Genomic DNA, 72,089 nt, shown 5'->3' with positions numbered 1-72,089 from the left:
CATGTGTCTTATCAAGGCTTTTAATGTATTGACCACTTCTTGTTCATATTGTCTGATACGCATGATGTGTTAGATATAGTTGGCCAGTGTGACGGCCTACAGAATATACAGCTAGTCCAGTTCTCTTCAGTATTTTATGATGGAAGATGAAAAACCTAGCATAGCTCTGGGACATGGTATAGTATTGTCAGCTGCAAGTGAGTGCAAACTCCCTGATCATGTTTCCTGATAAGGATGAAAAAGAAAACATTTACCAGATCAATGTATGCATACGGGGTACTCAGTAACATGCTAATATACTCTATCAAGGATAACATATCTCTTCCAGCAGATTCAATTGGGGCTACTACTTATTTCAATCTGTGGTAATTTGCTACTGTCATCCCAATATCTGTCTGATTTATTTAAGGGGTCTGACTGGTAATGCAAATGAAGATATGACAGGAAGTACCACTATTGTATACCTTAGGATTTAAAGGGGAATAGGGAAAATAAAAGCAACTTTACAACCCTGAGGACAATTTAGGATTCAACATTAAAATTGAAAAGATATAAGGAAAATCAAAAGAGGAGGCATATATATATATATATATATATATATATACACACACACACACACATGTATAGCTCTTCAATGATGTTTGTGAGATTTATGCTTTTATAAGTTGTCTAAAATTACTTTTCTATTATAATTCAAGTCCAAACAATTCTATTCCTTTTAAAAGCAATTCAAAATATGTATTTGTTATATACTAACACTTATAAAAAATTTTTTTCTTGAGACAGGGTCTTGCTTTGTTGCCCCAGCTGGAGTGCACTGGCACAATCTTGGCTCACTGTGACCTCCACCTCCCAGGCTCAAGCAATCCTCCCACCTCAGTCTTCACAGTAGCTGACACTATAGGTATGCACCACCATGCCTGGCTAATTTTTTTTTTTTTTTTTTGCATTTTTAGTAGAAACAGGAGTTCATCATGTCACCCAGGCTGGTCTCAAACTCCTGAATTCAAGTAATCCTCCCACTTCAGCCTCCCAAAGTGCTAGGATTACAGCGTAAGCCACCTCACCCAGCCTATACTAATACTTTTAATTCACTGACGTCATTTCTGATAAACAGTCTAAAAGAGATCACATATGGAAAGCACTTTATTCTGAATGATCTATAGTATAAGGTGACAAATTCAGAAAATATATTTAATTGTAGAAGAATGAGAAAGTATATATATGTACATATATAATGTATATATGAATTATTAATTTAAAAAAGAATGTTACATAGCTTCAAAAACTGCATATCAAGAAAATTTTATAAATTAGAAAATGATTGTTTTACATATGTCAGTTTACAATTTATAAAAATACATGATATGGCCGGGAGGTGGCTCACACTACAGGTGAGGTCCCAGCACTTTGGGAGGCCAAGGCAGGCAGATCATCTGAGGTCTGGAGTTCGAGACCAGCCTGACCAAGATGGAGAAACCCCGTCTCTACTAAAAATACAAAATTAGCCAGGCATGGTGGTGGGTGCCTGTAATCCCAGCTACTCAGGAGGCTGAGGCAGGAGAATTGCTTGAACCCAGGAGGCGGAGGTTGCAGTGAGCTGAGATCGTGCCATTACACTCCAGCGTGTGCGAAAAGAGCAAGACTCCATCTCAAAACAAAAAAATGATACACAAAAGAAAAGTAAGGGGAAACAAATACATTAAAATACGAGCATGTGGCCAGGTGCCATGGCTCACACCTGTAATCCCAGCACTTTGAGAGGCCAAGGCAGGTGGATGGCCTGAACCCAGGAGTTGGAGACCAGCCTGGGCAATGTATTAAAACCCCATCTCTACAAAAGATACAAAAATTAGCTGGGCTTGGTGGCGTGCACCTGTGGTACCAGCTACTCAGGCAGCTGAGGCGGGAGGATGACCTCAGCCTGGGAAGTCGAGGCTGCAGTGACCTGTGATCGCAACACTGCACTCCAGCCTGGGCCATGGGAGTGAGATCCTGTCTTAAACAAAACAAAACAAAACAAACAAACAATATATATCCAGGCTATATCCAGGCTGATACTAGATATTTAATTTAATTATAATTTTCTTTATTTCACTGAAAATCTTTGGTGAGCACTTATTAAGTTATACATTGCATAAATCTTCTTATTTTCAAAAACTATTCCAGTTGCAATCTCATTATTTCTACTTGTTCTGCTCCAGTGAATTAATGCTAACCTTAAACTTCAGTGTGTTAATATATGTTAAATGACATCATATGATATAAATAATATTTTAGCCACAGATCTTTGGGAGATTTAGTCCAAGCATATTCATCACAAAAAAATCAGTAAACAACAGAAATACCATTTTCCTATATACACCATCAAAAGACTCCCTATTTGACCCTGAGACCAAGTCCTACAAAACAGAATCCAAACTCCTAAGTGTGGTTTGCAAAATTCCACCCAACTCCACTGCCTAGTCCCTGCCTAACCATGAACATTCTCACAATATGCTGCTAAGTGAAAAAGCAGGCTATAAAGCAATATGTACATCTTATGCTAAATGAATAAGCCAGACCTAAAAGGGCAAAAATTGTATGTTTCCAATAATATGAAATATCTGGAACATGCAAATTCATACAGACATAAGGTAGGTTGAAAGTTACTAGGGGATGGGGGAGGGGAATGGACAGTTATCACTAAGGGTTAGAGTTTTCTGTTTGGGATGACGAAAAAGTTTAGAAAATAGTGGCAAGATTTACACAATAGTATGAATATAATTAACACCATTAAATTGTACACTTAAAATAGTTAAAATGGCAGATTTTGTTATATATTACCACAATGTTATAAATTAGTAATGAAATATACCAAAAATCATTGACTTGTACACTTTAAATGGGTGAACTGTATTGTAAATAAATTATATCTCAATACAGCTATAAAATTTAAAAATGAAAAATAATTTGCGGCTGTATGTTTATTTAGCCTTGTGCTCTTCAAATTAATACATTCCAAACCTATTTTTCATAGTTCATGTTTTATAACTCTAATCTTCACCCTAGTTTTAGAATTTGTGAACTACCTATGTGTCAGTATTATGCCACCAGTGCAATTGGGAATAGAGTTAACTTATTGCCTCTGGGGACACAATGACCAATTAAACTTGAGGGACTCAGAATCCCTAAGGTGAAAATAAAGGACACAACATTGTGAGAATAGTAGGACTTTAATAAATACTGGCTGGTTTTATTAAAAGCCACAACCTTCTCTCTGTGACAGTGCAAATGTTACTAATGTCTATAAAATCAGCTTCTCATTGTGGAAATCCATTAGGAACCTGGCAAGGACAGCCCATGTCAGTCAAAAATATCCCGGTGACTGAAGACATTATCTGTAACACACTTTTACCTCATCTTAAGATTTTTACTTATATGTTCTTAAGGCAGTGCAAGATACATGATAATTTTATTCTCAATCTGTGGGCAAAAGGTAGTTGAGTCAGAATGGCAAAAGAGTTGAAAGCTCAAAACATCATTGCATGTATCAGTCTTTGCACCAGACTTCCTTGAAACACAACACAAAGAAAGGCATGCATATCTCTAGGACACTTAGAATAAAGGTGAGTGGTGTCTACCACAGAGAATTATGTTACCATGATTGGGAAGGGTCTTTCAAGATCATCTAACCTACATCATTACCTCTGGGTTGCATCATGTTAAGTAATCAGAATGTCCAATTTGTTTCCAGGGAACCTTGAAATAAATATCAAGTATTTTTAGTGATTCCAAAAATCCTTCTTATCCTTTGAAACTTTTGAATGAAAATTTGCTTATTATATCTCCACACATAAAAAAGTCAGTGGGAATTTTTTAATTGAAAAAGAATCAGTGGTATTTGAGGTTTCTTTTGATATATGCAGGATGCATAAATAAGAAAAGGTTTAAGATAACAGTGGAATCACCATTCTCTTGTCCAGGGATAAGTTTATTTACTGATAATGCAAAAAAAAAAAAAAAAAGAATTGATAAATGAACTGGCACCAGTGCCATATAAAAGGTGAAGAGGAGTAGAGGCTGTGAAAATAATAGAATAAGAAGGAAGAGCTGCTGAGTCAATTACTGTTATCAGCTATGCCCTTCAGATAACCAAATATCTCCTACTATTGACTTGACTTTCACTTATGAGGAAACTATGTTCTCTGCACTATGCTAGAAACAAAGAAGTGACATATACATTTAATCATTTCATATCATAATATTATAAAATTACAATAAGCACTGGGATTACCAATAATAAATTATATCTCTGCTTTTTCATACACATGACAAGCTGAAATAATGACTCAATATTATGAGTAATGATTATTACTAATGATTAATGCTAATCATACCATTTATGATAACTGGCTTACATTCATTAGATCCTTCCTATGTTTCAGGCACTGTCCAAAATCTAGATGTGTATGCACTGGCTCATTGAAGTCTCACAATAATTCCCTTTTTTATAAAACAGGTTTTAAAAACAGCATGGTACTGGTACCAAAACAAATATATAGACCAATGGAACAGAACAGAGGCCTCAGAAATAACACCACACATCTACAACCATCTGATCTTCAATGAACCCGAAAAAAACAAGCAATGTGGAAAAGATTCCCTATTTAATAAATGGTGTTGGGAAAACTGGCTAGCCACATGCAGAAAACAGAAACTGGAACACTTCCTTACACTTTATACAAAAATTAACTCAAGATGGATTAAAGACTTAAACATAAAACCTAAAACCATAAAAGATTTAGAAGAAAACCTAGGCAATACGATTCAGGACATAGGCATGGACAAAGACTTCATGACTAAAACACCAAAAGCAATAGCAACAAAAGCCAAAATAGACAAATGGGATCTAATTAAACTAAAGAGCTTCTGCACAGCAAAAGAAACTATCATCAGAGTGAACAGGCAACCTACAGAATGGGAGAAAATTTTTGCAATCCATCCATCTGACAAAGGGCTAATATCCAGAGTCTACAAAGAACTTAAACAAATTTACAAGAAAAAAACAACCCCATCAAAAAGTGGGCAAAGGATATGAACAGACACTTCTCAAAATAAGACATTTATGTAGCCAACAAACATGAAAAAAGTTCATCATCACTCATCACTGGAGAAACGCAAATCAAAACCACAATGAGATTCCATCATACGCCAGTTAGAATGGTGACCATTAAAAAGTCAGGAAACAACAGATGCTGGAGAGGATGTGGAGAAATAGGAATGCTTTTACATTGTTGGTGGGAGTGTAATTAATTCAACCATTGTGGAAGACAGGGTGGCAATCCCACAAGGATCTAGAACCAGATCCAGAAATATCATTTGACCTAGCAATCCCATTACTGGGTTTATACCCAAAGGATTATAAATCATTCTACTATAAACATGCATGTACATGTATGTTTACTGTGGCATTCCACAATGGTTGAATTAATTTACACTCCCACAAGGATCTAGAACCAGAAATATCAGCAAGCATGCCTGGCTGTGTGCAGTATCCAGGCTGGTAATGTAAGCTGAGCACAGGCTGCCAGGCTGAGTGGGCCAGTGGGCCTGAGCAAAACCCCGGCATAAGTGCCACTAGCCACAGAGGTTTTCAGCTGGTGAAGTGATAACCCAAGGATCCCATAACATAACCATTAGAAAACATTGGACAAACCATGATTGAAGTACATTCTGTAAGATACCTGAGCAGTACTCAGAATTATCAACATCATGAAAAACAAGGTAACAGAGATTCAGGAAACTGAAACACATGACAACTAAAGGCAATGGAGGGTCCTGGATGGGATTCTGCAACAAAAAAAGGATGTTAAAGAAAATCTTGCTGAAATCCAAAGATAGTCTAGAGTTTTGGTAGTAGTAACATACCAATGTTAGTTTCTGAATTTTGAAAAATGTACCAGAGAAATGTAACATTAAGTGAAAGTGAAACTGGTTGAGGTGTGTATGGGAATTCTTTGCCATCTTTGCAACTTTTCTGTAAAGCTAAAATTATGACAAAATAAAGCATGTATAAAAAATGTGTTACACAGATGGGAAGGGACAAGATGTCCAATTAGTTGCAGCCAGGAAGAACTGCTTTCACCGAGAGAGACCAAATTATTGAGTTAATCAACATAAATTGGTTGATTTAATCGTCTCAGCCCAAAATCTCCTTAAGCTGATAAGCAAATTCAGCAAAGTCTCAGGATACAAAGTCAATGTGTGATCTTAGGAGAGAAAACGCTGAGTGTATGGAGAGGCAAAGCTGAAGCTGAGGCTGTAGAGTCAGAAATGTGGAAACCCTGCAAGTGGTACCTGAATGCCAGGGCTAGTTCCCAGCCCCAGATGGCTCCTGGGAAATTGGTGAGCCAGGGAACTGAGGGACAGCTCACTCTTGTCATGTACCTCTGGGATCCTAGCTATGAGAGACCCCATATCCCCCATAAATGTGTTAGCTGGCAGGGGTATCTCCCTGGGGAACAGGCAGAGACAGTACTTCAGACAGTGCAGAGCCTGGGAGCTTTTGTGTGCTGGGCAGCTTTGGTGGAGGGTAGCCATAGACACACATCCCTGAGAGCTTCCCATCTCCCTCTGCAAGGCTCTTGACTCAGCTGACTGTCAAGCCAAAGGAGAGCAGGGCTGGCTTCCCTATGGGACTAGGACACATCTGTTCTGCAAGCCCTCCTGCCTGCAGGCTCCTCTCAGGTCCTATGCCTAGCTGCCCTAGAGAAGCAGGTGCATTGTGCAGCTTGCACAGCCCAGCTGAATGCCTTGCTTCACCTGAGTACTTTCCCAGCAACCCAGAAGCATATCAGATCCCACAGTGCAGCCAGAGCCCAACCCTGAGCTGCAGGATGTCCTGGTGCTACCTGGGTTTCTAAGCACAGCTTGGGATTATGAAGCCAAGATATGTGACCCACACTAAGTTAGGTGAGTTAGCTTAATAAAAAAAAAGAAAAGAAAAGAAAAGAAAAAAATTCCATCCAATATCCCTGATGAACATAGAAGGAAAAATCCTTGAGAAAATACTAATCAAACAAATCCAGCAGCACATCAAAAAGTTAATACACCACAATCAAGAAGGCTCTATTTCTGGCATGCAAGATTGGTTGAACATCTGCAAATCAACAAATGTGATTCACCACATAAACAGAATTAAAAGGAAAAGCCATATGATCATCTCAATAGATGCTGAAAAAGCTTTTGGTAAAATCCAGTATCTCCCAACATACTGCAGTATGTTTACTGTGGCAGGCGTGTATGAGGGAGCAAGTGTGGGGTCCAGCTACTGCACACAGCCAGGCATGCTTGCTGCAGCAGGGCAGGCAGTTCCAGGCACTGACAGGGGTGCCATCTCCCTGCAAGTCTGCGGCTGGACCAGGTGTACTGCAAGCAGCTTCCGCACCAGGAACCACAGAACCACCCAAAAGGGTGTCACAGCCCTGGCTCAGGGAGCTCCTAGGTCTGGGCTCCCCAAAGAGTTGCATCTCTTATCTCCTTTATGTCAACCGCAATGAGGTGAGGAAAGGGCATGTTTCAGCCCTCTGTGTGACAGCTCTTTCAGCCATGCCATTCAGTGGGTCCCAAGTTCTTGTCCCACACTCACGAGGTATGTGGATAAGTGGAGGGTGAGTAAGGTGAAGAGGAGCTTTATTGAACAATAGAACAGCTGAGAGGAAACCCGCTCCTCTCCATAGCCAGGGTGTCCTAACGAGTGTTCAGCTCTCCACAGAGAGGAGACCCTGGAGTGGGTAGCTCCTCTCCTCAGACAGGTCATCCCACAGAGTGTTCAGGTCTCAGCAGAAAAGAGACCCTAGGGTAGGTAATTCCTCTCTGCAGCTGGTTGTCCTGACATCTTTTTGTGTCTGGCTGAGTCTGGGAATTTTTATGGACTTCAGAGGAAAGGAAGTGCTTGCTGATTGGTCCTTGGGCAGCCACGGGCAGGCTTGGAAAAAGCATCGTAAGTCCCCACTCCAGTCTGCGAGGCTGGCAGCCCGTCTCCCAGGCTTCAATCCTTCCCTGAGTTGAAGGTGGGGCCTCACCGGGGACCCGTCCCTTTCTGCCCAGGAGCCTGTGGGCCTCCTGCCACTGTTGACGGTGCCCAGGCTGTTCCTGCCAAGAGGCACCTGCAGGCCAGCGCCAAGCTGCCCTCAGCAGCACCCCCTCCAGCCTCCCTCCCTTGCTTACTGGTGCCCAAAGCCCAGAGGGGGCTGAGGTGGCAGAAGACTGGCATGTCAGTGCTGCCCCAAGTGTGGGCACACCAGGCCAGGTTGCAATAGCACCTGGGCCTGGCCTCAACCACGCTCCAAGATCAGAGCACGCACCAGGAGCAGGGAGAGATCAGACACCAGGAGCAGGCACCTCCAAGCCTGCGGGGGCAAAAAGGGCTTTCCCAGGCCCCCAAGAGTGCAGAGATGCCCGGGTCTGCCGCTGCAGCTTGGGCATCTGCAGCTGCGCCCAGGAGGGCAGGGCTCTTACTCCTGGCACCCAAGAACACAGGGATGCCCAGGTTTGTAGACACAGCTTGAGCAGCTGCAGCTGCACCGGGGAGGGTGGGGCTTCTGCCTGCTCCTGAACCCCAAGCGCACAGGGATGTCCTGTCCACAGCCGCTGCTGGGCAACTGCAGCTGAGCCTGGGGAGCACAAGGCTCTTGCCCTGTCAACTCATAAGGGGTTGGGGCTTCCGCCTGTTCCCGGCTCCAGGGGCTCCACGGAGCGCACAGCCACACCTGCATCTCCCCTACTACAGCCGGCATCACAGTCCAGATGGGTTTCAGCTGCCATCAATTACACTGGGCCTTTGAATTTTTGCAGAGGAGACCACAGAGGTAAAGTGCCCTTTTTATCCCATCAGAGCAGGGGTTACATAATATCTACATGGCATCACTGATGGTGCTGACTTTAATCACTTGGTTAAGGTAGTGTTTTCACTAAATAAAACTGAAACTTACAATTGTTACCTGTCCATACTCTATTCCTTGGAAGACAGTCACTGAGTCCAGCCTACACTTAACGAAGGAGATCATGAGCTCCACATCTGAAAGTGGGGACTATTAATAGACTAGTAAGGAAGATTTCTCCCTTCTTCTCATTTATGTATTTATTCAATCATTTATTTATAAGAGTATGGACTCATACGTTTTATACTTCAGGTTATAATCCAATGATATGTTATTTATTTTGTTGTTGAAATTGCTCCAGCTTTACCCATTGAGAGCTCTTTCAATTTAGCTGCTGGGTCCCTTGGACAGGTCTTCATCCTTTTGTTATCCTTTTCTCTTCAGGGCCCCTCCCTGATTTCTGGTATTACTGGTTCTTCTCCAGGCTTCTCTTATATATTTCTTCACCAGGCTTAGAAATATCTTATAATCAGACATTTCTCCAACGATCTCTGTTTCTTTTCACTGGAAAATGGCATTAGAAAACATTATCTGAGTGTGACATGTGCACATTGCTATGAGGGTAACATTGTTTCTAGGCTATTTCAGCAGAAAGGGCTAGGTAATGTGTGTCTACACAGTAAGCCCTGAATACACACATATCTGTCGTTGTTTCCTTATTTGTCCATCTGTGTGTGTCCATGTGCATTTGGGCTTGTGTTTAAACATGAGGTCATAGTGATAACTCTGACTCTAACACAGTCCCTAATGGTCATTCTGGCCTTCCTTTCTTGCTTCTCTGTAACTTCTCTTACCAACAGGGAGAAACCTGGATGCCACTGTTCATATTTTAATATTTTTGTTCAACTGGTATGCATGTGAAGCAATTACAGAATTAGCTGAACCCGCATGAGAAACAAATTTACTATTCAGAATACCATATTTATGCAAAGTTACTTTTGTCTACAGTCTGACATTTTTTAATCAAAACATTATTTCTCAAGGTAAGTTAGGTCACTTTTTACTTCTTCTCTACCCTTTTCAGTGTTGTTAGCTTACATATTTATATAAAGTGAGGTTGATTTGCCACTGTCATACCATTCTAGGATCTTCCCACATCTTGGTGATATTTTTGCTTGTTTATTTGCATGCATTTGAGTGCAATTTTGTGATACACTACTTAGGGATTAATAAATCATAGACTTGTGTATTACTAGTGCAGCACCATACAAAACAACTCCATCATTTAAAAATTCCCCTGTGTGTCTTCTTTGTAATAAACTAATCTCCCTTACACTAAGCCCTGGATACCACTGATGTGTTTCCATCCCAGTGGGTTTTTTTTTTGCCAGATGTCTTATGAATGAAATCATACAATATTCAGACTTTGAAGTCTGGCTTCATTCATTTAGTAAAATACCCTTAACATATATTCATGTTGTTGCATGTATCAGTAGCTCATTCCATCCCATTGATCAATAGTATTCATTGATCAATCAACTTCCACAAAATCATAGATCATTGTGTGGAAATACCCAAGATTATCTTTCCCCTGTTGAAGGGCATGGGTTGCTTACAGTTTTGAGTAATTATGAATGAAACTGATATAAACATTTGCATGCAGATTTTTACACGGACATAAGTTTTAATTCACTAGGGTAAATACTTAGGAATGTGATTGTTAAGTCATATGGCAAGACTATATTAAACTTTATAAAAATTGCCAAATAGTCAAAGTGGTTGCACCACTTTGCATTTCTACCAGCAATCAAAGATAGTTTCCCTCACTTTGCATTCTTGCTAGTATTTATTATTTTCAGTGCTTTTGTTTCAGCAACAAAAAAAAATTGTGAGAATTTATTTTTAATTTTGTTATATAAGTACTTTCATAATACTCCAGTTTTGTGTCTTGGTTTACAAAGCCTTAATATTGACTACGTAGCTTTTTATAGGAAAAAATACTGGTATCTGGACTTTCATATAGATTTTCTTAAATCAATGAGATTTCCATCAGTCAACTTAACTGTAAATCAACTATTACAAGGTTTTTTAAATGTGGGAAATCATGTCTTTGATAAGAACAGGTCAGTTTTTTCATTTTTTTCTCTAAGAATTTTTGTTTTTTGTGTGTGTGTATCTATCACTTAATGTGCATTTGAAAACTTTCTAATTAACTTTTTCTAATACAAATAATCTATGAAACTTTATTCCATTTTCTCAATACAGTTTAGAAATTACTTGAACATTTGGTTAAATGTTCTGAACCTTACTTTGAAATTACATTTTCTTACTAGACAAATGCTTAGACAGTGTGGCGATTCCTCAAGGATCTAGAACTAGAAATACCATTTGACCCAGCGATCCCATTACTGGGTATATACTCAAAGGATTATAAATCATTATACTATAAAGACACATGAACACATATGTTTATTGTGGCACTCACAATAGCAAAGACTTGGAACCAACCCAAATGTCCATCAATAATACACTGGATAAAGAAAATGTGGCACATATACACTGTGGAATGCTATGCAGCCATAAAAAAGGATGAGTTCATGCCCTTTGCAGGGACATGGATGAAACTGGAAACCATCATTCTCAGCAAACTATCACAAGGACAGAAAACCAAACACTGCATGTTCTCATTTATAAGTGGGAGTTGAACAATGAGAACACTTGGACACAGGGTGGGGAACATCACACACCAGGGCCTGTCGGGGGGTGGGGGGCACTGGGGGAGGGATAGCATTAGGAGAAATACCTAATGTAAATGACGAGTTGATGGGTGCAGCAAATCAACATGGCACATGTATACCTATGTAACAAACCTGCACATTGTGCACATGTACCCCAGAACTTAAAGTATAATTTTTAAAAATGCTTAATTCATGCTGAATATGTTCAGTGTGATTTTTAAAGGCTTCAAGATTCAATGTTATTCATATAACCTAATTTCTATTTTATTTCTCTCTCCATGAAGAGTCTTGTAAGAGGCCAGGCACGGTGGCTCACACCTGTAATCCTAGCACTTTGGGAGGCCAAAGTGGGAGGGTCACTTGAGGTCAGGAGTTTGAGACCAGACTGGGCAACAGGGTGAAACACTGTCTCTACTAAAGATACAAGAATTAGCCAGAATTGGTGGTGCATGCTTGTAATCCCAGCTACTCGGGACGCTGAGGTAGGAGAATCACTTGAAACCGGGAGATGGAGGTTGCAATGAGCTGAGATCGCACCACTGCACTCCAGCCTGGGCGACAGAGCAAGACTCCATCACAAAAAAGAAAAAAAAAGTATTTTAAGAAGCATAAACAAATCAATCACCTTTGACTGAACATTGATTGGTATTTGTTCTGATTTGATCCAATTCTAAGTCCCAGCATCCATTTTATCTTCTCCAAGTATAGTAGGGAATATTCATCAACTGTTCACTCAGTTATTTGATTTGATTTCTTATCACTTAACACTTAATCCAAGGATATAAATATCCTTTTGCCCAGTGGTAAACTTGTCATCCAGTCCTTGAGTTTCTTTTGCAAACACGTTAGGTTTTTCTCAAGATTGAAATGCTCATCCAAACCCAATTTTTTTTTTTTTTTGCTGTCTTAAGTTGTTTTTTTCCTCTTCTGACATAGTTTTAAGGCTATTTTGGCATTAGCTTCTCACTATTTAAAAGACTTCAACACATCTTCCAGTAACGGAACCCATATTCTAAACCTAGCCATGAATGTAATTCATTCTGAACTTTAAGGTGTTCTTTTTTTTTTAAAGATGACATATAAATGGCCAATAATCATATGAACAAATGCTAATCATAAGAAAACTGCAAATTAAAAGCACAGTGAGATATTATGTTATGCCAGTCAAAATGGCCATTATTAAATTCAGAAAAAAAAATTTTGCCGAGGGTATAGAGAAAAGGATTACATACACTATTGGTGGGAATGTAAATTAGTACAACCTCTGTGGAAAACAGTATGGAGACTTTTCAAATAACTAAAAATAGAGCTACCATTCGATCCAGCAATCCCATTACTGGATATCAAGCTAAAGGTAAAGAAATCATTATATCAAAAAGAAACCTATGTGTCTATGTATATCGCAGCACTATCCACAATAGCAAAGTAATAAAATCAGCCTGAGTGTCCATCAGTGGACTATTGGATTTCTAAAATGTGGTATACATATATACACACTTTAGAATACTACTTGGCCATAAAAAGACTGAAATCATGTCTTTTGCAGCAATGTGACTGTAACTGGAGGCCATTGGCTTAAGAGAACTCAGAAACAAAAAGCCAAATGCTACATATTATCAATTATAAGTGGGAGCTAAACAATGGGTACATGTGGATATAGAGTGAAACATAGGCATTGGAGACTCCAAAAGGTGGGAGGTTGGGAAAGGGTTGAGGGATGAAAGACTACCTACTGAGGACAATGTATTTTATTTGGATGATGGATTCACTGAAAGCTCAGACTTCACCACTATGCAATATATCCATGGAACACAACTGCACTTCTACATTGTAAATCTGTAAAAATTCGCATTTTTCAAAAACATTCCTTTTTTCCAAAGCATCTATTTTGAACTCAAATTTCCTATACACTTAGAGGATTTAATGCCTTGTTCTAAGGGCAGGACTCCATGAAAAATAATTTATACTCTTCATACTCGTTTTTTTTTTTAAGAGACAAAGTTTCACTCCCATTGCCCAGGCTGTAGTACAATGGCGTGATCTCGGCTCACTGCAACCTCTGCCTCCCAGGTTCAAGGATTATCCTGCCTCAGCCTCCCAAGTAGCTGGGATTACAGGACCTGCCACCACGCCTGGCTAATTTTTTGTATTTTTAGTAGAGACGGAATTTCACCATGTTGGCCGGGCTGGTCTCAAACTCCTGACCTCAGGTGATCCACCCGCCTCGTCCTCCCAAAGCGCTGGGATTACAGGCATGAGCCAGCATGCCAAGCTCATATTCTTTTTTAATCAGCCTAATTTATTAAAACATTACATTTGTCTTCAACTACAGAAGAAACTTCTCTGGTAAACTCTTTTTACTCTCTCTACATAAAGTGGGCTTTTATAATTACAAAATCCAAATATAGCTGCACTTACCACCATCCCCCATGTTAAGCCATAGAACTCTGATGTGAGTCTCATGTCTCCTTGCAACACTGACGTGGCCTCAATCAGCTTCTCCAGGACCTCTATAAAGTAACACCTCATAGCAGTAAGCAGGTCCTCCATAGCACCAGATCTGCCTTTGGTTGCCAAGACACTATGATTCTACAACAAACTGCAGAGAACACTAGCAGTGTTCTGCTTGGAACCTAAATCTGCACCTAGCAACCAGGACAGCACATCAGTGGGATGCCAATGTGGGAGGATAGATGGGGCTTTCTAAACATTTTCACTATTAGCACATGAAAAATGGGAAACTACAAGGCTCTTGTTGATCCAAGGAGACTGGCCACAGAGACTGTATTCCTTCTAGGCACTAACAAGCAACCCTAAAGTATGAGAGAATTAATGTCATTTCATACATGTGCAATTCAGGAATTACTAGGAATGTGGCAGTAAAGAACTTACATGCCCATATCAATAGTCAAAGTCCTCTTAATGTAAACGTGTCTTTCTGAGGTTCTGCTAGACCTAATACTATTTAAAAATTCAAAGGTTCCTCACCTCAGCATCCCATCTTGTTTTGTTTTGGGTTAGACGAGGGGGATAAGCATGAGAGAGTTGAATTATTGTCATTAAGTTATCGATTTAACTTTCAAATGTAAAAACTCATGAAGGTTGAAGGTAATTTGGGGTTTAGGTTTCTTTAAGGTTCATGGGTATATGTGCAGGTTTGTTATACAGGTAAACTGCGCATCACAGGGGTTTGGAGTACAGATAATTTCATCATCCAGGTAATAAGCATAGTACTCAATAGGTATTTTTTCTGATCTTCTTCCTCCTCTCACCCTCCACCGTCAAGTAGACCCCAGTGCATGTGGTTCACCTTCTAGTATCCATGTGTTCTTATGTTTAGCTCCCACTTATAAGTGAGAACATGTGGTATTTGGCTCTTTTCCATTTAGTTTGCTTAGGATGATGGCCTGCAGCTCCATCCATGGTGCTGCAAAGGAAATGACCTCATTCTTTTTATGACGGCATAGTATTCCATGGGGTCTATGTACCACATTTTCTTTACCCAATCTACTGTTGATGGCCATTTAGGTTGATTTCATGTATTTGCTGTTGTGAACAGTGCTGCAATGAACATACTCGTGCATATGTCTTTATGGTAGAATGATTTATATTCCTTTGGGTATATACCCAGTAATGGCATTGCTGGGTCAAATAGTAGTTCTGTTTAAGTTCTCTGAGGAATCATCACACCGTTTTCCACAATAGCTAAACTAATTTACATTCCCACCGGCAGTGTATAAGCATTCCCTTTTCTCCATAACCTTGACGTATCTGCTATTAATAATCTGACTTTTTGATAATATCCATTCTGCCTGGTGTGAGATGGTATCTCATTGTGGTTTTGATTTGCATTTCTCTAATGATTAATGACATTGAGCATTTTTTCATATGCTTGACTGCATGTGTGTCTGCTTTTGGAAAGTGTCTGTTCATGTCTTTTGCCAACTTTTAAACGGCACTTTTTCTTTCTTGTAAATTTGTTTAAGTTCTTTATAGATGCCAGATATTAGATCTTTGTCAAATCCATTGTATTCAGATATTTTCTCTCATTTTGTAGGTTGTCTGTTTCCACTGTTGATAGTTTCTCTTACTGTGAGATGTTCTTTAGTTTAATTAGGCTTCATTTGTCAATTTTTGTTTTTGTTGCAATTGCTTTTGGCATCTTCATGATGAAATGTTTCCCAAGTCCTATGTCCAGAATGGTATTTCCTAGGTTATCTTCCAGAGTTTTTATATTAATAGTTTTCATTTTAACATTTAAGCGTTTAATCCATCTTGAGTTGATTTTTGTATGTGGTGCAAAGTTGGCATCCAGTTTCAATCTTCTGCATAGAGCTAGTCACTTATCCCAGCACCCTTTATAAAATGGGGAGTCCTTTCCCCATTGCTTGTTTTGGTCAGCTTTGTTGAAGATCATATTTTTTTGTAGGTGTGTGGCACTATTTCTGGGTTCTCTATTCTATTCTATTGGTCTATATATCTGTTTTTTTTTTTTTTTTTTTTTCCCAGTACCGTGCTGTTTTGGATACTGTAGCCCTCTAGTATAAGTTGGGTAAGGTGATGCCTCTAGCTTTGTCCTTTTTTCTTAGGATTGCCTTGGCTATTAGGGCTCTTTTTCGGTTCCATACAAATTTTAAAATAGTTTTTTTCTAATGCTGTGAACAATGTCATCGGTAGTTTGATAGGAATTGCACTGAATCTATAAATTGCTTTGGACCAGTGTGGCCATTTTAATGATACTGAATCTTAGTATCCATGAGCATGGGATGTTTTTCCATTTGTTTGTGGCACCTCTGATTTCTTTCAGCAGTTTTTTGTAATTCTCATTGTAGAGATGTTTTACGTTCTCGGTTAGCAGAATTTCTAGGCATTTTATTCTTCTTGTGGCAGTTGTGAATGGGATTGCATTCCTGATTTAGCCCTCAGATTGAATGTTGTTGATGTATGGGAATGCTAAATTTTTGTACATTGCTTTTGTATCCTGAAACTTTTCTGAAGTTGTTTATCAGATCAAGGAGCTTTTGGACCAAGACTATGGGGTTTTCTCATACGGATTCAGGTCTTTTGCAACCAGGAATGGTATAACTTCCTCTCTTCTTATTTGGATGCCTTTCATTTCTTTCTCTTGCCTGATTGCTCTGGCCAGGACTTCCAGTACTATGTTGAATAGGTGTGGTGAGAGAGGGCATCCATGTCTTATGCCAGTTTTCAAGGGGAATGCTTCCAGCTTTTGCCGATTCAGTATGATGTTGGCTGTGGGTTTTTTATAGATTGCTTTTATTATTTTGAAGTATATTCCTTCAATGCCTAGTTTATTGAGGGTTTTTAACATGAAGGGATGTTGAATTTTATTGAAAGCCTTCTCTGCATGTACTGAGATAATTATGTGGTTTTTGTTTTCATTTCTGTTTATGTGATGAATCACATGTATTGATTTGCATATGTTGAACCAACCTTTCCTCTCAGGGATAAAGCCTACTTGATTATGGTAGGCTTTATCCCTGGGACGCAAGGGGTCATGGTAGGCTTTTTCTCTGCGATGCAAATGCTCACACCCTAATCTGTGGAGCCTGTGATTATATGTTACTTTACATGGCAAAAGGACTTTTATAGATGTGATTAAATTCAGAATCTTGAGATGGGGATATTATCCTGGATTAGGCAGGTAGGCTAATATAATCACCTGTGTCCATATAAGAGGGAGGCTGGAGGTCAGAGAAAAGATACTCTGCTGCTGACTTTAAAGATAGAAGAATGGGCCATGAGCCAAGGAATATAGGTCACCTCTAGAAGATAGAAAAGGTGAGGAAACAGCTATTTCATCAAAAAGCTAAGAAATTGGGTTTTTATATGCTGTTGGATTTGGTTTGCTAGTATTTTGTTGAGGAGAATCAAGGTAATTTGAAAGATCTTCAAATTTCAAGGATTTACACTCCTGCCAAATGACTCCCCAAACCCATAGCCAGTCACTGTTCTTCACCATTGCCCCACTCTCAAGCACAATACAAAAACTTTCCATTTCCTGAGAGGGTAAAGAAATGTGGTGTTATAACAAAATAAATATTTGCCAACAATATTACCATCTCTTGGTGTTATCTACTCCATGCATTTCTAGTGAATTGTTCATTAGGAAACCCCACTACTTTATTCAAAGTTTTTGTCATTTGACCTAAGATAAACAAAGTTATCTGTTCCTCCCAAAGAAAAGTGTCAGATATGTCAAGTTCATCTGAGTTTGCCAACAGTAAGAAAATATTTTAAGAAGTATGGAGACATATAAAAAAGATATATAAGCCACCCAGAAGGGATCCTCTCTAGCCAAAACACTGACCATTTCAGCATCAAAATAATGATAGAATGAAATAAGAATGCATAAGACCATATTAAGATATATGGATAGACACATAGATAAATAATACCTGATACACACACGTACACACACACACACACACACACACACACAGGAACAAAGGAAAGCTATTCCTTCATATGGAATGCCAACTCTATTAGTTTTACATTGTTGCTAAAACAAATTACTACAAATTTGGTGTTTAAAATAACAAAAATATCTTATATATCTGGAGAAAGAAAGACTAAATTGGATCTACAGGGCTGCACATCTTCTGCAGGCTCTAGGACAGAACATGTTTCCTCAACTACTCCAGCTTCTAGAAGCAACCTGTATTCCATGGCTCATGGCCCATTCCTCTACTTTAAAGTCAGCAGCAGAATATCTTCTCTCTGACTAAGAATGTGGCAGGAAAGAACTTACATGCCCTCTCTCTTATATGGATATGTGTGATTATGTCAGCCCTCCTGGCTAATACAGGATAATAATCCCAACTGAAGTTTGAGAATTTAATCACATCTATAAAAACCCTTTTGCAGGCTGAAAATTCCAAAATCCAGAACGCCTCTTCTCCTCCAAAGGATCACAACTCCTCACAAGCAAGGGAACAAAACTGGATGGGGAATGAGTTTGACGAATTGACACAAGTAGGCTTCAGAAGGTGGGTAATAACAAACTCCTCCAAGCTAAAGGAGCATGTTTTAACCCAATGCAAGGAAGCTAAGAACCTTGAAGAAAAGATAGAAGACTTCCTAACTAAATTAATCAGTTTAGAGAAGAACATAAATGACCTGATGGAGCTGAAAAACAGCACGAGAACTTTGTGAAGCATACAAAGGTATCAATAGCCGAATTGATTAAGCAGAAGAAAGGATATCAGAGATTGAAATTCAACTTAATGAAATAAAGTGTGAAGACAAAATTAGAGAAAAAAGAATGAAAATGAATGAACAAAGCCTCCAAGAAATATGGGACTATGTGAAAAGACCAAACCTACGTTTGATTGGTGTACCTGAAAGTGATGGGGAGAATGGAACCAAGCTTGAAAACACTCTTCAGGATATAATCCAGGAGAATTTCCCCAACCTAGCAAGACAGGTCAACATTCAAATTCAGGAAATGCAGAGAAAAATACTAAGATATTCCTCAAGAACAGCAACCCCAAGACACATAATCATAATATTCACCAAGGTTGAAATGAAAGAAAAAAATGTTAAGGGCAGCCAGAGAGAAAGATCGCATTACCCACAAAGGGAAGCCCATCAGACTAACAGCAGGTCTCTCAGCAAAAACCCTACAAGCGAGGGGAGAGTGAGAACGAATATTCAAAATTCTTAAAGAAAAGAATTTTCAACCCAGAATTTCATATCCAGCCAAACTAAGCTTCATAAGTGAAGGAGAAACAAAATCCTTTACAGACAAGCAAATGCTGAGAGATTTCGTCACCACCAGTCCTGCCTTACGGGAGTTCCTGAAGGAAGTACTAAATATGGAAAAGAAAAATCAGTACCAGCCACTGCAAAAACATACCAAAGAATCAATATCATGAAAATGGCCATACTGCCCAAAGTAATTTATAGATTCAGTGCTATCCCAATCAAGCTACCACTGACTTTCTTCACAGAATTAGAAAAAAACTACTTTAAATTTCACATGGAACCAAAACAGAGCCCGTATAACCAAGACAATCCTAAGCAAGAAGGAGAAAGTTGGAGGCATCATGCTACCTGACTTTAAACTATACTACAAGAATACAGTAACCAAAACAGCATGGTATGTGTACCAAAACGGATATATAGACCAATGGAACAGGACAGAGGCCTCTGAAATAATGCCACACGTCTACAACCACCTGATCTTTGACAAACCAGACAAAAACAAGCAATGGGGAAAGGATTCCTTATTTAATAAATGGTGTTGGGAAAACTGGCTAGCCATATGCAGAAAACTGAAACTGGACCCCTTCCTTACACCTTACACAAAAATTAACTCAAGACAGATGAAAGACTTAAACGTAAGACCTAAAACCATAAAAACCCTAGAAGAAAACCTAGGCAATACCATTCAGGATATAGGCATGGGCAAAGACTTCATGACTAAAACACCAAAAGCAAGGGCAAGAAAAGACAAAATTGACAAATGCGATCTAATTAAACTAAAGAGCTTCTGCACAGCAAAAGAAACCTTCTGGACAAGCAGCCTACAGAATGGGAGAAAATTTTTGCAATCTATCCATCTGGCAAAGGGCTAATATCCAGAGTCTACAAAGAATTTAAACAAATTTACAAGAAAAAAACAACCCCATCAAAAAGTGGGCGAAGGATATGAACAGACAGTTCTCTAAAAAAGACATTGATGCAGCCAACAAACATATGAAAAAAAGCTCATTATCTCTGGTCATTAGAGAAATGTAAATCAAAACCACAATGAGATACCATCTCACACCAGTTAGAATGGTGATCATTAAAAAGTCAGGAAACAACAGATGCTGGAGAGGATGTGGAGAAATAGGAACGCTTTTACACTGTTGGTGAGAATGTAAATTAGTTCATCCATTGTGGAAGACAGTGGGGCAATTCCTCAAGGATCTAGAACCAGCAATACCATTTGACTCAGCAATCCCATTACTAGGTATATACCCAAAGGATTATAAATCATTCTACTATAAAGACACATGCACATGTATGTTTATTGCAGCACCATTCATAATAGCAAAGACTTGGAACCAACCCAAATGCCCATCAATGATAGACTGGAATAAGAAAATGTAGCACATATACACCATGGAATACTATGCAGCCATAAAAAAGAACGAGTTTATGTCCTTTGTAGGGACATGGATGAAACTGGAAACCATCATTCTCAGCAAACTAAAACAGGAACAGAAAACCAAACACTGCATGTTCTCACTCATAAGTGGGAGTTGAACAGTGAGAACACATGGACACAGGGATGGGAACATCACACAGTAGGGTCTGTTAGAAGGTGGGAGGGCTAGGGAGAGATAGCATTAGGAGAAATACCTAATGTAGATGATGAGTTGATGGGTGCAGCAAACCAGCATGGCACATGTATGCCTATGTCACAAACCTGCACATTCTGCACATGTCTTCCAGGACTTAAAATATAAAAAATAAAATTAATTTTGCCTCATAAGGTAATATATAATAACTTATCTCAGTGATTAGGTTGTGATCATTTGAGAGAAGGAGAGGAAGTATTTAGCCTGCCACACAAATTATTAAATTTGGAAGGAATGATGGAACTTTAAGAATCATTACTTGGAGACCGCTATAGTAATCATTGTTTCTGGGAAGGAATATTAAGGGATGCTTACTAATAAAACTAGTGGATGAAAGCTAGTTAAAAAACAGAATGCTACCTAATCTCAACATACTTCCCCACATGACACTTATATATTACTGAGAAAAACACTAATTTTTATAGTAAAGATGCCTGGCAGATACAACATTAACCAAGTAATCAAAGCCAATATTGCCCATAACAGAATAAAGAAATATGTACATACTGATAGGATGCACTAAGGAGAACACAATCACACTTTTGTGGTATTCCTGACAGAAGTTTACAGGGCAAAAGAAGCTGATGCTTCAGTGCAGTTAGTCATCATTCCTATCTGGGAAAAAGCTGGCTTCACTGTTAGTTCTACAGTAAAATTGCTTGCCGCATAAATTCATTTCTGCTTTGGAAATCCCAGTTCACAAACGTTGACATGAGGTTTAGGCCTGACAAGGGGAGCATCTCAGGGCTTCTACTTTGCCTTCAGTGTTGTTGACATAGGAACAGGTCGTCAGAGCTAAAAATGTATTGTCCTTACCCTGATTTTTTCATATACAAGTTGCCAGAGCTTATGCAAGCACCTATCTCCTCCCTTCAGTTTGATAAAGTGAGAAAACTCATTCTTGTTGTTCTGCTGCATAAAGTTTGCTTGACTGGTTTGAAAAGTACAAAACAATAAAAACAATAATATCTGTGTTACACTTTGGGAGAATTATTAGTAACTGATCACTTTCAGATTACAAATTAAATAGCACAGGTTAATATGACTAGGATTCAATATTAGATATCCTATAATTATAACCTTGCCAAGACCACCTCGATCATGGAGATGCTAACCCAGCGGCACTAGAGGAATTAAAGACACACACACAGAAATATAGAGTATGGAGTGGGAAATCAGGGTACTCACAGCCTTCAGAGCTGAGAGCCCTGAACAGAGTTTGACGCACATATTGATTGACACCAAGCCAGTGATAAGCATTATTTCTATAGATTATAGATTAACTAAAAGTATTCCTTAAGGGAAACAAAGGGATGGGCCGAAACAAAGGGATGGGCTCTGTCTAGTTATCTGCAGCAGAAACATGTCCTTAAGGCACAGATCACTCATGCTATTGTTTGTGATTTAGGAATGCCTTTAAGCGGTTTTCTGCCCTGGGTGGGCCAGGTGTTCCTTGCCCTCATTCTGGTAAACCCACAACCTTCAGCATGGGCATCATGGCCATCACAAACATGTCACAGGGCTGCAGAGATTTTGTTTATGGCCAGTTCTGGGGCCAGTTTATGGCCAGATTTGGGGGCCTGTTCCCAACATAACCTCCCAAAAGAAAACAAAAAGTCTACACATATAAAAGAAAATGTATATATTTTGTAAGAGAAGAAGGAGAAAAGAGCCCAGAAAATTAAAAAGCCAAAAAAAATTTAGAGAGTGAGAAGTGATATTAATAAAACGGCAAAATAGGACTTTCCAGTGCCAGTTGGCCCCCTAGATCAGACTCTGTAGTCCCAAGACCCATGCCAGTACCCAAGGGCCTAGCCTCCAGACCAGCACATATAAGCTGGGCCCCATAAACCCAGGCTCCAGACAAGCCCCTAAGGCAGCAAGTTCCACTCTAGAACCAGGCCAGTTCCAGGCTTCAGGTTGATCCCCACCACTCTAGGTTCCACTGGACCTAAAGTTCAGGCCCGCACCAGTAGCTATCACCTCATACCTCACACCAGTTAGATCTATTATGAAAAACACAAAGGACAACAGGTGGTGGGAAGAATATGGAGAAAAGAGAATTCTTATACATTGTTACATTGTTTTTTGAAATGTAAATTAGGACAGCCATGAGGGAAAACACTATGAAGTTTCCTAAATAAATTAAAAATAGGGCCAGGCGCAGTGGCTTACGCCTGTAATTCCAACAATTTGGGAGGCCGAGGTCGGCAGATCACCTGAGGTCAGGAGTTTGAGACCAGCCTGGCCAACATGGTGAAATCCCATCTCTACCAGAAACAAGCAATGAGGAAAGGATTCTCTGTTTAACAAATGGTGGTGGGAAAACTGGCTAGCCATATGCAGAAAACTGATACTGGACCCCTTCCTTATACCTTAGGCAAAAATTAACTCAAGATAGCTTAAAGACTTAAATGTAGAACCCAAAACCATATAAACCCTAGAAAAGAACCTAGGCAATACCATTCAGGATATAGGCATGGGCAAAGACTTCATGACTAAAACACCAAAAGCAACGGCAACAAAAGACAAAATTGACAAATGGGATCTAATTAAACTGAAGAGCTGCTGCACAGCAAAAGAAACTACCATCAGAGTGAACAGGCAACCTACAGAATGGGACAAAACTTTTGCAATCTATGCATCTGACAAAAGTCTAATATCCAGAATATATGAGGAACTTAAACAAATTTATGAAAATAAAACAAACAACCCCATCAAAAAGTGAGCAAAGGATATAAATAGAAACTTCTCAAAAGAAGGCATTTATGGAGCCAACAAACACACGAAAAACAGCTCGTCATCACTGGTCATTCGAGAAATGCAAATCAAAACCACGAGATACCATCTCACACTAGTTAGAATGGCAATTGTTAAAATGTCAGGAAACAACAGATGCTGGCGAGTCTGTGGAGAAATAGGAATGCTTTTACACTGTTGGTGGGAGAGTAAATTAGTTCATCCATTGTGGAAGACAGTGTGGCGATTCCTCAAGGATCTAGAACCAGCAATACCATTTGACCCAGCAATCCCATGAGTGCGTATATATCCAAAGGATTATAAATCATTCTACTATAAAGACACATGCACATGTATGTTTATTGCAGCACCATTTACAATAGGAAAGACTTGGAACCAACCCAAATGCCCAACAATAATAGACTGGATGAAGAAAATGTGGCACATATACACCATGGAATACTATGCAGCCATAAAAAAGAATGAGTTCATGTCCTTTGCAGGGACATGGATGAAGCTGGAAACCATTATTTTCAGCAAAATAACACAGGAACAGAAAACTAAACACTGCATGTTCTCACTCATAAGCGGTAGTTAAACAATGAGAACACATGGACACAGGGAGGGCAACATCACACACTGGGGCCTGTCACGGGTTCAGGGGGAAGGAGAGGGAGAGCATTAGGACAAATATCTAATGCATGTGGGGCTTAAAACCTAGATGACAGGTTGATAGGTGCAGCAAACCACTATGGCACATGTATACCTATGTAACAAATTTGCACATTCTGCACATGTATCCGAGAACTTAAAGTAAAATAAACATAAAAATAATGAAAAATAAAAGATTTCATAAGAACTTATACGAGAAACTACATCGGCCTTAGGGTAATTAAAGATTTGCTAGGACACACACACACACACACACACACACACACACACACACACACAAGAAATCCTGTCTCTACTAAAAATACAGAAATTAGCTGGGCGTGGTGGTGCTCACCTGTAGTCCCAGCTACTCTGGAGGCTGAGGCAAGACAATCGCTAGAACCCAGGAGGTGGAAGTTGCAGTAAGCCGAGATCCCACCACTGCACTCCAGCCTGGGCGACAGAGTGAGACTCTGTCTCAAAAAATTAATTAATTAATTAATTAATAATAAATAAAAATAGAACTGCCATATGATCCATCAATCACACTTCTGGGTTTATACCCAAAAGAATTAAATCACTATGTTGAAGAGCTATCTCCACTTCCATGAATATGGCAGCAAATTCATAATAGCCAAAGTATTGAATCAATCTAAGAGTCAATCAATGAATGAGTGAATTTAAAAAGTGTAGTTTATATACAATAGAATACTATTCTGCCTTAAAATAAGAAGGAAGTCCTAATATTTTCAAAAACATGGCAAACCTGAGGACACTTTGCTAAGTAAAATGAGCCAGGCACAGAAAAATAAATACTGCACGATCTAATGTGTGAAATCTACATAAAATGAACTCATAGAAGCACAAAGTAGTAGAATGAGGCTTGTCAGGGGTTAGCAGTGGAGGGAGGGAAAATGGGGAGATGCTGGTCAAAGGGTACAAAGTTTCAGTTAGAAGGAATAAATTCAAGAGATCTATTCTATAGTATGGTGACTATAGTTAATAAAACTGTACTGCATACTTGAAAATTGCTAAGATAACAGATCCTAAATATTCTCACCACAAAACAGGTAAGTATGTGAGTTAATGATTTGTTAATTAGCTTGAATAATAATTGCATAATTATACATATATCAAAACTTTATGCTGTATATCATAAATAAATACAACTTTTCACTTATCTTAATAAAGATGGAGAGGATATTTGAGTAGGTGAGAAACCAGGATGCTATAGGAAGTGTTACAAATCGTAAGATTTCCATAGTAGGAAATAGTTCAAAGAGCTAAGCTATGTTCTTTAAGTTTTAAAAAATTTGTTTTTATTTGATGTTTTACCCTAAGTGGTCTCAATTGTTTACTAAAAGTTATTTTACATACACTATTCTTGGTTCTTCATTTCTTGGGTAAGCTTAAGGACAAGGGCAAATGACTCATATTTTTCATGCCTAGTTAGAAATAAAGGAAGAGTCACAGATGCAGAAAGAAGATAAAGTCAGCAGAATCAATGCAATTGCAAGTCACACTAGAAATTGGAGGGAAGTTCCGAGATGCATTTTTATTTTTATAATTTAGGAAATAGTGTGTGAATCAATCATATCTAAATCTCACAGGCCTCAAAAGCTACAGCTGACATTCCAGTTATAGAGAAAACTCAGGCATTGCAAGTACGTTACATTATACTGAATTCTCCTTTAGTCATTTTTCCACATCATTTGACTATGACTGTCAGTTTAAATTGCTGTAGGTATAAGGCAATTATTTCAGATGAAGATGGTTGACAATAATATATAGAACAAAATGATAACTTCTATAAAATATATTTCTTTATTTGAAACCATATATTGATATTCCTAATATACTTATTAACTATAAATATTCAAATTAGAACAAGCTTAAAAATAAAAATAAACTAACATTTTCCATATAACAGCTTTTATCATAAAAATTTTCCAGTATATTTAAACATAATTCTTTTATACACCCATTGACTTCAAGTCATTTTCAGAGCCTCTCTATTTGCCTCAAATGTTCTCCATAGCTCTTTAGGTAATGCAGTTGCTCCAAGCACTTACCTCACCCAAGTATACCTAGACGGTGATGACCATTTCTTTATAAGCTACATAGATCAGCTTTACCCGCTCCTTTCACCTCCAATATCCTTCTCACTGCCTTGTAAAAAAGAGGGATCTTGGACGCTGACTTCTGCTACACTGCTTCAACGTCTCTCTTGCTACAATTCATAAAACTTATTGTCTTACTATTGATATTGGATATCAAAGAATATGGACCAAAATTCCTCTCAAAATTTACATCCAACAAAAAATAAGTAGTGTTGGAGGAAAGGATTTGAAGGATTTTGCTGTGTATTCAACTAAACTAAAGATAGAAGACAAAAGTATTCTGCCTAAACAGCAAAAAATTAAAAGACATATTCTAGATATTTTAAAATTGAGAGTATCATCTTTTCATAGGAATTATAACTTCACTTTTATCAATATTTACAACAAATTTCATGCCTTATTTTTAATCAGGAAAAGTCTTTCTTGTATTCATTAGGTTTGTGCCATGGAAAAACATCACTATAGATGTTTTATCTTGATTTTACACAGCTGTTTTCTCCAAAAGTGAATGGTATTTAAGCTGAATGTGTTTTATTCCTACCTGTTACCAGGAACTCCACGACTTTGTTAGAGTACATGCTCAGCAAGTGCTAACAGAGTGAGTGAATAAAAGAATGGTTGATAAATGAACAGATGGATGAATCATTGTGAGGAAAGACTCCATTATATTGTTAATATCACACATACACAGGCTCACTCCCACCCCCTTAGTCTCTTCACTACCCCTCTTACATCTTTGTTTCTGAGGGTGTAGATTAGAGGGTTAAGACTAGGTGTAACAACAGTATAAAAGAGAGCAATGAACTTGCCTTGATCTTGAGAATTCCCTGATGGTGGCTGGAGATACATGCACATGGCCGGAATGAAAAAGAGAGATACAACCATATGATGAGCTCCACATGTTCCAAACACTTTCTGAAGCCCAGTGGTTGACTGCATCCTCAGTACAGCCTGGACAATGGCACCATAGGAAGTGAAAATGAGGGTGAGAAGTAGCAGAACAAAAATGGAGCTTGTGATCATGAGGGTCAGTTTATTTTCACAGGTATTGGCAAATGATAATCATAAAAGTGCCGGAACTTCACAGAAAAAGTGATCTATTTGGCGGTGTCCACACAGAGGTACCCAGAAGGTGAAGGAGGAATGAAGTGCTGGGTTTGTAAAACCACTTACCCAAGAAGCCACAGCCAACAAGCGGCAGAAACGAGAGTGCATGAGGACAGTGTAATGCAAAGGTCTACACACAGCTGCATAACGGTCATAGGACATCACCACCAGTAGGACACACTCTGTGGTTCCCAGTGTGAGAACAAAGTAAAGTTGAACCATGCAACCAGCATAAGAAATGGTCTTTTCCACACCCCAGAGACTGACCAGCAACTGAGGGATAGAGCTGGTGGTGTAGCAGAGATCCAGAAATGAGAGATTTGAAAGGAAGAAATACAAGGGAGTATGGAGATGGGAGTCCAGGTACGTCAGGATGATGATGAACAGGTTTCCTATCAGTGTCATCAAGCAGAAGATCAAAATAACCACAAAGAGAACTACTTCCAGATAAGGCCAATTAGAAAATCCAACTAAAATAAAGTACCCCTCAGAGCTAGCATTGACTTTTCCATCATCATTCATTTCCTATTACCTGAGAGAAAAAAAAAAATCAGGTAAACTCAAAAAGCAGTAAACAAATGCTCCAAAAAACATCAGGATACGTAAAAAAAATAAAATCCAGTTTGAAGGGCTTGCCATCATTTAATTGTAGGACAATTTAACCATTAGTAGTAATGAACTTAACAAAAGAAGAATTATAAAGCTCATACTGATATAAAAAGTAAGAGTAAATAAATGAATGGTGAAGAAAAAGCCATTCCTTACAGTAGATCCCTAATTAATAAACATAGAAGGGATGATGGTGTTAAGAAAAACATAAATGATTGCAAAAACTAGTGGATAAAAATTTGATGGGGAACAGGACATGTACATAGTCTAAAATATCTCCTCACAACTTTCTTGTTAATTTCAAACTGACAAACAGTGAAGTTTACAGTAGAAAAACCTGGCAAACACCAACATAACCAAGTGATTTTATTGATCTTAAGATCACCTGTATTTGTACAAACCAACATCATGAGACTGCTGAGATGCTGCTCTGAACAGGACATGATGTCACCTCAGTGATATTTATGTTAAAAATACACAGACTAATTCTAATAATGAAGACACATGAGAAAAACTCTAATTGAGAGAAATAGTTTGCCTGTACAATTCAAAAGCATCAAGTTTAAGTAGACAAACAAAGGCTGTGGCACTAGTCCAGATGGAAGGAGACTAGTGAGATGTGATTTCTCAGTGTATCATCTGGGATTTTTTTAAAAAGTGGCTATTAACAAAATTATTGGGACTATTTAAGAAATCTCACTGTGGACTATGGATTAGATAATAATATTGTGCCCATATTAAATTTGCTGATTTGGGTACTGTGCAGGACTTATGTAAAATAACATCCTTCTTCTTAGACAAGAAACATTGAATAAAATATTTGGTGTAAATGTCTTGAATGGGCTAAATGCTCCAATTAAAAGACACAGACTGGCAAATTGGATAAAGGGTCAAGACCCATCAGTGTGCTGTATTCAGGAAACCCATCTCACATGCAGAGACACACATAAGTTCAAGATAAAGGGATGGAGGAAGATCTACCAAGCAAATGGAAAACAAAAAAAGGGAGGGGTTGCAATCCTAGTCTCTGATAAAATAGACTTTAAACCAACAAAGATCAAAAGAGACAAAGAAGGCCATTACATAATGGTAAAGGGATCAATTCAACAAGAAGAGCTAACTATCCTAAATATACATGCACCTAATACAAGAGCACCCAGATTCATACAACAAGTCCTTAGAGACCTACAAAGAGGCTTAGACTCCCACACAATAATAATGGGAGACTTTAACACCCCACTGTCAACAATAGACAGATCAACAAGACAGAAAGTTAACAAGGATATCCAGGAATTGAACTCAGCTCTGCACCAAGCGGTCCTAATAGACATCTACAGAACTCTCCACCCCAAATCAACAGAATATACATTCTTCTCAGTACCACATCACACTTATTCCAAAATTGACCACATAGCTGGAAGTAAAGCACTCCTCAGCAAATGTAAAAGAACAGAAATTATAACAAACTGTCTCTCAGACCACAGTGCCATCAAACTACAACTCAGGATTAAGAAACTCACTCAAAACCACTCAACTACATGGAAACTGAACAACCTGCTCCTGAATGACTACTGGTACATAACGAAATGAAGGCAGAAATAAAGATGTTCTTTGAAACCAGCAAGAACAAAGATACAACATACCAGAATCTCTGGGATACATTTAAAGCAGTGTGTAGAGGGAAATTTATAACACTAAATGTCCACAAGAGAAAGCAGGAAAGATCTAAAATTGAGACCCTAACATCATAATTAAAAGAACTAGAGAAGTAAGAGCAAACACATTCAAAAGCTAGCAGAAGGCAAGAAATAACTAAGATCAGAGCAGAACTGAAGGAAATAGAGACACAAAAAACCCTTCAAAAAATCAATGAATCCAGGAGCTGGTTTTTTGAAAGATCAACAAAATTGATAGACTGCTAGCAAGACTAATAAAGAAGAAAAGAGAGAAGAATCAAATAGACACAACGAAAAATGATAAAGGGGATATCACCACTGATCCCACAGAAACACAAACTACCATCAGAGAATACTATAAACACCTCTACGCAAATAAACTAGAAAATCTAGAAGAAATGGATAAATTCCTCGACACATACACCCTCCCAAGACTAAACCAGGAAGAAGTTGAATCTCTGAATAGACCAAATAACAGGCTCTGAAATTGAGGCAATAATTAGTAGCTTACCAACCAAAAAAAAGTCCAGGACCAGACGGATTCACAGCTGAATTCTACCAGAGGTACAAGGAGGAGCTGGTACCATTCCTTCTGAAACTATTCCAATCAATAGAAAAAGAGGGAATCCTCCCTAACTCATTTTATGAGGCCAGCATCATCCTGATACCAAAGCCTGGCAGAGACAGAACAAAAAAAGAATTTTAGACCAATATCCCTGATGAACCTCGATGCAAAAATCCTCAATAAAATACTGGCAAACCGAATCCAGCAGCACATCAAAAAGCTTATCCACCATGATCAAGTGGGCTTCATCCCTGGGATGCAAAGCTGGTTCAACATACGCAAATCAATAAACGTAATCCAGCATATAAACAGAACAAAAGACAAAAACCACATGATTATCTCAATAGATGCAGAAAAGGCCTTTGACAAAATTCAACAGCCCTTCATGCTAAAAACTCTCAATAAACTAGGTATTGATGGAACGTATCTCAAAATAATAAGAGCTATTTATGACAAAACCACAGCCAATATCATACTGAATGGGCAAAAACTGGAAGCATTCCCTTTGATAACTGGCACAAGACAGGGATGCCCTCTCTCACCACTCCTATTCAACATAGTGTTGGAAGTTCTGGCCAGGGCAATCAGGCAGGAGAAAGAAATAAAGGGTATTCAATTAGGAAAAGAGGAAGTCAAATTGTCCCTGTTTGCAGATGACATGATTGTATATCTAGAAAACCCCATCATCTCAGCCCAAAATCTCCTTAAGTTGATAAGCAACTTCAGCAAAGGCTCAGGATACAAAATCAATGTGCGAAAATCACAAGCATTCTTATACACCAATAACAGGCAAACAGAGAGCCAAATAATGAGTGAACTCCCATTCACAATTGCTTCAAAGAGAATCAAATACCTAGGAATCCAACTTACAAGGGATGTGAAGGACCTCTTCAAGGAGAACTACAAACCACTGCTCAATGAAATAAAAGAGGATACAAACAAATGGAAGAACATTCCATGCTCATGGGTAGGAAGAATCAATATCGCGAAAATGGCCATACTGCCCAAGGTAATTTATAGATTCAATGTCATCCCCATCAAGCTACCAATGACTTTCTTCACAGAATTGGAAAAAACTGCTTTAAAGTTCATATGGAACCAAAAAAGAGCCCGCATTGCCAAACCAATCCTAACCCAAAAGAACATAGCTGGAGGCATCACGCTACCTGACTTCAAACTATACTACAAGGCTACAGTAACCAAAACAGCATGGTACTGGTACCAAAACAGAGATATAGACCAATGGAACAGAATACAGCCCTCAGAAATAATACCACACATCTACAAGTATCTGATCTTTGACAAACCTGAAAAAAACAAGAAATGGGGAAAGGATTCCCTGTTTAACAAATGCTGCTGGGAAAACTGGCTAGCCATATGTAGAAAGCTGAAACTGGATCCCTTCCTTACACCTTATACAAAAATTAATTCAAGATGGATTAAAGACTTCAATGTTAAACCTAAAACCAGAAAAACCCTAGAACAAAACCTAGGCAATACCATTCAGGACATAGGCATGGGCAAGGACTTCATGTCTAAAACACCAAAAGCAATGGCATCAAAAGCCAAAATGGACAAATGGGATCTAATTAAACTAAAGAGCTTCTGCACAGCAAAAGAAACTACCATCAGAGTGAATAGGCAACCTACAGAATGGGAGAAAATTTTTGCAAGCTACTCATCTGACAAAGGGCTATTATCCAGAATCTACAATGAACTCAAACAAATTTACAAGAAAAGAACAAACAGCCCCATCAAAAAGTGGACAAAGGACATGAACAGACACTTCTCAAAAGAAGACATTTATGCAGCCAAAAAACACATGAAAAAATGCTCACCATCACTGGCCATCAGAGAAATGCAAATCAAAACCACAATGAGATACCACCTCACACCAGTTAGAATGGCCATCATTAAAAAGTCAGGAAACAACAGGTGCTGGACAGGATGTGGAGAAATAGGAACACTTTTACACTGTTGGTGGGACTGTAAAATAGTTCAACCATTGTGGAAGTCAGTGTGGTGATTCCTCAGGGATCTAGAACTAGAAATACCATTTGACCCAGCCATCCCATTACTGGGTATATACCCAAAGGATTATAAATCATGCTGCTAGAAAGACACATGCACACGTATGTTTATTATGGCACTATTCACAACAGCAAAGACTTGGAACCAACCCAAATGTCCAACAATGATAGAGTGGATTAAGAAAATGTGGCACATATACACCATGGAATAATATGCAGCCATAAAAAATGATGAGTTCATGTCCTTGTATGGACACGATGAGTTCATATCCATGTAGGGACATGGATGAAGCTGGAAACCATCGTTCTCAGCAAACTATCCCAAGGACAAAAAACAAAACACCGCATGTTCTCACTCATAAGTGGGAATTGAGCAATGAGAACATTTGGACACAGGAAGGGGAACATCACACACCGGGGCCTGTTGTGTGGTGGGGGGAGGGATAGCATTAGGAGATATACCTAATGTAAATGACGAGTTAATGGGTGCAGCACAGCAACATGGCACATGTATACATATGTAATAAACCTGCAGGTTGTGCACATGTACCGTAGAACTTAAAGTATAATAATTATTATTATAATAAAAGAACATTATAGCATTAAGAAAAGGAAGAAACCACAATGTTAATGAACAATAGATAGTATTAACCACACACACATTTTTAGACTTTTAACATCACAAATTGTAACAAACCAAAATAAGAGGCAATGAACTAAGAAAATACATATGAATTTGTATAACCTTGGAACACAAAAGTTTATACAACTTAATGTGAAACTGAAACTCCAATACAGTTATGTACATAGAATGCAGACAAATAATTAACACAAAATAAAAAATTTAAAAGGAATAAAAATGACCTAATAATTAAAAAAAAAAGTACTTGGTGTAAAGGTACGTGGCATCTCCAACTTACTCTCAGCTAGTGCAGAAAAAGAGATAGATGATAGATAGATAGATAGATAGATAGATAGATAGATAGATAGATAGAATAGATGATAGAGATATAGATAGATAGATAGATAGATAGATAGATAGATAGATAGATGATATAACAAAGCTTTGGGGGAAAATGTAAACTAATGCTTAATCTGGTTATAGGGTAAATGTCAGTCTTTGTACTACTTTTTTGCAATTCTTCTCTAAGTTTGAAATTTTACCATAATAAAAAGTCACAAAAAATAGAAAACAATTTTTTAATTTTATATTTTATTCATATATTTGCCTTATAGAAAAATAACTATCGAGTTCTTCCCATTCATTTTATGGTGACTTCTAGGTAAATGGTAATTGAAAGAAATTTCTAACCTAGCTAAGGAAGATAATTTCCATAAAACACAAAATCTTTCTTTGTTAATGAATAAGGAACTTTTCTTTTCAGCATTTTCAGGTTATTTTCAAAAATGTGATTATAGAAAACATAACAATTGCAATCCCAATAATTTTACATACGGATGAAATAATATGTTGAAAATATTGAATTTAGTAGTGATTTCAAAATGTTCATGTAAAGTGAAAAAAAAGTTTAGCTTCAATGGGACTACAGGCATGTGCCACCATGCCTGGCTAATTTTTTTGTATTTTTAGTAGAGATGGGGTTTCACCTTGTTAGCCAGGATGGTCTTGGTCTCCTGACCTCATGATCCACCTGACTCGGCCTTCCAAAGTGCTGGGATTACAGGTGTGAGCCACCGTGCTCGGCCTTGTTTTTGATTTTTAAAAAGTGAAAGATTTATACAATCTGAAGAGTAATCAGAGTTTATTGTTTCTGACTTTTAAAAGCTGTCTTAATGTATTAGCATTACCCCCAGTGACAAATTAAGCCATGTACAGATACTTCATCTTTTATGTTGCCATTTTTCCTGACAGAGAGTGTGTTCTGTTCAGACAGAGTATGTTATATTTATACACATTACCAAGAATTTCACAAACTGGAAGAGAGTACACATTCAATAAGATTTAGCTAATAAAGAATAAGTTAATGAATAAATGGACAGATGAACGAAAGAGCCATTTTAAAGAGATATTAGTTTACTGTTCAATGTGACAAGTATGTAGACCTACAGGATAAATTAGATAATTTAGTGTCTTTAAAAAGTGTCTTTCAACCAAATACTTATGATATATCCTTTACCATATCTTAAACAATGTTATTCATTATGTTTACCATTTTTCTTTGCTGTGACTATTTTTAGCTTCATTTAAGGTTTATTCAATAACCAAAAACTTTTTTAGCCTAAGTCTTTGCAATATTGCCCTTCTCTTTCTGTATATATCGTCAGTTCATAATTTAGCACATTGTTAGAAATATTCCCAACATTTTTGAAATAATCTCCTCATAACTATTCGCATGCACATTTATTTACGTTGAAACCACAGTCCACAATTTTCACAGAAATAAAATATACAATTGTAAAAGACCAAAGTGGCACTAATCAGAAACTTTATCTCAACATAATATTTCAGAACTAAATAATAAAAAGAGCAACAAATGTGAGACTGAACTATTCTGTTTTGTGAGCTGTTAGAACAAAAATAAATCACAAAGAAGCAGGGAAACCACCTTTCAAGATGGCTAAGACCCTAGGAAAAACAATGACAACAGACAACATGATTTCCCTGTCACATCCCCCACTCCCACCCCAATAGTCTCTTCGCTGCCCCTTTTACATCCTTGTTTCTGAGAGTGTAGATTAGAGGATTAAGACTCGGTGTGACAACAGTATAAAAGAGGGCAATGAACTTGCCCTGATCAGAATTTTCTGATGGTGGCTGGAGATACATGCACATGACTGGAATGAAAAAGAGAGATACAACCATAAGATGGGCTCCACATGTCCTAAACACTTTCTGAAGCCCAGTGGTTGATTGCATGCTCAGTACAGCCCGGGCAATGGCACCATAGGAAGTGAGAATGAGAATGAGAGGTATGAGAACAAAAATGGAGCTCATGACCATGAGGGTCAGCTCATTTGCATGGGTGTCAACACATGATAAACGCAGAAGTGCTGGAACTTCACAGAAGAAGTGATCCACTAGGCGATGTCCACAAAGGGGTACCCAGAAAGTAAAGGAGGAATGAAGTGCTGAGATGGTAAAACCAATTACCCAAGAAGCCGCAGCCAACAAGTGGCAGAAACGAGGGTGCATGAGGACAGTGTAATGCAAAGGTCTACACACAGCTGCATAACGATCATAGGACATCACCACCAGTAGGACACACTCTGCGATTCCCAGTGCAAGAACAAAGTAAAGTTGAACCATGCAACCAGCATACGAGATGGTCTTTTCCGGGCCCCGGAGATTCACCAGCAACTGAGGGATAGAGCTGGTGGTGTAGCAGAGATCCAGAAATGAGAGGTTTGAAAGGAAGAAGTACATTGTTGTGTGGAGATGGGAGTCCACGTATGACAGGATGATGATGAACAGGTTTCCTGTCAGTGTCATCAGGTAGAAGATCAAGATAACCACAAAGAGAACTACTTCCAGCTGAGGCCAATTAGAAAATCCAAGTAGAATAAAGAAGTCTTCCGAACTTGCATTTTTTTTAATCATCATTCATCTTTTTCTTATACCTAAAGAAAGAACCACATAAACTCAAAGTCTGTCCATGCATTGTCAACTGCTCACTTGCAAACAGATTGAAGACAAAAGCATCCCACTTCCAGAGAGTGTGCACCATAATGGTAGTAGAATTTTTATACAGTTCCCTTTATATGCTTCATTGAGATATTTATCCAGCTACAGATACAAGCAATAGCTTCTCAAGTTACTGAGTTCTTTATATACATCCCTGAATTAACATTTGGATTAATGAAGACTAAGATAGTCCATAATCAGGAACACAATATTTATGAAAAATGATTTTTTACTTTAAAAAGTTAAATTATTTTTATATTTTCAGGCTATTTCCAATTTTGCAATTACAGAGAAAGGAATAACAGCAGTCTTACTGATCTTACTTATAGATAGGAATTTCCCATATTAAAAAGCAATTAGATAGTCACTTTAAAATATTAACTGAAAAGAAATAATTGAATATGATTATAGAAAGAATCAAATGCTATTTATGCTAGCAGTTTATTTCTAGACAAATAAAATAATGCACAAATGAAAGTTTAAAGAGAATATGCACGCACACACCAACTTATACAAATTCACAATGTACACAAAGCTGATTAATACAGCAAAATAGAGTGATCGGTGATAGAATGCTTCCAAAGGTAAATGAGACTATATTACTGGAAGACATAAAGATTACAGAGTCTAACAAAAACATAGGTTGGTAAGAGAGAAATGGAGAGTGTTTGGATGCACAACAGTGAAGAGAGGTCTGAATGTGGTATGCGAAGTTGAAAGAATGTATAACAAGTTTGTTAGACAAGGACAAGAAGACTTAAACATGGTTTCTACAAAACTGTATATGCTTTAGGCCAATAACTGAACTATACTTTAAATTCTGAGTCACAATTTATAATTTGTATTTTCTAGGTTTTCCACAATTTTTAATGGAGCTTCTGAACAGACATTAACTAATATTAGTAGAAAGATACGTGAACATTGTATAAAATCCAGAAAATTCACCTTGTAGTTATTTTTTTAAAATAAAGAAGAAATTCAAATATGCTTTGATAGCTTGATTTTCAGTTGCTTATTTTCTCTTGCACATTACCAATCTTGCATGAGAAAGATAAACACTCTTTTATGATATAGTTTTTGCAATAAAATACAGGAACCCAGCATTTCAATATTCCTAAATAGTTTTGCCATCCCCCTTCTGCTCCCCTCCTGCCACAGCCAACTCTTCCTCTTATACTCTCTGATAAATTTGGCAAAAGAGGCCGGGCATGGTGGCTCATGCCTGTAATCTCAGCACTTTGGGAGGCCGAGGCAGGTGGAACACCTGAGGTCAGGAGTTCGAGACCAGCCTGACCAACGTGGTGAAACACCGTCTCTACTAAAAAATACAAAAATTAGCCAGGCAGGCATGGTGGTGGGCACCTGTAATACCAGCTACTCTGGAGGCTGAGGCAGGAGAATCGCTTGAACCCAGGAGGCGGAGGTTGCAGTGATCTGAGATCATGCCATTGCCCTCCAGCCTGGGTGACAGAGCAAGGCTCTGTCTCAAAAAACTAATATCTACACCCGACTTACCTTCAGTGTTTTGAAAAACTTTTAATAACTCAAATATTGTAATCTTGACTCTTGAAAAAGATGTAAGGAGTTGCCTAACTGGTTGAGTTACAGCTGGAGAGCTAGGAACATTGAACTTGGGCCAAATCTGTGCAAATGCTCCAGACTGGTACAAAGATACTGTACATTTTTCCATATTGTTGGTAATGGAATGAGCATTAACCTTTTGAGAAATCATGGGAAAATTCCAAGGATTTTTTTTAAATCTCCCTAAGATGAAAGGTAATATGCCATAAGATACTTGAACTCAAATGCTGTGGATACTTTTGCTGATGCCGACCTAATTTTCTTTCCTAATGCAGCTGCCTGAGTTCCTTATGACAGTAATTAAAAGGTGGAATCTGATAACTATCTGTTATATGACCCATCTTTCAGCATTCCTCCGGAGTTGATAAAAGGGATAGGAAATAAGGGACAAAAAAACCCCCAGAACTCATGTAGAGAAAAGTCTCAGCTTCAATTTTCTTCTTGGTGGAAAAGAGGGAAATGAAGACCCTATCAAATGTAGCTTTTATGAGTTGTAGAATAAAATATCTTCTCTCTTTTTTTAAATCAAATACTATAGGGAAAATGGATGGCTGAGTGTCTCTTCCTTCCCCAATTATTATTAAGAGACATTATGCCAATTTGTGTCACATCCATTCCTTTATACTATATCTGGTTTGTTTTCTTAATTTTTCATTGACTAGTAATAATTGTATATATTTATGGAGTACACTGTAATGTTTTGATGTATATATACATTATAGAATGATTATATTAAGCTAGTTAACATATCCATCACCCCACAACCATCATATTTTTGTAGTAAGAACATTTAAAATCTACACTTTCTGCAATTTTGAAATATGGAAGCTGTCTACCCCTTAAGAAGTGCACCAACTTCTTTCAGTACTGACCTTCCTGTGTTTGTCCCTGTTCCCTGTCACTCTCTACCTGGCCTACGACCTCATCAGGTATAAACTGATGAAGTGGCTCTCTGGTTGCCATACAACCTAAAAACATCAACCTAATTGCCTTCTTATAACATTTTTGCCAATGTTTTAAATCTAACTATGAAGAACAGAGTCTGGAAATAACTGTGATTGTCATTGCTACAGAAAAGAGAGCCTGAGTTTGTCCAAAAGATCTGCTTTTTAGCAGAATGTGGGAATACTTTAGGGCATTCAAGGTATCACGGGATGGACCCTTTATCCCAGAGCAAACGTAATCTTTATGGAAACAAAAAGAATAATGGGATACTCTTTCATTGACTGCAGCCTTTGGGAGTATAAATCCCAAAGCTGCAATTAATGCCCTTCAAGGAGTTGTCCTGGTATGATGTTCTCAGTACAAAACTCTTCACAGAAATATCTTCAGCATGATGTTATACTCTTACTGAGATGACAGTGAATTTATCACCAACAAACATGGGAAAAGATGCTGTGAGTAACATTTACAACGAAAGGAAGAGGTTTTACTGAGCCGTCCGATTTTTTTTTTCAGTTTCCCGTGGGGCTAAGGCTCAAATGTACAAGACAACTGGAAAAAAAGGAGAGATTTGAGAGTCATTCAACAGAAAAACCAGAATACATAAAGACTAAACTGCATATCTGTTCCTTATTAATGAGGGGCTCTTTGAGACTGACCTATATTATTTATGCCTTCCCAGTTGTCTTTTAAATTCAATTCCAAGATTTTTCCTGCAAAATGTTAAAAAAATCTTAAATATTACTCCAATCTTTTATTATTTTAATTGACAAATAATAATTTTATATATTGATTAGGTACAATGTGATCTTTTGATATATGTATATGTGCAATATGGAATGATTAAGTCCAGCTAACACAGTCATCACCTCACATACTTATTTTTCTTATAGTGAGAACATTTAAGTCTACTTGTTTAAAATCCCCCCTTTCTCCATCCCCTGCCCCCCAGGTAGCTGTCATTCTACTCTCCACTTGTATGAGTATCTTTTTTAGATTCCACATATGAGTGAGATCATGTGGTATTGTCCTTCTGTGTCTGGCTTCTTTCACTTCGCATAATGTCCTGCAGGTTCATGAATGTTGTTGTAAAGACAGAATTTCCCTTTTTTCTTTAAGGCTGAATAGTATTCCATTTTATATAGATAATGTGGTTCATATATATCACATTATATCCCTTTTATATATTTATCTGTTTATCCATTGATGGACATTTAGGTTCCTTCCATACCTCAGCTATTGTGAAAAATGCTACAATGAACATGGTAGTGCAGATATCTGTAGTGAATTCTTATGAATTTATGTTACCTCAGCATTCATTTTCAATATATAATTGAACTTCCTCATACCAGAAGCAGGACTTAGTCACCCTTATCACAATTTTGAGTTCTCCTCTCCCAGTTTCTCAAGGTGGTCAATCCAGATATTTGGCCTCTTGGTTACCACCTCCGTGTGGGACACCTAGATACAACCTACTTGACTTATCCCACTGATCCCCACGCCCCACATGGACTGCAGATTTGCAGCAGTGAACACCTCTCAATACAACTTAACTCCCAAGAAATCATGCCTGCTTGCTCTAAACCCAGCAATCAGTTACTCCCTGCTTGGATAATGCTGTGTACTCCAATAAGGGCTTTGGCTTTCTGGTCTGTCACTCACTCTCTCTCGCTACCCACCCACTGGTTGCACATGCATGTCTCTAAGGGATGCCCTTTCTCCCATTAGGCCTGTGAGGCAAGTTGCCCTCTTCTCTCTGGAATCTTTAAGTAATAAAACTACTTATACTATTTTTTTTTATGTGTCTTCTTGGCGTCTCACCTGACACACCTGAAATTAATTTTTTTTTCTGGACAAGGCTCCCTTAGAGAGTGGCAATCTTGGTAGGAATGAACTGGACACAGTAGTCAGACAAAAGCCACAATGGTGTCTGCCAGTGAAAACAAGTTTCCAGTGAGAGGGACACCTGGTCATAAATAGGACAATTAGGCATTAGCTCTCCATCAGGATAAGGAAGTATTCCATGAAAAGAACACGGAAAACATCCACAACCACAACCACCTCCACTGGAGCCCATCAGAGCCAGGCTAGAGTTTCTAGCCACTCTTCAAAGAGAGACGTTAAAACCAAATTAGAGGAAAATCTACCCATTTTTTTTTTTTTTTGAGATGGAGTCTTGCTCTGTAGCCCAGGCTGGAGTGCAGTGGCATAATCTCAGCTCACTGCAAACTTGGCCTCCCAGGTTCAAGCAATTCTCCTGTCTCAGCCACCTGAATAGCTGGGACTACAGGTGCAAACCACACCCGGCTAATTTTTTTGTATTTTTAGTAGAGATGGGGTTTCACCATATTGGTCAGGCTGGTCTCTAACATATTTTTAAAATACAAATTTCAATCTCTTTGGCTATGAATCCAGAAATATAATTGCTAGATCCTATGGTAATTCTGTCTTTAGTTTTTTGAGGAATCTCCATGCTGATTTCAATAATGCCTGTATTAATTTACATTCCTGCCATTAGTATATAAGGATTCCCCACATCCTTGTCAGTACTTATTACCTTTTAGTTTATTGATAATAGTCATTCTAACAGGTATGAGGTGATATCTCTTTGTTTGGTTTTCATTTGCATTTCCCTGATGATTAGTGATGTAGACACTTTTTTATATATCTATTGGTCTTTTGAAAGATGTCCATTCAAGTCCATTGCTCAGTTTTAAATGGCATTATTTGTTTTCTTGCTAACAAATTTAAGTTGTTTGCATTTCTTACATATTTTGGATATTAGCCATGTATGGTTTGTAAATATTTTCTCCCAGTCCATGGGTTGTCTCTTCAATCTGTTATTTACTTTGTTGTAGAGAAGCTTTTGGTTTCAGGTAATCCCATTTGTCTACTTCTGCTTTGGTTTCCTGAGCTTTTGAGATCATCACCAAGAAAGTATTGCCAAGATTAATTTCAGGGACATTTTTCCCTATGCTTTCTTCTAGTAGTTTTACATTTTCAGGTCTCGCATTTAAATCTTTAAACCATTTTTAGTGGGCTTTTTACACATGGTGTGAGATAAGGGTTCAATTTCATTCTTCTGTATGTGGGTATTTGATTTCCCCTGCATCATTTATTAAAGAAACTGTCCTTTCCCCATAGTGTGTTTATTCTTGGCATCTTTGGCAAAAATCAATTAATCACAAATGCATGAGTTTATGTCTGGGCTCTCTATCACATTACATTGGTCCATGTGTCTGTTGTTATGCCAGTACCTTTCTGTTTTGAATACTATAACTTTGTAATATATTTTTAATCAGGTAGTGTGATGCCTCCAGCTCTGGTCTTTTTGCTCAAAAGTGCTTTAAGATTTTTGTCATTCCATATGAATTTTTGAATTGCTTTTTCTATTTCTGTGAAACAAAAAGGTCATTAGAACTTTTATAGGAATTGCATTGAATCTGTATACCACTTTCAGCAGCACAGACATTTTAATAATATTAATTCCTCCAATCCATGAACCATCAGGTTCTGGGCTTTTCTTTGGTAGGAGACTTTTATCACTGATTCAACCCCCTTACTCATTAGTCTGTTCAGATTTTCTATTTTTTCATGATTCATTGTTGTTATGTTTCTGGAAATCTAACCGTTTCTTCTAGGTCATCCTATTTGTTGGTGTAAAATTGTTCGTAGTATTCTTTTATGATCTTTTGTACTTCTGTAGTTTCAATTTTAATGTCTCCTCTTTCATTTCTTATTTTATTAGAGTCTTCTTTTTTTTCTTAGTTGGTCTGCTAAAGTTTTGTCAATTGTTTTTATCTTTTCAAAAACTGAACTGTTAGTTTTGCAAATGTGTTCTTTTGTTTTCTAGTCTCTTACTTATTTCTGCTCTGATCTTTGTTATTTCCTTCCTTCTGCTAACTTTGGATTAGTTTGCTCTTCTCTTTTTCTAGTTTCTTGAAATGTAACATTAGGTTGTTTGAGATCTTTCTTCTTTTTTAATATCGGCATTTATTACTATAAACTTTCCTCCTGCTAAGAACTTCTTTTGTTACATCCCATAAGTTGTGGTACGTTGCATTTTCATTTTCATCTGTCTTAAGATATTTTTTAACTTCCCTTTGATTTCTTCATTAACCCATAACTTCATTATTCAAGAGCATGTTGGTTAATTTCCACATTTGTAATATTTTCAAATTTTCTCCTATTATTTATTTCTATTCATTTCTACTTTCATAATTTTGTGCTCAGAAAAGATACTTGATATGATTTCAATCTTCTTAAAATTGTTGAGTCTTATTTTGTTACCTAATATTTGATCCTGGATAATGTCTCATTTGCACTTGAGAAGAATGAATATTCTCTTGCTGTTGGATGAAATGTTCTATAACGTCTTTAGGTCCATTTGGTCCAAAGTGTATGTCAAGTCTAGTGTTTCCTTATTGATTTCTGTCTAGATGAAAAAATTGTTCATCATTACTAATCATCAGAGAAATGCAAATCAAAACCGCAATGAGATATCATCTAACACCAGTCAGAATGGCTGCTATTTAAAAGTCAAACAACAACAGATATTGCGGAGGCTGCAGAGAAACGCGAACGCTTATACACTGTTGGTGAGAATGAACATTAGTTCAGCCACTGTGGAAAGCAGTTTGGAGATTTTCCAAAAGAACTAAAAACAGAGCTACCATTGGACCTAGCAATACCATTCCTGCATATTTAGTCAAAGGAAAATATATCATTATACCAAAAGAACACACGCACTCATGTTCATGGCAGCACTGTTCACAACAGCAGAGACATAGGCCTGCCCATCAGTGGTGGATTGGATAGAGACAATGTGGAGTTCCGGCAGAGACCCGGGTGAGACGCGCTGACCATGGGCCTGCGGAGGGGCTGGGGGTTCAGGACCTCCGCAGCCTCTGCCCTGCAGGCTCCAAGTGCCCTCGCTGTGGCTCCCCTCGCGGGCCCAGGCCTGAAGAAGCCGCGAACCTCTCTTCCCTACCCCACCTCGGTGACTGATGGCAGCTCCTCTCTCAGCCCAGACCCCGCCGGCCTCCATGTCTCCCGGCCCAGCCCTGCGGGGCCTAAACTAAGCCCCTGCCGAGCTGCTAGGATGCAGCGCATTTGAGTGGCTGCGGGCGTGGGGGGCCGGGAAGCATGGCGACCGCCCCAACTCGCAGCGGAGGCCGTTAGGGTGTGGAGGGCGCGGGAAGGCGGGTCGCCTGCCACTGGGGCGCGGGCAGATCTGACCGCTCTGTCCCAACTGGTCGAGACCGACCTAGTCCTGACGACAGGAACAACGGCATTAACAACGGCCGGAAGGTGAGCGGTGTCCCAGACAACGACGGATAGCGGCCACCTGGCCACTGGTCTTCCTTCTCTACCAGACCTGGATGTGGGAAGAGACAAGTGGTGGAACAGGCCACATTTGGCGTATTGGAGATGCCCACTACCCTTTGGGAAGATTTAATTACCACCGTTTATAGAAGGCCCTGCGTGTGTAAAGTGAGAAAGCGGCTCTCAACTGCCCCCGCCCCAACTTTTAAATAGAAAACATTTGCCACATTTAGCCCTTCTAGATGGAAAGAGGTTGTGATGTATGATAGAGTTAGAAAATCACACATCTTATAAATTCTCATTTGTTCAAAAAGAAATGATAGAAAATAGATGTCTTCTGGAAATGGCTTTTCGCAATGGAATTGTTGGACCACTTCTGGAAGCCATACCAGGAGCGACAGACACAACCACATTTGTTCAGTGGGTTAGAGGGCATGAAGAAGAAGACCTGAGAAGGAAAAGAAGAAGGTTCTGTGCCAGACTAGCCATATTCAGAAGACATTCTCATATTCTTTCCATTGTTTTGTGTGCATTTTATTCCCTACTACTGTATAGATCATTGACAATGCTACACTTTTTTTGAAATGTCTAGTGTTTCTAGATGTTCTGAGGTGCCTGATATATGTTTAAACTAGAAGTAGTAAAATAACACATTTTGTAAGTATCTTTTTGTTAAAATTCGAATGAAACATTGTTTTAGGGGGAATGGCCAAACCACAAGTTGAGTAATATGCATTGTATTATGCGCCAGTTCAGGAGAGGAGGAGGAGGAGGCTGTGCAGAGAGCTCTGTGCCACCAGTGTGCTTACAGTGAGGCAAGATTAACCATTATATCTTATGTTTGTGCATTTTCTTTTACTTATCTATGTATAAAGTGTATATAGAGGAAAACAAGTCCTAATTTACATCTAGTCTTTCTAGATGTTATGGAGGTTGCCAGTGAATTACAAAAGTAGAGTTAGTAAACTAATATTTTTGTACATTTTGTTTTTAAATTCCTAGGGAAGATTGTCTTCTGAAAACTTGAGCATACTTGCCCACTGGGTTGATGGAGATGGAAAGATTTTTAGGCCAGAATGTTCACATTTGGAAGACTCCTTCAAATTATAACTATTGTTACATGTATGCAGTTTATTCAAGGCTGCAGTGTACATAGTGGACAGATTAACTTCTTACCTGAAACCGCTAGTCTATTTAGATGTTTAGAAGGGCCTGATGTATGTTAAATGTAGAGGTAGCAAAATTTCACTTTGTAAATGTCTTTTTGCTGAAATTCATAGGAAATACTGTGTTTTGAAAATTGAATTATTAAGCCATCTTTGTGAGTGGTATAGTACTGTCTATACTTGCTCAGTAGTTTAGAGGAGCTGGGACGGATGAAACTGCAAAGGTAACATGCTAGTGTGCTCATACTTGCACATTTTCAGGCACCATTTTTCTGTATGTTTTGTGCATTGTGTTTTGCTCTGTATATAGCACATATAATGAACAAATGAGTCCTAATTTTGCAACATCTAGTCTCTAGATGTTAAAGAGGCTGGCAGTGTATGACAAAGTACTTAGTAAAATTAGCACTTTTTGTAAGCTTTGTGTTGAAATTCATAGGAAACCTTGTCTTCTGTAAATAACTTTTGGATCTAAATTTGTTCAACCATTTCTAAAGTATGACACATGCCTATACTTGTCTACTGAAATAAAGGCAGAGAGAAGAAAGGAAGGACTACTTCAAGGCCAAAATGGTCATGTTTAGAAGATACCTCAGATTATAACTGTTGTTATGTGTGTGCAATTTTATTTAACAGTGCTGTGTACATGGTGGACAAGTTATATGAAATATTTAATCTTTCTAGATATTTGGAAGTGCTTGGTGTATTTAAAAATAGAAGTAGTAGAATAACACTTTCTGTAAATATCTTTTAAAAGTAATGAGAAATACTTTTTGGAACTGGCATTGTTGAACCACCTCTGTGAACAGCGTCCTCTCTGTACATGTTCATTGGGTTGAGGGAGATTGGAAGGAAGATATTGTAAAAAGTGTTTTGCTCTTGCGATAGTTTACTGAGAATGATGATTTCCAATTTCATCCAAGCCAAACACCGCATATTCTCACTCATAGGTGGGAACTGAACAATGAGATCACATGGACACAGGAAGGGGAATATCACACTCTGGGGACTGTTGTGGGGTGGGGGGAAGGGGAAGGGATAGCGTTGGGAGATATACCTAATGCTAGATGCAAGTTAGTGGGTGCAGCGCACCAGCATGGCACATGTATACATATGTAACTAACCTGCACAATGTGCACATGTACCCTAAAACTTAAAAGTATAATAATAAAAAATAAAAAGTGTTTTGCTAATGTTTACTAGAAAATTTCAGCTTAATCCATTACCTATATGTTACATGCATTGCATTTAACTTTGCTATACTGTATATATTGTGTGTATACTGGATGAAGTAGTCTTAATTTTATAATATCTAGTCTAGTCTCTAGATATTAAAGAGGTTGCCAATTTATAACAATTTATGAGAGTTAGTTTACTAACTCTATTTTTGTACACTTTGTTGAAATTCATAGAAAGGCTGTCTTCTGAAAAGGACTTTTGGAAGTGAAATGATAACATCAGTTCTAAATGACACATATGCCTATATCCACTAGGTTGGTGGTAGAGAGGAGTTAGAAGGAATGAAAGATTTTAGACCAGAATGTTCCTATTTAGAAGACACTTTCAGATATAACCATTGTTACCTGTGTATATAGTGGACAAATTTAAGTCCTTATTTGAAACATCTAGTCTTTCTAGAAGTGCACAAAGTATGTTAAAAGTAGAGGGAGTAAATAACACTTTGTAGATATCCTTTTGATTCATATGAAATATTGTCTTTGGGAAATGGATCAAACCACTTATCTGAGCAGTACACATTACTATATGTGTGTTGGCTCAGGGAGGAAAGAGGAGCAGAAAGGGCAAAGGGTAATTGAAACACCAGTGTGTTTATGGTGAGGCACACTTTACCATTGTCCCTTATGTCTGCATTTTCTTTTACTGTGCTGTGTATATAGTGCATATAAGTGGACAAATTAGTCCTAATTTTCAACATCTAGTCTTTGTAGATATTAAGATGTTTCTAGTGTATGACAAAAGTAGAGTTAGTAAACTACTGTACTGAGTACACTTTTTGGTAAAATTCATAGGGAAGACTGTTCTTAAAAACACAAAAGGATGAAGCCGAAGATGGCCAAATAGGAGCAGTTCTGGTTTGCAGCTCCCAGCAAGACCAATCCAGATGGCAGGTGATTTCTGCATTTCCAACTGAGGTACCCCGTTCCTCTCATTAGGACTGGTTAGGCAGCAGGTCAAACCCATGGAGGGCAAGCAGAAGAAGGGTGGGGAGTTGCTTACCCAGGAAGTTCAAGAGGCCAGGGGACCTCTTTCCCCGAGCCAGGGAAGCCATGAGGGACAGTGCTGCCTAGCCTGTTACTACACTTTTCCCATGGTTTTTGCAATCTGTAGATCAGGAGATTCCCTTGTGTGCCTACACCACCAGGGCCCTAGGTTTCAAGCACAAAACTGGGTGGCCATTTGGGCAGACACAGAGCTAGATGAAGGAGCATTTTTCCTACCCTAGTGATGCCTGGAACCCCAGCGAGACAGAACCATTTACTCCCCTGGAAAGGAGGCTGAAGCCAGGGAGCCAAGTGGTCTCGCTCAGCAGGTCCCACTCCCACGGAACCTAGCAAGCTAAGAACCACTGGCTTGAAATTCTCACTGCCAGCACAGCAGTCTGAAGTCAACCTAGGACAATTGAGCTTCATGGGATGAGGGACGTCTGCCATTACTAAGGCTTTAGTAGGCCATTTTCCCTGACAGTTCCAAGGAGTCTTGGAGGTATGGACTGGCGAATTCATCACAGTGCAGCAAAGCAGCTGTGGCCAGACTGCTTCTCTAGATTCCCCCTCACTGGGCAGGGCATCTCTGAAAGAAAGGTAACAGCCCCAGTCAGAGGCTTACAGACAAAACCCCCATCTCCCTGGGACAGAGCACCTGGGGAAGAGGTGGCTGTGGGCACAGCACAAGCAGATTTAATCGTTCCTGCCTGCCTGCTCTGAAGACAGCAGCTGATCCTGACAAGAGGGATTCTCCCAGCACAGCACACCAGTTCTCTCAAGGGACACACTCCCTCCTCAAGTGGGTCCCTAACCCCCATGCCTCCTGACTGAGAGACAACTCCCAACAGGGGTTGACAGAACCTCACACAGGAGAGCTCCAGCTGTCATCAGGCCAGTGCCCTTCTGGGACGAAGCTTCCAGAGGAAGGAGCAGGAAGAAATCTTTGCTGTTCTACAGCCTCTGCTGGTGATACCCAGGCAAACAGGGTCTGGAGTACACTTCCAGCAAACTGCAGCAGACCCGCAGAAGAGGGGCCTGACTGTTATAAGGAAAACTAACAAACAGAAACAACGTCAACATCAACATAAAGGACCGTCACACAAAAACCCCATCCAAAGTCATCAGCCTCAAAGATCAAAGGTAGATAAATCCACAAAGATGAGGAAAAACTAGCATAAAAACGCTGAAAATTCCAAAAACCAGAATGCCTCTTCTACTCAAAATGATCGCAACTCCTCTCCAGCAAGGGCACAAAACTGGAGAAGGAGATTGATGAATGACAGAAGTAGGCTTCACAAGGTGTGTAATAACAAACTCCTCTGAGCTAAAGGAGCATGTTCTAACCCAATGCAAGGAAGCTAAGAACCTTGATAAAAGGTTACAGAAACTGCTAACTAGACTAGCCAGTTTAGAGGAGAACATAAATGACCTGAGGAGCTGAAAAACACAGCACGAGAACTTTGTAAGATATACACAAGGATCAATAGCCAAATCGATCAAGCAGAAGAAAGGATATCAGAGACTGAAGACCAACTTACTGAAATAAGGTGTGAAGACAAGATTAGAGAAAAAAGAATGAAAAGGAACAAACAAAGCCTCCAGGAAATATGGGACTATGTGAAAAGACCAAACTTATGTTTGATTGGTTTACCTGAAAGTGACGAGAAGAATGGAACCAAGCTGGAAAACAGCTTCAGGATATTATCCAGGAGAACTTCCCCAAGGTAGCAATACAGGCCAACATTCAAATTCAGGAAATACGAGAACACCACTAAGATACTGCTCGAGAAAAGCAACCCCAAGAAACGTAATTGTCAGATTCTCCAAGCTTGAAATGAAGGAAAAAAAGTTAAGGGCAGCCAGAGAGAAGGGTCAGGTTACCTATAAAGGGAAGCCCATCAGACTAACAGCATATCTCTCTGCAGAAACCCTACAAGCCAGAAGAGAGTGGGGGCCAATATTCAACATTCTTAAAGAGAAGAATTTTCAACCAAGAATTTCATCTCCAATACGCCAAATGTGGCCTGTTGTTCCACCACTTGTCTCTTCCCACATCCAGGTCTGGTAGAGAAGGAAGACCAGTGGCCAGGTGGCCGCTATCCGTCGTTGTCTGGGACACCGCTCACCTTCCGGCCGTTGTTAATGCCGTTGTTCCTGTCGTCAGGACTAGGTCGGTCTCGACCAGTTGGGACAGAGCGGTCAGATCTGCCCGCGCCCCAGTGGCAGGCGACCCGCCTTCCTGCGCCCTCCACACCCTAACGGCCTCCGCTGCGAGTTGGGGCGGTCGCCATGCTTCCCGGCCCCCCACGCCCGCAGCCACTCAAATGCGCTGCATCCTAGCAGCTCGGCAGGGGCTTAGTTTAGGCCCCGCAGGGCTGGGCCGGGAGACATGGAGGCCGGCGGGGTCTGGGCTGAGAGAGGAGCTGCCATCAGTCACCGAGGTGGGGTAGGGAAGAGAGGTTCGCGGCTTCTTCAGGCCTGGGCCCGCGAGGGGAGCCACAGCGAGGGCACCTGGAGCCCGCAGGGCAGAGGCTGCGGAGGTCCTGAACCCCCAGCCCCTCCGCAGGCCCATGGTCAGCGCGTCTCACCCGGGTCTCTGCCGGAACTCCACATTGTCTCTATCCAATCCACCACTGATGGGCACCTAGGTTGGGTCTATGTCTCTGCTATTGTGAATAGTGCTGCCATGAACATGAGTGTGTGTGTCCTTTTGGTATAATGATATATTTTCCTTTGACTAAATACGCGGTAATGGAATTGCTGGGTCCAATGGTAGCTCTGTTTTTAGTTCTTTTGGAAAATTCTCCAAACTGCTTTCCACAGTGGCTGAACTAATGTTCATTCTCACCAACAGTGTATAAGCGTTCGCGTTTCTCTGCAGCCTCCGCAATATCTGTTGTTTTTTGACTTTTAAATAGCAGCCATTCTGACTGGTGTGAGATGGAATCTCATTGTGGTTTTGATTTGCATTTCTCTGATGATTAGTAATGATGAACAATTTTTTCCATATGTTTATTGGTCACCTTTATGTCTTCTTTTGAGAAGTGTCTGTTCATCCTTTGTCATTTGTTAATTTTTTAATGGGGTTATGTTTGTTGATTTAAGTTCCTTATAGATTCTGGATATTAGACCTTTGTTGTATGCATAGTTTGTGAATCTTTTCTCACCTTCCGTAAGTTGTCTGTTTATTCTATTTATAGTTTCTTTTGCTGTGCGGAAGCTCCTTAGTTTAATTTGTATTTATGGATAGTAAAGATAACTAGCATTTGAGTTTGTATAAAGATAAGATGATAAGTATTGAGTTGAGGTGAAGCAACTAATGTCACAGAAGTTAGAAATATTTTGCCACATTGTAAGCTCTATTTGACTTTTGACTTTGTGTAGTAGATATAGATAGCATGAAAGCCTTAATTTTTAGCTTTTCTTGCTAGTAAGGTTATGTTTGCTTAGAGTGACCATTTAAAGTGTGTTTAACATAACATTACTGTTGAAAAACATTCCATTACATGTCCACAAGCAAATTAACTGCACATTTTAAATTGTATTTTACAATACAGTACAAATATTTTAGACCTCAATCTTATCTTCAATTCACTGGTATTTTAAGTTTTGCAATGAATATGAAGTTACTTTTTAGCTTACAGACTCCTTGTATTGTTATTTAAAATGCTTGTTACTATTGTAGGAAGGTTGAAGCCTTCATCTTTTTTTGAGTTAATATTTAAATTCTTATTACTTACTTTGATAGTCTCTAATTAAAAAAAGTAGTATGCAGGCAATTAAACAAATCAGTATATGCATTCAAGAATTTAAAACAATTTTACATTTTGTCATCATTGGGATTAAATTTTGGCCGGGTGTTCACTTTCAATATATATGTATGAACTATTTAATTATGAAGTGAAAGTCTTAAGTCTGATATATGATGCACCCGCATATAAATTAAAATGGCACACACAAAGACACTTTACTATGGGAACTGTATTGGAAGATTTATGAAATTTTAGGTAAAATTGAACCTAAAATTTTGTTATTAGTGACTATAAGTAGCAATGCTTAATTTATTGTACTTGATGAATGAATGTATTTAGGTTAGCCATAGTTACTTTGGTTTAAATGTCGAAATCATGTCTTTATTTTAAAAATGTATTTGTAATTTGTACTATCAACGGGGGATATTATTGGACTGCAGAGGTTGTGGCAATGTGTGATTTGTGTTTCCTTATTTTATAGAATTATCGAATGTGATATACTAGTTTTTACAGGTAATATTTAGATATTTCTAATAATTGTATATTTGACAACCTACTAAAATGCTTTGCATTGGAAAGAAACTGAAAAACAATATGCAGACGTAGGCTGCCTGTAAGAGGTTCACTTTAACTTGAAGAACACACATTGATTGAAAAAATTATTTCATGCAAGTGGAAAGCAAAAGACAAGGGTAGATGTACTTTTATGAGATGAACTTTAAGTCCAAAACTGTTAAAAGAGACAAAGAAGGTCATTATGTAATGATAAAAGGGTCAATTCGTGAAAAGGACTTAACAATTGTAAATATATATGCACCTAATATAAGATCACCTATACATATAAAGAAAGTATTAGTAGACCTGAAAAGAGATAGACTGCAATACAATAATAGCAGAGGATTTCAATACTTTACTTTCAACAGTGGACATATCATCTAGACAAAAATCAATAAGGAAACACTGGACTTGACATACACTTTAGACCAAGTGGACCTAACAGACATATATAGAACATTTCATCCAACAGCAACAGAATATTCATTCTTCTCAAGTGCAAATGGGACATTATCCAAATAAGGTAACAAAATAAGACTCAACAGTTTTAAGAAGACTGAAATCATATCAAGTATCTTTTCTGACCACAAAAGTATGAAAGTAGAAATGAATAGAAATAAATAATACGATAAAATTTGAAAATATTACATACGTGGAAATTAACCAACACGCTCTTGAATAAACAAAGGGTTAATGAAGAAATCAAAAGGGAAATTTAAAAATATCTTAAGACAGATGAAAATGAAAATGCAACGTACCACAACTTATGGGATGTAACAAAAGAAGTTCTTAGCAGGAGGAAAGTTTATAGTAATAAATGCCGATATTAAAAAAGAAGAAAGATCCCAAACAAACAACCTAATGTTACATTTCAAGAAGCTAGAAAAAGAGAAGAGCAAACTAATCCCAAAGTTAGCAGAAGGAAGGAAATAACAAAGATCAGAGCAGAAATAAGTAAGAGACTAGAAAACAAAAGAACACATTTGCAAAACTAACAGTTCAGTTTTTGAAGAGATAAAAACAATTGACAAAACTTTAGCAGACCAACTAAGAAAAAAAAGAAGACTCTAACAAAAGAAGAAATGAAAGAGGAGACATTAAAATTGAAACTACAGAAGTACAAAAGTTCATAAAAGAATACTACGAACAATTTTACACCAACAAATAGGATGACCTAGAAGAAATGGTTAGATTTCTAGAAACCTAACAACAGTGAATCATGAAAAAATAGAAAATCTGAATCAATTAATCCAGGAGGTGGATTTTGAAAAGATCCACAAAATTGATGGACTGCTAGCAAGACTAATAATGAAGAAAAGAGAAAAATCAAATAGATCTATTAAAAAATAATAAAGGAGATATCACTACTGATCCCACAGAAATACAAATTCTCTTTTTTGTTGTTGTTGTGTCTCTGACAGGCTTTGGTATCAGGATGATGCTGGCATCATAAAATGAGTTAGGGAGGATTCTCTCTTTTTCTATTGATTGGAATAGTTTCAGAAGGAATGGTACCAGCTCCTCCTTGTACCTCTGGTAGAATTCGGCTGTGAATCCGTCTCGTTCTGGACTTTTTTTGGTTGGTAGGCTATTAATCATTGCCTCAATTTCATAACCTGTTAGTGGTCTATTCAGAGATTCAACTTCTCCCTGGTTTAATTTTGGGAGGGTGTATGTGTCCAGGAATTTATCAATTTCTTCTAGATTTTCTAGTTTATTTCCATAGAGTTGTTTATAATATTCTCTGGGAAAACTGGCTAGCCACCATGTAGAAAGCTGCAACTGGATCCATTCCTTACACCCTATACAAAAATTAATTCAAGATGGATTAAAGACTTAAATGTTAGACCTAAAACCATAAAAACTCTAGAAGAAAACCTAGGCAATACCATTCAGGACATAGGCATGGGCAAAGACTTCGTGACTAAAACACCAAAAGCAATGGCAACAAAAGCCAAAATAGATGCATGGGATCTAATTAAACTAAAGAGCTTCTGCACAGCAAAAGAAACTACCATCAGAGTGAACAAGCAATGTACAGAATGGGACAAAATTTTTGCAATCTACCCAATTAACAAAGGGCTAATATCCAGAATCTACAAAGAACTTAAACAAATATACAAGAAAAAAATAAACAACCCTATCAAAATGTGGGCAAAGGATATGAACAAACACTTCTTGAAAGAAGACATTTATGCAGCCAACAGACACATAAAAAATGCTCATCATCACTGGTCATCAGAGAAATGCAAATCAAAACCACAATGAGATACCATCTCATACCAGTTAGAATGGCAATCATTGAAAAGTCAGGAAAGGACAGATGCTGGAGAGGATGTGGAGAAATAGGAACACTTTTACACTGTTGATGGGAACGTAAATTAGTTCAACCATTGTGGAAGACAGTGTGGTGATTCCTCAAAGATCTAGAACTAGAAATACCATTTGACCCAGTGATCCCATTACTGGGTATATACCCAAAGGATTATAAATCATGCTATTATAAAGACACATGGACACATATGTGTATTGTAGCACTATTCATGATGGAAAAGACTTGGAATGTCCATCAATGATAGGCTAGATTAAGAAAATGTGGCACATATACACCATGGAATACTATGCAGCCACAAAAAAGGGTGAGTTGATGTCCTTTGCAGAGACATGAATGAAGCTGGAAACCATCATTCCCAGCAAACTATCTCGAGGATAGAAAACCAAAGACCACATGTTCTCACTCATAGGTGGGAAGTGAACAATAAGAACACTTGGACACAGGATGGGGAACATCACACACTGGGGCCTGTTAGAGGGTGGGGAGCTGGGGGAGGGATAGCATTAGGAGAAATACCTAATGTAAATGACAGGTTGATGAGTGCAGCAAACCAACATGGCACATGTATACCTATGTAACAAACCTGCACATTGTGCACATGTACCTTAGAACTTAAAGTATAATAAAAATATTTTTAAAAAGATATCTGTTTTTTGCACCAGCTATAAATCAGAACAGAATCTGATGACTAAGAGGCTAAGAAACAGGGCTTATATGATTTTACATTTCTGGGGAGACAAATAATGGAAATTTTGGCCCATATAAATACCCAAGACTTTCAGCTAGAATGGGTGAATGGCTGCAACCTATGAATAATCATAGACTGAATATAGGCCAGCCCTAAAAATGACTGCAATCTAGAGTATATAATCACCTTTGCTGATGATAGCATATGCAAAATAAACTACATAATTTAAAGTATGCAAGTCAGTATTTTTATAGTTGTATATACCCATGATACCAATACCTCAATCAAGGTAGAGAACATTTCCATCACTCTCCAAAATCTATTTTGTCTTTTGATTTCAGACTTAGTCAACTACTACTCTAATTTATGCCCTCATAGATAAGTTTGCATGTTCTTGAATTCTTAGTGATAGATCTACATAGTGTGTATTATTTTGAGTCTTGCTTTCTGCATTCAGCAAAAATATTTTGAAATTCATCTAAAATGGTTGCAGACCAGCATATTGTTTTGTTTTCATTACTAGTAATGTTCAATAATAAGGATATAGTATAATTTATTCATTACATCCGTTGACAGATACTTACAGTAATTCTAGGTTTTGGCCACAGTATTTTGAAAAAAGTGGCTATAAATATTCAGCACAGGTCTTCATTTGAGCAAATGTTTTTACTTCTCTTGAACAGATATTTAAGAGTTGAATGAATGGGCCATAAGGTATGTGTAACTTTTAAAGAAACCACAAAACAGTGTTCCAAAGTGTCTGTGTCATTTTACGCTCCTACCCGCAATGTATGACCCAATTCTATCCACCCCATTCAAAATTAGGGATGTTTTCCTACTTTAATTACTTCCCAAAAGCAAAAATAAATTCTATCTAGAGGAGGATAACAACATTCCAAACTTTTAAAAAGTATATATTGTATAAATTGTATATATATAGAGTATAAATATGTATATATTGTATAAATAAATTGTGTTAAAAGTATGTATGTATATATTGTATAAACAAAAGTACATATTGTATCAATTGTCATTTTGAAATAGATGCTGGAGAAATGGAGGAAAGAAGAGGTTATTAACTATTTCAATAATGCTCATTCTATCACTACCAAACCTGTCCTACGAGAACTGCTAAAGGAAGTTCACCAAACTGAAAGAATGTTAATGTGATTGTCATACTAAAAATGAAGTCATTATATTTAAACCACTTGCCTATTTAGTAAGAAAACTAAAAACAATTTAAAATAATAACTACAACAATTTTTAAGAGATAGGCAATATAAAAAATGTAAATTGCAACATCAAAATTCAAAATATGGGTGAAGAATGGAGTTAATGTGTATAAGTTTTTAGTTGGAAGTTTGTTTTTATTTTTGAGAGCAAAGTTAAGTTGCTATCAGTTTTATACTACATGTTATATTATAGGATACTTTTTGTAAGCCTCATGGACACCACAGTGCAAAAACTTATAATGGATACACTAACAATAAAAAGCAACAAATTAAAACATACTACCAGAGGAAAATAACAAGGAAAAAAGGAAAGAAGGAAGGAAGGAAGGAAGGGGAAGGGGAAGGGGAGGGAGAGGGGGAAAGAGAGAAAGAGAGGAAGGCAGGAAGGAAGGAAGGAAGGAAAGGAAGGAAGGAAGGAAGAGAGGAATTATGAAATTAGAAAACAAGTAACAAAATGGCAGTACTAAGGCATGAACTATCAAAAATGAAATTGAATGTAAACAGACTACATTCTATTTAAAAGACATACAATTGTTAAATGAATTAAAAACAAGACCAAATTATATGCTGCCTGCTGCCTGCCAGAAACTCTTCAATAAATAGTGCTGGCATAGCAGGCTAGCCATATGTAGAAGACTGGAATTGAACCTGTTCCTTTTACCATATACAAAAATAAACTCAAGATAGATTAAAGACTTAAATGTACAACCCAAATGTATAAAAACAATAGAAGAAATTCTAGGAAATACCATTCTGGACATCGACTTTCATGAAGACTTCAAGATGAGGACTCCAAAAGCAATCACAACAAAACCAAAAATTGACAAATAGAATATAATTAAACTAAAGAGCTTCTGCATAGCAAAAGAAACTATCAACGGAATACACACACAACTTACAGAATGGGAGAAAATATTTGCAAACTATGCATCTGGCAAAGGTCTAATATCCAGAATCTATAAGGAACTTAAACAAATAAAAAAGTGAAAAACAAACAACTCTATTTTTAAAACGAGCAAATGGCATGAACAGACACTTCTCAAAAGAAGATATACACATCTAACAAGTATATTAAAAAGTTCAATATCACTAATCACCAGAGAAATGCAAATCAAAACCACAATGAGATATTGTCCCACACCGGTCAAAATGGCTACTATTAAAAAGTTAGGAAATAACAGATGCTGGTGAGGTGGTGGAGAAAAGGGAACATTTATATACCACTGGTGGAAATGAAAACTAGTTCAGCCACTGTAGAAAGAAGTCTGGAGATTTCTCAAATAACTTAAAATAGAACTACCACTTGATCCAGCAATCCCATTACTAGGTGTATAACCAAAGTAATATAAATCGTTCTGCCATAAAGCAATATGCCTGCAGATTTTCAGTGCAGCACTATTTACAATATCAAAGTCACAGAATCAACCTAGTTGTCCATCAGTGGTGGACTGGATACAGAAAACATATATACCACAGAATACTATGCAGCTATAAAAAACGAGACTTTGGTCTTTGCAGTAATAGGGATGGAGCTGGAAGCTATCATCCTAAGCAAATTGGTGAAGGAATGGAAACCCCAGTATGGCATGTTCTCACTTATAATTGGGAGTTAAATATTGAGTACATAAGGACACAAAGAAAAGAACAATAGAAACTGGGGCCTATGATGGGGGAGGTGAGGATCAAAACCAACCTATTGGTTACCACACTTATTACATGGGTGACAAAATAATCTGTACACCAAACCCATGTGACACACAATTTACCTATATAACAAACCTGCACATGTACCCTGAACCTAAAATTAAAGTTAAAAAAAAAAAAGAAAAGCTACCTAATGGGTATAATGCTAATTCCCTGGGTGACAAAATTATCTGTACACCAAACCCCCATAACAAAAAATTTACTGATGTAACAAACCTGCACATGTACCACTTGAACCTGAAATACGTTGTGCACATGTACCCTAAAACTTAAAGTATAATAAAAAAATTAAAAATAAAAAAAGCAAAAAAAAAAATTGGAAAGAAAAAAAAGAACCTCACTTCACCTATAGAAACACACAAAGAATGCAACATCAGTGTCTAGCAAGAGAAGGATGGATAAAGAAAATGTAATATATATACATGATGGAATATCATTCAACCATAAAAAATAATGAAATCCTTTCATTAGTAGCAACATGGATAAAATTGGAAGTCATTAAGTGAAATAAGCCATGAACAGAAATACAAATATATCATGTTCTCACTGGTATGCAGGAGCTAAAAAAAGTGGATCTTATGAAGGTCAAGGGTAGAATGGTGCTTATCAGAGTCTGCAAATGGATGCAAGGAAAAACAGATGAAAAAGAATTTGTTAGTGGGTACAAAAATAGAGTTAGATACAAGGAATAATTTCTAGTATTTGATAATACAGTAGAGAAAATACAACTAACATTTATTAATATTAGCATAACATATATTGTATATTTCAAAATAGCTAGAAAAAAATTGTAATTTTCACAACACAAAGTATTTGTGGTGATAGATATTATAATCACTCTGATTTAATCATTACACATTGTATATGTGTAAGAAAACACATCTACCCCCAAAATATGTACAACTATAATATATCGAAAAATTAAATAAATAAATAAATATAGTGCTCATTTTAGAAAACCAATCAATGATGCCTAAAAGAGGGACTAAGGTGTAAATATAAGCATCAAAACAAAAAAAATCCAATCTCCTGAAATACCAAAATACCAAAAAAGAATGAAAAGTGAAATATTTTATATACCTTTTATAAAGATATATGTATAAACTTATAAAGATATGTCTTTAATTTACCTGGCTGGGGCTTTTTGGAAGACTTCATTCATGAGTCTGTCTGTATTTGACCATGACTCAGACCTCGACCAATGCAAAAAGCATTTTCTCAGCAGGTATTTGTTGAAAATAATTTCAAGTGACTGCTTTAACTTCACTTCTGACTAAAGCAATTGATAAAAGTTGGGGCAGACCATAAAGCAATAAAAGAGCTTAAAAAATGTAAGGAATGGGATGTCTATAGGGATTTTGAAAATCTTTGCCATATGCCAGGAATTTCATATATATGCATATGGCTGTGTTCAGATTCAGGACTCTATAAATGCTCAAGCAAGAACTGAGAAGATTCTAAACTCTTGTCTCTGGCTGACCTTCAGTATTTCAGGAAGAAGTAAGTGGAGGCTAAGGTAGAGATGTGAACTGCCTGACTAGGTGTCAGAGTCATGCCTCAATATGAACATAGAGGTCTTTGACAGAAACTGGAAGATTTATTAGTCCCAGGCATTGAAAGAAATTTCTGTCCAATTATTTGCTGGCCACTAGACTACTTGAGTACAGATTTTAATGGCCCTACACCACAAAGAAGGCAGACTTTAGAGAATTATTTGGGAGTATTCACTAAACAAGCAAGCAACAACTACATTAATAAGCAGCAACAACTACATTAATAAGCAGCAACAACAAATTCTAGTGAGACAGGGAGAATCTGGTTTCCACAGTTGCCATTTCTAGTATTTAAAATATTTAGTTTTCCAAATTTACAAGAAAGAAAAACAACCCCATTAAAAAGTGAGCAAAGAACATGAGCCGACAGTTTTCAAAAGAAGACATACATGCAGCCAACAATCATATGAAAAAAGCTCAACATCACTGATCATTAGAGAAGTGCAAATCAAAACCACAAGGAGATACCTTATCACACCAGTCAGAATGGCTATTATTAAAAAGTCAGAGAAGAACAGATGCTGGGAAGGTTATGGAGAAAAACAAACATGTATACACTGTTGGTGGGAGTGTAAATTAGTTCAACCATTGTGGAAGGCATTGTGGCAATTCCTCAAAGTTCTAAAGACAGTAACGCCATTTGACCCACCAATCTCGTTACTGGGTAAGCACCCAAAGGAATATAAGTTGTTCAATTGTGAAAACACATGCATACATATGTTCATTGGAGCACTACTCACAATAGCAAAGACATGGAATCAACCTAAATGCCCATCAATGATACACTCGATAAAGAAAATGTGGTACATACACACCGTGGAATACTATGCAGCCATAAAAAAGAACGAGATCATGTCCCTTTCAGGAACATAGATGGAGTTGGAGGCCATTATCCTTAGCAAACTAACACAGTAACAGAAAATCGAATACCACATGTTCTCACTTGTAACTGGGAGCTAAATGATGAAAACATATGGACACATAGAGGGAAACAATACATACTGTGGCCTGGTGGAGGGTGGAGGATGGGAGGACAGAGAGGATCAGGAAAAATAACTAATGGATGCTATGCTTAATACCTGGGTGATGAAATAATCTCTACAACAAACCCCCATGACCTGCGTATGTACCTTTGAACTTAAGATAAAAGTTATAAAAATAAATGAAATGAAGTATCTAGTTTTCAACATAAAATTATAATACAAGTGAAGAAAGACACAGGAAGTATGGGTCATAAAAGGAGGGGGAAATGCAATCAATAGTAGCAAATCTAGGTGTTGAACTTGTTGGACAAAGGCTTAGATCAGCTACTTTAAAAATAGGGTCAAAGAGCTGAAATAAACCATGTTTAAAGAACTAAAGGAAGATATGACAACTATTTCTCACTAAATAGAGAAAATTAGTAAAGAGATAGACATTATTTGTTGTTAAAGAACCAAGTCAAATTCTAGAGATGAAAAAGTACAGTGATGGAAATAAAAAATGCAGCAGAAGACCTGAACACCAGATTTTAACAAGCAGAAGGAAGAATCAACAAACTACAAGATAGGTCAATTGAGATTATCTAGTCAGAGTAATAAAAAGAAAAAAGAATGAAGAAAAATAAAACCGCCTAAAGAAATCTGAGACATTATCAACCATAGCAAACCACTGAAAACATCAGATGTTGACAAAGAGATAAATAACAGGAACTCTCATTCACTGATTACAGAAATCCAAAAGTGTACAACCACTCTAGAGGACAACTGGACAGTTTCATACAACACTAAACCTCTCAACCATAGAATCCAGCACTCACGTGTCCTGGTATTAACCCAAATAATCTGAAACGTTATGTCCACACGGAACCTGTACACAAATGTTTGCAGTAGCTTTATTCCTAATTTCCAAAGCTTGGAAGCAAAAAAAAAAAAGTCCTTTAATAAATGAATGAATAAGCAGACTGTAGTACATTAACAGAATGGAATATTATTCAATTATAAAAAATGAGTTGTAAAGCCAAGACCTGGAAGAAATTTAAATGCATATTACTAAGTCAAAGAAGCCAGTCAGAAAAGTCTACATTATATATGATTTCAATTGTATGATATTCTGGAAAAAGCACAGTTATGGAAACAATAAAAAATCAGTGGTTGTCAGGGGCTCCCAGGGAGGAGGGGAGGAAATGATGAATGGAAGGAGAACAGGGAGTTTTTAAGGCAGGGAAACCATTCTTTATGATACTGAATGGGGGAATACATGTTATTAAACATTTGTCAAAACCCATAGAATGTAAAACACACACCATCAACCCTAATGTAAACTATGGAATTTGGTTACTAATAACGTATTAATATTGGCTTATCAATTATAACAAATGTACCACATGAATGCAAGTTGTTAATAATAAAAGAAACTCTGGGGGAGGGAGTAAAAGGGGTTACATGTGAGTTCTCTACACCTTCCATTCAATTTTTTGTAAACCTAAAGCTTCTGAAAAATAGTCTATTCATTTAAAAAATGGAAGAGATTGACAAGGTTTATTTAAAAAGACAATCCAATGATATACTGTCAACAATATATTCACTTTAGATTCAAAAATGCAAATAGGTTGAAACTGAAAAGATGAAAAAAGTATTCCATTCAAAGAGTAAGCAAGATAGAGTGCTAATGGCTATACTGATATTACACAATATCAACAAAAAGACAAGAATTATTACTGGAAACAAAGAAGGACAATTTATGATGATAAAATCGCTGGTCCATCAAGAAGATACATCAATTATAAGTACGTATGCACCTTGCAGCAGATCTCCAAACTACATAAAACAAAGACTAACAGAACTGTTTGGAGCAATAGATAATTCCATGATTATAGTTCAATGTCAGCATCCCACTTTCAATAACAATAGAACAATTAGATAAAGGTCCACAAGGAAATAGAAGATGTGAACAGCATTATAAACTAACTAGAGCTAATTGACCTCTACAGAAAACTCCATCCAATAGTAGTAGAATACATATATTACTCAGGGCACATGAAACATTCTACAGATTAGTCTATAAGGTCATAAAGCAAATCACAATACATTTAAAAGATGAAAATAACGTAAAGGATGTCCTCTAACCACAATGGAATAAAATTAGAAATCAATATCAGCAAAATATTGTGAAATACACAAGTAAGTGGCGATGAAACAACACATTCCTAAATAATGAATGGCTCAGAGGAAATCATAAGGGAAAATAGCAAATAATTTGCAAAGAATGAAAATAGAAACACAACATACCAAAGTTTACGGAATTCAGCAAAAGTAGATAAGCTAGAGATGTGTTTAAAAGAAAAAAATTCCTTTATCAGTCATTGTCTCTGAAATGACAAAAAGTGTGTGTGCGTGTGTGTGCGTGTATGTATGTATGTAAAAATCAAGTAACAATATGTTCAAGATGATTTAATTGTATTATTTAAGTTGCTATTGTCAAAAACTATGCATACTAGAGGGGGAGACTTCAAAAGCAAAATAACTAAGAAAGCTTTCATTCTTTTGCAGAAAATTAAAAGAAAATATGATATAGAGATACTGTGTAGTATATTCATATTAGATATTCCTTCTTAGGTGACATTTGAGATCAACCTGAAACACAGAAAGGAGCCAGTCGTGATAAAATCAAAGAAAGAGCATTTTAGACCTAAAAACATCTAATTCAAAAGTCCTAAAGCAGGAAATGACCTTTGTTTGTAATGGAAAGTTACAGTCACCTATGGTCCCAGCAGAAAATAGATGGCATGCTCCTATGGGAACTGAAAGAGGTTTAACAAAAGAAGTAAATACAAAGTTGTGAGAAGGATTTAGGAACATCAACAAGGGATTTCTGTATATGTATTATATATGGACTACTCTGAATCTAGCAACAGTTGGGAGGCTTAGCAACCAACACAAGGCCTGAAGTAGCAAAGGGAGAAAGTACTATTAGAAAGCAGAAAGAGAGAGAACCTGTACGTGGCTACATCCATGACCTGTGATCTTTGGTTGAGCAATACAAGTAGCCTCATTTGTCCCATCTGAAGGAGAGGGTAGGGGAAAATACTTCAAACTAGCTGCTGCCTCACTCTAATCCTCAGCTGGTGACTCATTGGCTGAACACAACCAGAAGTCAAATATCATGGAATTCTCTTGATTTCGCCTCTAGAGGCACAACACAGGGTAGAAACGAACATGGTTGGATAGAGAGTGAATCTGGTGCAGGGGAAGGAAGGGGGAGTGGAAAATATCCAGCACATATGTAATGTGGAAAGATGTACACCCTTATGACACTAATGGTTACCTTTAAAGAAAGGAGAGGGACAACAGACCATGACAGTAGGTCATCAAAGGGAATGCCTGTAATCCCAGCCACTTGGGAGGCTGTGGCAGGAGAATCGCTTGAACTGGACAGCAGAGGTTGCAGTGAGCTGAGATCATACCACTGCACTCCAGACTGGGCAACACAGCAAGACTCCATCTTAAAAAAAAAAAACCCTTTAAATTTGTATTTGCTATCCCATGCACTTGAATTTGTTTTTCAACATAATGTATTTATGCATTTTGTATGTAATTTTTAAAATCTCAAAGTTATCTGTGTATCTGCCTAATGTTATGTGGTATGTGCTTGGTGAGAGTGAAGAAATTATCATTTCATCATTTTAATATGAAAGCATTAAATATTATGAAATGTTTTAAACTATCACTTGATTCCTTCTCATTGGAAATTTTTTTTATTATTTTTCTTCCTTTTCAACTCATTTTTGTGCCCCTTTATTCTTACAACTAGAAATGATTAAATTTTATGTGAGGTAGTCTAGAAGCTAATGAGGTAAGGTATTCAGGGAATTCTCATTTAAGTTCCCCAGAATCATTTATTCAAACTAGCTCATCTCTAATTGCATCTCATTTAAAATTAGTGTCTACTGTTTTGGGAAATTGAGTAAATGTATTTTAAAACACATCTGACAACAGAAGAGACTTCCTACCAACCTCAGTTCAGTAGGAAACTAATTGTACATAAGGAGCATTTCCATAGAGATCTCTGTCCCAAGGAATTTTCTCTGCTAACTCCTCATCTGGGATAAGGATTAATGGCCTGTTGGAAAACAATGCCCAAGAGGTCTCAGGAAGAGCTTACAAATAACACATCCACAAAGCATTCTGATATTTTCTACTATTGTCTTCCTAACCCATGTTTTCTTCTCTTTGGAACCCTGTAACAATTGAAAACCTAAGTTGTGAAGCTAATTCTTAAATACTCACGTATACTACAGTTTATCCATCCTCTGAACGTTTGAAAAATTCAAGTGTATTCCTTCATAATTCCTTTTTATTGAAAGATATTTATCAAAATAAGGTGAGTAAAAAGGCACGTTTTCAAGTCCATGCATTCTTAGGGAAATTGAAATATGTGTAGATCATACTGCCACTGCCTAATATACATCTGAAAGGCAGAGAGCATTTCATTTCAGGGAGCCTTTTCTAACCTTTGGAAACAGCTGCTCAGTGGTTCTAAGAAGCAACTAGATTTCTCTTTGTAATTAATCTATCTCTCAGTCTCTCACTGAAACCAAATTTAAAAACATTAAACCCATTTAAAATCATTATGATTTTAAATTTGGTTTCAGTGAGAGACTGAGAGGGAGATTTATACACTATATCTGAGAAATATTAAATGCCCAAAACAAATATGAAGCCTTCTTTCAGTCAGGTGGATTTTTAGAATATATGTTCAAAATTGGATGGATTGACTTGTCTGTGTGTTTCATGCAGATTCCTAATGTCAGATAAAAAATAACTTTTATTTCTTCTTATGCTCTTTTACTATATAGAAAGTCTACAAGTGCAGTACATATAAAGAAAATATTGTGTATGGTAAAAATGAAGTATAAGCTACACTAGAATGAAGATGAGTGGAGATAAAACAGGAGACATCAACAGGAATAGGGTCTGGTACTTTATTTATTTTTTTTAAGTGAAAGCAAGTTTATTCAGAAAGTAAAGGAGTAAAAGAATGGCTGGCTACTCCATAGACAGAGCAGCCCCAAGGGCTGCTGGTTGCCCAATTTTATGGTTATTTCTTGATGATATGTTAAACAAGGGGTGGATTATTCATGCCTCCCCTTTCTAGAACATACAGGGTAGCTTCCTGATGTTACCATGGCATTTGTAAACAAATGTACTCTACCATATAGGGCAACTTCCTGACGTTGTCATGGCACTGATGGGAGTGTAGCAGCGAGGATGACCAGTGGTTACTCTCATCGCCATCTTGTTTTTGGTGGGTTTTGGCCATCTTCTTTAGAGTAATCTGTTTTATCAGCAAGGTCTTTATGACCTGTATCTTGTACTGACTTTCTATCTCATCCTGTGACTTAGAATGCCTTAACCATCTGGGAATGCAGCCCAGTAGGTTTCAACCTCATTTTACCCAGCTGCTATTCAAGATGGAGCTGCTCTGGCTCACATGCCTCTGACATTTCCTCCCTCCCCTTTACAAGAGAACCCTTAATCCTAAGGGTTGGAGAGGGACAAAGATCCATCTCCTTCTGTAGCTTCTTCAGGCTTAAGAGGAGCAATGATATTCCTGCCTAACAATTAGAGTCTCTCGTATTTGGGGTAGAGAGGAGCTCGTCAAAAAGCACTGGTATGATGAGAGCCATTCATAACTCTGAGTTTCAACAAGAGGTGCTATCTGAAAGATTGATAAGTGTTCCATTTAAGAAAACATTCACTAAGCATATTCTGCATCTGTATGCAAAGAGTACAAATGCAATGTATTCCACAGCAGCAAAGCAAAATAAGTAAAATTATTCCAGGTAAACTAAATTTAAAGGCTTCCCATGAACTGAGCAACTGTTAAAACCAAGCTGATACAGGGTTGCCAGATGATTCCAATATGTGCCCATGATTAGAATATTGGTCCAGATTTTTACATTACCCAAACCTCTTGTATCTTCTGAGTAACAGTCTAAGATCACTGGTTGGTTCACAGGAATAAGCAGGTTTAGCCTAAATTGTAGAAACAAACTTAAAAACAACTCATGAGACTAGAATTTAATAACAAGTGTACCATACTTCTTGAAACATAATTTTTCTCACTTCAGTTTCTCATTTTTACTGAAGACAAATTATGATAAGACTGATTTACTTTATTGCACTTGGCATGATTATTTGTATAAAGTGGAACAAGAATAATTATTTTATACATTAACAAAATTTCTTTGTCAATCATGTTTTTGCCAGTGGCTGTGGTAACGAGTTTTGTCATACACAGACAATTGTCTTGTTTTAATCCTCTTCAAAAAAAGGTGGTTTATAGTCAGCTATACAGCTCTAACGGATGTTCTTAAATGCAGGTTTCTGATAACTTTGGAAATTGTGACATTAGAATAGAGGAAACAACTTTTGCAACTCTCGTGAAGAACAGGAATGTTCATGAATATCAAACAGAACAGGAGTTAACTGCATAAACTAAACTAAAAGAATAAACTAATCTTTTTGACTTTGCTTAAAATGTTGCTAATCCTTTGTTTTGTTTTCCAGAGTTAAGAAAACTTTTACTTTGAGCTATTTACAGCTTTTAGCAATTGAGTAAAGTATACTTCTGTGGAAAAAAAAAAATGGACCATATTTGTTTCTCTCTGCCTGATTTCTCCAGAATTTGGAGACTATTTGTGAGTATTCTTAACTGATGGCAATATATTTATTTGCATAAGTGCAATAAGAATCTGTTGTTTTTTTTTTTTTGTAGCAGGACACAGTTGGAGAAATTGGTTATTTTACCAAGGCTTTGACTGGAATGGTGTGTTTTCCTTTAAGGAATGAAACTTGACTTATAGAGCCAATAAAAACCCCTTGGGGAACTGACCTTCTACCTTGCCTACACAGTCCCTATACAGGGTTTCTGGCCTGTGGTAAGTAAAGAATGTCATTTTCTAACATTCCAAGGATTCCTGCTTTATCTTGGGACCCCATGAGGAGAGGAATTTACTCAACTCATGGGTCTGGCACTTTAATAAAGTGGCTTTAAACATTTGTGATTAAGTAAATCCCCATGTAGTAAAATAGTGATGAAACATTTCTTGAAGTATAAGATCCAAAAGACAGATAAAATCCCAAAGCTAAAAGAAATAAAATACAAGAATGACATGAGAAAAAAATATGAGATCTAAGAATAGAATTACAGAGCTTAAATATACTTCAAAATTAAATCACATTGATTAGTCATTCCTACTCTGATGTCTCCAGGGAAATGTCCAGAGAAATGGAGGAGCTCTGGGTGACCACCACTCACAGACAAACTATACTTAATAAAGTTAATAACAAAATCCCAAATAATATAAATTTAATAAAATTGTGGAAGACATACTGGGGTGAATATTGTCATTAAAGGTAGTTATAATTAGTTATAATTATGGAAGAATTCATGGAGGATCAAATCTAAAATTGCTTTTTAAAAAATTCAAGGATGGTCCCTGGTAGAAAAAATATAAAAGGTGAACATAACAATGTTAAATAAAGATAGCAGGTATCTAATAGTGAAATTATTTAATAATGTAATTTGCAATTCTCAGAATACAGGCATGCACCACATAATGACATTTTCATCAATGACTGACCATGTGTTCAACAGTGGTCCCATAAGATTACAATGGAGCTAAAAAATTCCTATTGCCTAGTGACACTGTATCCATGATAATGTTATAATGTAACACATTACTCAAGTGTTTGCAGTGATGATGGTATAATCAAACCTGCACTGCCAGTCATATAAAAGAATAACACATAAAATTGTGTGCAGTACATAATACTTGATGATGATAAACAAATATGTTACTGGTTTATATTTTTGCTATACTATACTTTTTATGATTTTTTATACTCCTACTTATTTTTAAAAAGTTAACTGTAAAACAGCCTCACACAAGTCTTTCAGCAAGTATACCAGAAGAAGATATTGTTATTATAATCATAGGAGATGACAGCTCCATGCATGTTATTGCCCCTGAAAACCTTCCAGTGGGACAAGGAGCTGGAAGACAATGATATTGATGATCCTGACCCTGTGTAGGCCTGGGCTAATGTATGTGTTTGTGTCTTCATTTTTAACAAAAAAGTTAAAAAACTTAAAAAAATAGAAATAATTTATAGAATAAGGATATAAACAAAGAACATACTTTTGTACAGCTGTATGATGGGTTTAAGTGTTATTCAATAATCAAAAAGTTAAAGAAATTAAGAAGTTTATGAAGTAAAAATGTTACAGTTAGCTAAAATGAATTTATTATTAAACAGAGAAAAGTGTTTTTTAGTAAATTTAGTGTAGGCTATAGACAGTGTTTACAAAGTCTATAGTAGTGTACAGTAGTGGTCTAGGCCTTCACATTCCCTCACCATTCACTCACTGACTCACCCAGAGCAACTTCAAGTCCTGCAAGATCCATTTATGGTAAGTGCCCAATACAGGTATACCATTTTTTATCTTTTATACCATATTTTATTGTACCTTTTCTATTTTTATATATGCTTAATACATAAATACTTACCATTGAATTATGATTGTCCACAGTATTCAGTAAGGTAACATGCTGCACAAGTTTGTAGCCTAGGAGCAATAGGCTATATCACATAGCATAAGTGTGTACTAGGCCATACCATCTAAGTTTGTGTAAGTGCACTCTATTATATTCACACAATGACAAAATCACTTAACAATACATTTCTCAGACTATATTCCTCTTGTTAAGCTATGTATGACTGTATTTATTTTGACATCAAATTAGTTTATATCATGCCTTTATTTCATCTTTCATTTCCAATACGGATTTTCATCTGAAAAAGCACTCAGGCTAAGACATATTTCTAAATTTGATGCACTCATATAACATCTTGATTAAATCAAGGTCAAATAATGTGAAGGGGGTCACACTCATTCAGGAACAACCCTCGAGTGCAGATGCTTTCTGGGGCTCTTGAAACTCTGAGTTTATAGTCTCAATATTTTATTACCTCATTTAAAGCAGCAATTACTTTTCAATCTTTAGAATGTTCTTAGTCATTAGCAGAGTATGGAAACAAATGATTAACAATATCTTAAAATATGGATAGTAAAATTTTCTTTGTCATAGCGTTTGGGGATGGATACTAAATGATTTAATGGTATAAAAAGCATATGGGGGTGTTTGACACAGAGGGTTCACTAAGGACTAGTTGGAAAGAGTGTTATTATTGTTTTGCACACTTCCGGCGTGAGATAGCATATAATCAAAGGGCAACATTCACATGTTAGCCCTGAGGAGCTTTGTATGACACCTCACAGGATGACTTTGAAGATGTAATGAAACAGAGAATGTGGAAGCTGTGCTTTATAAACTTATAAATGTAATCTGTTACCATTAAACAACTAATTGACTGGCAGAGTTACTCAGAATGTTGTCACTGAGATGCTATCTTAACTTTTCAACCGAATATTTCTCATCCTGCAGAAAATTGTGATATTCATAAAATACATGTCACCACTAAAAGAAAAGCATATGAGCAAAAAATTAATCTTTCTCAAAATACTGCTTCACTAAACTAGTTGAGGTTGGTATACCAATGTACTTTCTAGCTGAAAAAAAAGGAAAGGTCTTGAAAATGTAAAATAATTTCAGATTTGACTGTCTCTAAGCCTAAATTGGGACATCAACTTTTGTCCTGACTGCAGTCACTCCGAACTAAAAGACATATTTGTAGTTATGTGCAATCAGTGGGTCATGACAACTATCCAAACTCTTATATTAAAGCAAGATGATAATCTCATTGAATAAAAAAAATTTTTTTCAAAATGGATGTTAGCTAAAATTTAACATAAAATATCAAATGCCCAAAGGTTGAACTAAATCGTAATGAATAAAAGCCCAAGAATGCAAAATCGAATTCCTGAGCATAGGGAAACTTTGTCATTGTAGGTTAACTCTCTCAATTTATACTTGAGAAAACAGACAATAAAAGTATTTAATTTTCTTGTTCAATTTCAAATCACTGAGATAGATTTAAATCCAAAAGTCTTCTTGCTTCCCTTGGAGATGATATGATTATTTAACTAACTAGTTGGAGCTGGACAATGCTATCTTGATGATTCTTATGACTCCAGGTTTTCTCCTCCTTTTTCTCCTACCATTGCTACCTCAATATGTTTATTCTTCTTAGCATTTCAGTAATGCCTTGCAGCACTGTTTCTGAAAATGAACCATCCTGTTCCTCAGCCCCAGGCCACATTTACTCTATCAGACACCTAAAGATAGGAAACAATAAATTTCACTCTAGCAACCTTCTCAGCTGATTTTTATGCAACTCAAAGTTTGAAAACTATACAGTCACTTTTACTTTGTATTTAATCCTCACCTCACTCAAGAATGATAGTTACTGTCAACCTTCTTACACAGAAGAAGAAATTCCATTTCAGAATGGTTGGGTTACTGGATTAAGATATCTGCCTTTAATTTGTAGTGTCCCGTAGGAAAATAAGATCACCTGATACCAGATGTTTTATGTTATTCTGACCCCAGGTTACTGCACCCTGTCATCTATAAGTAGACAATCAATGCATCACCAAGTTTTGTTGATACCCATAGCTCTACCTTCTTTGGCACATCCCTACTACAGGTGAAACAAATTGAAGATAATGCCACTAATTAATGAAAGCCACCCTGAAGAATTTATTCTGCTAGGCTTTGCAGACCGCCCTTGGCTAGAGCTTCCTCTGTTCACTAGTCTTCTTATAATGTACCCTATAGCCGTGATGGGAAACGTCACAATCATTCTCGTGTCCAGGTTAGACTCTCGTCTTCATAGCCCCATGTATTTCTTCCTCACCAACCTCTCCTTTTTGGACATGTGTTATACCACAAGCATTGTCCCTCAGATGCTGTTTAACCTGGGAAGCTCTAAGAAGACCATCAGCTATATGGGGTGTGCGGTTCAGCTTAATTTCTTTCACATAATGGGGGGAACAGAATGTTTGCTTTTGGCTATTATGTCCTTTGATCGCTATGTGGCCATCTGCAGACCTCTTCACTACACCCTCATCATGAATCAGCGCGTCTGTATCCTATTAGTTTCCACCGTGTGGCTAATTGGAATAATCTATGCTGTCTCAGAGGCCACTGCCACATTACAATTGCCACTGTGTGGTCTCAATAAACTGGACCACTTGGTGTGTGAGATTCCTGTTCTGATAAAGATTGCCTGTGGTGAAAAGGGTTCTAACGAGCTCACACTCTCTGTGGTATGCATTTTTATGTTAGCTGTCCCACTATGCTTAATTCTTGCTTCCTATGCTAGTATTGGAAGTGCTGTATTTAAGATCAAATCTTCCAAGGGAAGGAAAAAGGCCTTTGGGACATGCTCCTCCCATCTTATTGTAGTTTTCTTATTTTATGGCCCAGCCATCAGCATGTACCTTCAGCCCCCCTCCTCCATCTCAAGGGATCAACCCAAGTTCATGGCCCTCTTCTATGGAGTGGTGACTCCCTCACTCAACCCTTTTATCTACACCCTGCGGAATAAGAATGTAAAGGGGGCATTACGCAACTTGGTGAGGAGCATTTTCAGCTTTAAGTGATAGTGGGTAGACATAAAATGAAGTTATTGAACAATTAGAGTAGGTTGCTATGGTTTTATCTAACAAATTCTTGTCTCATAATCAAATATCGCTTTACATGTTCTTGCAAAATATGTTATGTCTCCGAGACTCTTTGTAAACATGTTCAGCAAGGATTATACTTGGCTAGTAGGCACATTATATTATGGAAATATATTAAAATAGTTCTATACTGGTTGGTACATACAGAGATAGTCACTGTGTTAAGTAGTAAAAAAATTAGTAAAATGAATTTATTAGTTCAAGCTAATTGTAAAAATAGTATAG

At 37.5% G+C, this 72,089-nt stretch overlaps 2 protein-coding genes, 2 long non-coding RNA genes and 1 pseudogene across 5 annotated transcripts; 1 reads left to right on the top strand and 4 right to left on the bottom strand.

The window, feature by feature from the left end:
* Positions 1–9,106: 9,106 nt before the first annotated feature.
* LOC107975275 (uncharacterized) lies at positions 9,107–14,187 on the bottom strand. Its single transcript, XR_001718691.2, has 2 exons — positions 14,021–14,187; positions 9,107–9,428 (listed from the first exon to the last, which is right to left on the bottom strand). It is a non-coding gene; the product is annotated as an uncharacterized LOC107975275 (long non-coding RNA).
* A 12,989-nt stretch (positions 14,188–27,176) lies between these two features.
* On the bottom strand, positions 27,177–28,112 carry LOC472232 (olfactory receptor 2J3-like; annotated as a pseudogene).
* A 6,890-nt stretch (positions 28,113–35,002) lies between these two features.
* Positions 35,003–36,036, bottom strand: LOC740101 (olfactory receptor 2J2). The gene is given in 2 exon segments (XM_001141920.6): positions 35,003–36,024; positions 36,026–36,036. Coding segments are annotated over 2 exon segments (939 nt in total). The 3' UTR covers positions 35,003–35,096.
* Positions 36,037–38,860: 2,824 nt separating this feature from the next.
* On the bottom strand, positions 38,861–43,931 carry LOC134810284 (uncharacterized). Of its 2 annotated transcripts, none has more exons than XR_010157952.1 (4): positions 43,632–43,931; positions 40,467–40,602; positions 39,296–39,349; positions 38,861–39,188 (listed from the first exon to the last, which is right to left on the bottom strand). It is a non-coding gene; the product is annotated as an uncharacterized LOC134810284 (long non-coding RNA). The 2 variants fall into 2 exon arrangements; XR_010157951.1 differs by having other exon boundaries at positions 40,458–40,602; positions 43,632–43,854.
* A 26,913-nt stretch (positions 43,932–70,844) lies between these two features.
* LOC471932 (olfactory receptor 2B11-like) lies at positions 70,845–71,783 on the top strand. Its single transcript, XM_063812843.1, has one exon. It carries the CDS (start codon positions 70,845–70,847, stop codon positions 71,781–71,783), a length of 939 nt encoding a protein of 312 aa, XP_063668913.1.
* The last annotated feature ends 306 nt before the right edge of the window (positions 71,784–72,089 follow it).

The sequence above is a fragment of the Pan troglodytes genome, chromosome 5 (assembly GCF_028858775.2).
Source record: "Pan troglodytes isolate AG18354 chromosome 5, NHGRI_mPanTro3-v2.0_pri, whole genome shotgun sequence".
Lineage (NCBI taxonomy): Eukaryota > Metazoa > Chordata > Mammalia > Primates > Hominidae > Pan > Pan troglodytes.
Note: the sequence above shows the minus strand (reverse complement) of the source record. Positions and strands in the feature narration are given on the sequence as shown.

Coding starts and splice junctions, on each gene's coding strand:
- LOC471932 (XM_063812843.1), top strand. CDS start 70,845: ATGCCACTAATTAATGAAAGCCACCCTGAAGAATTTATTCTGCTAGGC.